Below are 72,089 nucleotides of genomic sequence, written 5' to 3' on the forward strand. Positions count from 1 at the left end.
AGACACACAACAGAAAGGTTGAGTCCATTTTTCACCATTTTAACTGGTTGCTGGTGTGATTTTTATATTGTCAGCATCTGTTAATTGATACAGGTGAGTTTAATTACAAATTACAGGATCATCGCAAACTTGGAATGCAATTGTTTCTTACAATTTTGAGAAGGTCCCAATAATTTTGTCCAGTCCATTCTTGGAGTTTTGCGTGGCATGTGTCAGATTTGGCTTTTTGTTTCTCCACTTTTTTTTTGTGTCATACCAATATAAACAAAATAAATAAACATGAGAATGCCTAAACATTTGTAATTGCAACTATTTTCTGTGCGAAGTGGTTCATTATCTGACAGAAATTCAGGAGTGCCAATATTTTTGTCATGACTGTAAATACAAGTATGTACAGTGCCTTGCAATAGTATTCGGCCCCCTTTAACTTTGCAACCTTTTGCCACATTTCAGGCTTCAAACATAAAAATATAAAACTGTAATTTTTTGTGAAGAATCAACAACAAGTGGGACACAATCATGAAGCGGAATGAAATTTATTGGATATTTCAAACTTTGTTAAGAAATAAAAAACTGAAAAATTGGGCGTGCAAAATTATTTAGCCCCTTTACTTTCAGTGCAGCAAACTCTCTGCAGAAGTTCAGTGAGGATCTCTGAATGATCCAATGTTGACCTAAAGGACTAATGATGATAAATAGAATCCACCTGTGTGTAATCAAGTCTCTGTATAAATGCACCTGCACTGTGATAGTCTCAGAGGTCCGTTTAAAGAGCAGAGAGCATCATGAAGAACAAGGAACACACCAGGCAGGTCTGAGATACTGTTGTGGAGAAGTTTAAAGCCGGATTTGGACACAAAAAGATTTCCCAAGCTTTAAACATCCCAAGGAGCACTGTGCAAGTGATAATATTGAAATGGAAGGAGTATCAGACCACTGCAAATCTACGAAGACCTGGCCGTCCCTCTAAACTTTCAGCTCATACAAGGAGAAGACTGATCAGAGATGCAGCCAAGAGGCCCATGATCACTCTGGATAAACTGCAGAGATCTACAGCTGAGGTGGGAGACTCTGTCCATAGGACAACAATCAGTCGCATACTGCACAAATCTGGCCTTTATGGAAGAGTGGCAAGAAGAAAGCCATTTCTTAAAGATATCCATAAAAAGTGTTGTTTAAAGTTTGCCACAAGCCAAAAGTAAAGGGGCTGAATAATTTTGCACGCCCAATTTTTCAGTTTTTTATTTATTAAAAATGTTTGAATTATCCAATAAATTTCGTTCCGCTTCATGATTGTGTCCCACTTGTTGTTGATTCTTTACAAAAAATTACAGTTTTATATCATTATGTTTGAAGCCTGAAATGTGGCAAAAGGTCTCAAAGTTCAAGGGGGCCGAATACTTTCGCAGGCACTGTAATGATGCTACAGATGGCTCTGCTAGTTGCAAAGCCTAGCCATAGAGTTAGTGTGTTGATCTATTATCTATAGACAGCAAGTTTAAATTGTGTGACCCTATGCTACTTTTAGCATGGTTGCTGTAGTGTAATTGCATAGGTTTACTCTGCTCTTTTTTATATCGAAAATACCCCACTAGGATAGCCATGGGTAACGGGTAGTTCCATTGGCTCAAGGGACACAATGAAGAGCTATGGGTCCCACAATATAAAGTAAACATCCTTATAACTGTTACTTGCCTGTGCAAAGGAAGTTGCCCATAAAGGCTCAGCAGAGTCTGTTACCACAGACAACAGGTGGTGCCACACAAAAATATTCCCCACACTTTTCCCTAAAGAGTAACTCTGTGTACATCACAAGGATTTTAACAAACGTTGTTGCAGATTCCTACCTTTTGTTATTCTGAAGAAATGTGTTTGTCTGTGTCCATGTAGAAAGTGTTTCTAATGGAGGTGGTTTCATAATTATCTACCAGCTGCTGCACTTGCAGGGCTCTAATGAGGAAAATTGCAGGGTCTGCATCTCTTTAGACAAGTTCCTATTGAAAGTATCTCACCAAAAATGATATTTTTGTTGCAGGAGATGCCAAAAATCTGACTTGTATCTTAGTTCAGACTTCTGGGAAAGTCAGTGAGCCAATCACACAAGCAGGAATTTATGTTTATGGGGAGCGTTCCAGGTAGCCATATTGAATTGCATTTTACAGAAAATGACAGAGCTGCAGAAAGAAAAAGAAAGCTAATTTTTTATAACATTCAATTACAATATGACTTGAGTCACAATTGTATATGCTGTAATATTTTTTTTTGTATTTGCTACTTTTTTCCCTATGAAAGTGGAGTTACCCTTTTAATGTTAGAAATGCCAAATATTAAATAAATACAATGGTGTGCTGTTGATTTTAAAAATAATAAATGACAAATAAAGTAAATATAAACAGCCTAAAAACATAAATTAAATAACATATAAAATATAAATTAAATAAATAAAAATAATATACACTCCAAATAAAGTTCATTCAATAACTATTGTGCTTCAAAGTAAAAAAGTCCATTGTGCTGACTGTGCTCCAGAAAAAAAACAATACACTCTTAAAAGGAATAAACGGTGAACATAGTGGATATCTGAACGTTTTCCCAATCACCAAACACCAGGTGCAATGCTCGTTCACCTCACAAAATAACCTATACGGTCAGACAACGCTTAAATGAATGCTGGTCCTGTTAGTCGACCAATGCAGTCCACAGTGACAATTCCATATCATGTTTGTCTAAGCTCGGCTCAAATATATGAAGTAAACTTCATTCATAGCGCAATATGTTTTAAAATCAGTTTATTAAAAGTATAGGGTAATGCACTCACATATAGAAGATCTTGGATACAGCATATATAATATATATAAGAATCTGCAGTGATTGCTTATCCGTGAAAAACTTCTGTGTCTCAGAGATGCCTAGAATTGCTATCACTGGCTCCTTCCGACGCGTTGCGTCACTGGTCATGTGACTTCCTTTCCTTCAGTCAATATAGCAGCGCATGAGTTTTTTTGATTAAAAAAGCTAAATAGCTGTGGCTAACCATTATGTTAAGAGAGGGGACCAGGTGAAAGCTGATTTCAAATGTAAATATTCAATATTATCAGTAGAAACTATTATGAACAGCTAAATACGCTGATATGGCAACACAGCTGTAACAGGAGCAAACAGCAGCTATGTTCTCCTTTTTGACATGATCATTTACTTGAGCACATCTCCTTACCAGTAATACCTGAGGTCTAGCAGCTAAACAGGTTTGCCCTGCTTGTTCATTGTAGTGATAATGTATTCCACAATGGGATGCCCCAGCCTAGACATCACTACCTGATCAGCATAGATGTGTTATAGATGGATGAACAGAAGACCTGTCCCTTGATAGGTAAGGTTTTGGCTACTCCAAAAATTGCTGCATCACACCATTTAGATTTATTTTTTTTCCCTGCATCATACTCATACTCTCATGCACATAGGTATACTGCAAACCACATTCCTGAGTCTCCTTCTTGTTGATGATCCATTGCCACATAGCAAACTTGGGTAACTCTTTAGGATTGATGTAGCCTGGGAGCTCATAATAGTCAGGGGACTTTTTAAAAAACAGATCCGCAGCTCGCTTTTGTACCTCTGCCCTCATGGAGGTCTGTGGATGTAAAGAAATACACTTCAAGGGTCAGCAGATTCTACCTCTGTACAGACTTCACCAGGGTGAATCAACTCAGGAATATCCATGAAGACACAGGGACCACGGTGGAAGGAACCTCTCCACTTCCCTAATCTTCATCTTCCATCTTTCTGTCTGCCCACACTATTGCCAGGGACATTCCCCAACAGCAGGCAAAAAAAAAAAAAAAACAGCAACAACGAGCTCAGAAAAAATTTGAGGAACACAAAACTATCAGTTAGAGCTCAGGCTGACTACAGCCTAGCAGTGCTAAATTCAGTGTAGGGACACTACTGCTTGGGCAGGTAATTTTTCAATGATTTTTTGCAGGTTTTCTAAAATAAAAAATCTGTTTTTTTTTTTCCTTTGTGTTTTCCCAGGTGTTCCTGCCATTCCCTCTGCTTTCCTATTAAAAACTGACCACACTATGCAGGAGAGCACAGCCTGGTTAGTTCTCTAGCTATGCTGGGAACTCAGTGTGCTCTCCTCCAATGATCAGACTTGTCCTGACATGCCCCCAGCTGCACAGCCTTTCACTGGGAAGATTAGTGTGCTGCTGCTTCTCCTCCTCCCCCAGCTCTTTTGCAGCTGAGAACAGAGGGCATGTGATCACTTATAACAAAGGGGAAAAAAGTTATTTATAATGATTTTTTTTATCTATACACAAATGTTTTGCTTTTCATATTTTAAAATGAATGGGTTGTTTTACAAGGTGATCATTTACAATCACTTTAATGCCTGGCCTTCCTTCTACATTTACAGTGCCTTAAAAAAGTATTCATATCCCTTGAAATTTTCCATAGTTTTTCATGTTACAGCCAAAAACTTAAATGTATTTATTGGGTATTTATGTGAAAGACCAACACAAAATGGCGCATAATTGTGAAGTGGAAGGAAAATGATAAAGGGTTTTTACAATTTTTTACAAATTAATATGTGAAAAGTGTGGCATGCATTTGTATTCAGCCCCCCTGAGTAAATACTTTGTAAAACCACCTTTCTCTGCAATTACAGGTGCAAGTCTTTTTGGGAGCCTCTACCAGCTTTGCACATAGAGAGAGTTCAATTTTTGCCCGTTTTTCTTTTCAAAAAAGCTCTAGCTCTGTCAGATTGGATGGGAAACATCTGTAAAAAGCAATTTTTAAGTCTTGCCACATATTCTCAATTGGATTTAGGTCTAGACTTTGACTGAGCCACTCTAACATATGAATATGCTTTGCTCTAAACCATTCCATTGTAGCTCTGGCTGTATGTATAGGGTCTTTGTCCTTCTAGAAGGTGAACCTCCGGCCCATTCTCAAGTCTTTTGCAGACTCTAAAAGGTTTTCTTCTACAATTGCCCTGTATTTGGCTTGATCCATCTTCCCATCAACTCTGACCAGAAAAAAGCATCCCCACAACATGATGCTGCCACTACCATGTTTCACGGTGGGGATGGTGTGTGATTAATGTGCAGTGTCAGTTTTCTGCCACACATAGCGTTTTGCTTTAAGGCCAAAAAGTTCAATTTTGGTCTCATCTGACCAGAGCACCTTCTTCCACGTTTGCTGTGTCCCCCACATGTTTCTCGCAAACTGTAAACCAGACTTTTACGGCTTTCTTTCAACAAGGGCTTTCTTCTTGCCACTCTTCCATAAAAACCAGATTTGTGGAGTGCATGACTAATAGTTGTCCTGTGGACAGATTCTTCTACCTGAGCTGTGGATCTCTGCAGCTCCTCCAGAGTTACCATGGGCCTCTTGGCTGCTTTTATTTATTTGTAAAAAAAATTGAAAGACATTGATCATTTTCCTTCCACTTCACAATTATGTGCCACTTTGTGTTGATCTATCACATAAAATCCCAATAAAATACATTTACATTTTTGGCTGTAGCATGACAAAATGTGGAAAATTTGAAGGGGTATGATTACTTTTTCAAGGCACTGTATTCACCTTTTTTTCACGCCCCTGCAACCCAGTCACCTTTTGGGAGTGACACAAAAACGTGGTACTTCCAAGTATAGGGATTATGTGACTCACTACCCTTCCTCGCACTGGTGTTTGGTGAGTGGTCCAGCACTGTCATGTTGGGCCGAGCAGAGCATTGGTAGCCCTGTGTAAGCTCTGACTTGGAGCTCATGGCAAACGGGAGTAAAGGGAAAGGGAGTTACTTTGCCCTGCATGACTTAAGCACAGGTTCATTTATTGTACATTGATCATTTGAATTAAGTTATGCCTGTGAGGGGAATCCATATGCCCGAAACATTCCTCAGTTTTGAGTGGCCTTCAGAGAATAAAATGGAACTACTGCTGAAGAGTGGCAAGGGTGCCAGAAGGTGACATAATTAGGCTATTGATGCAGACTCCTCATCCCTAAGGCATTACACCACTGTGTGGGTGATGATATCTTGACATAGGGTGCTCTGGAGTATTACAAGGATGCCTAGATGAAAAACAAAAGCCCAAGGCCAGTAGAATATGTCCTTGTATACAATGCAAGGCCCTATTTTCATTTCTGACTGAAGTGACACTATTAATTCCATGTAACATAGTAAAAAGTACAGTACATGCTCCCATTTTCTCCTCTACTCCTTAGTATAATTTCCCTACTGTCACTCTGCCAAGCTCCTCATCAACATCTGAAGGGTATGTGCCCATTTACAATTTTTATTGGCACGTAATTCCTACCGTCAAGCTCAAAATGACTTATCGCTGCTGACAAAGGAAAATTCTGTGGCGTTTTGAACAGTCACATTATAAATTTATTAGCACCTACTCATTTAATTGCGAAGGATAAGAATGAAAGGGATCTTTTTGCCATTAATAAATGAAGTAATATAAAATCAGGTGGCTTTTCTTTTTTTCTGATGGTGTCAGAGAGATGCATTTAACTAATGAGCTTTGAGGGCAGGCAGTGTTGGGATTTGACGTATCTCTTGTCCATTTGTAAGTCAGAACATTTTGCTAAGTGGAAAAGTACCTCCAGTATTAAGCAGGATCAGTGTAACTTTTTCTCAGTATGGTTCTGATGATGTGTGACATTAAAGATCAACTCTATGCTAAATAACAAAAAATCAAACCAATATAAAAAAAACTTCTGGCTGCAATACTCCGCTCCTCTCCAGCACTGTCCACCTTTTTGCCACAAAATGTTTTTAGTCTTCCAGATTAAATGATGCTCAACTTCAGAAAAAACGAAGGACACGGACTTGTCACCTAAGGTCAGTGTATTAACAGTGTCACAACTAAACATTTTGGACCACTGCACTTAATGTGATTGGCCTGAAAACATCTGGAAAAGGCATAAAAAAAATAAAAATGCAAAAAAATACGGGTGGGGGGAGGGGGGTGAAGGATTAATGGGCCATACACACTATAAGATTTTCTTAAGACTTTTTCCTTCAGATTTACCAAAACCATATAATATGAGGTCAAACCTAAACACTTTCAATTTGTATGCAATCTGGCAGGCCCTTGCACTAAATAGAAAAGGTAAATCTGAAGGAAAAAGTCTTCAGAAAATCTTATAGTGTGTATGGCCCATAAGTCAGAGTTAGGTTTTCCAGTCCATTCAAGGCTAATAATGAAAGATGAGGTTCAGGTTCATCAGTACAATTGCATGAGTTTGAGATGAATCCTATGTGTAACAAGGTTTTAAGGCCCGTACACATGATAAGAAAATCTGTAGGGAAAATTCGTCCGACGACCGATCTGCCGATTTTCGGATTGTTAGTATGGTGCTTTCGATAGCCGACTCCGACTTTCCGGCTGACAAAATCCTGATGTGCAGGCTATATAATTGTTTTCGTCCGTAATACAACGTCCGATTTTTGTCTCATTAGTACAGATTTAGACGGAAAAAAAATATTAAGAGCAAGACTAGGCATGCTCAGAGACAAAAGAACACATACAAAGCAATCCAACACATGACATCACTTCTGAAGTAGAATTCTGTCGTACGGGAAAATTCGTATGAAAATAACCTTCACTTTCCACATCAGACTAGCATGCCACAAAAAACAGACGACAGATCGTTCGATAATCTGATCGTGTGTACGGGGCTTAAGTCTCCCATTGCTTCCCTCTAGTGAGATTTTGGAATAGTTTACTTTCTACCACTAGATGTCCCTACCTGTCCTTAGTTTCCTAATTCGAATACTTTTAGGGGATGTTCTTCAATATTGTTCTATCTGGGGGGGGGGTTAGTCAAGCATCACAGTAATGTGTCCTCCGGTCACCGTCTTAGGAGAGAGCCTGCTATTGACACGTGCGTACTGCAGCGTGGGAAGTTTTAATTGGGGACAGAGACGCACCTGCAAGAAAAAGATAAGTCTAGCATTAAGGACAGGTTCCTGTCTAGTAGGGACAGTCTAAAGAAGCTCCTGGACATCTTTGGAGTCTGAAAAGAAGAAGAATGCCTGAAAACAGAAAATGAACGCAGCCACCTGCAGATGGATAACATTTTCAATAAACATTGGTTTGATTTTACTTCCAGATCCTCACCTAAAATCCACCATAACCAGTAAACCTAAAGTCACATACAAAAAAGGTTCCAATATTAAAAGCAAGGTAGCCCCAAGCAGGATGAGGTCTACAATACCAAATACGATTCTGACCTTTTTTTGCACTTAATGTCCAAAACCTAAATGTTTGACTTGCAAAGATATACAGCATGGACAAAAAAATTTTCAGTTAAGGGTTGACTTTCCTGGTTTTTAACCACTTCAATACAGGGCACTTTCACAACTTTGAATTTTTGCGATATAAGTGAAAAAAGAGCGAAAATTTCGAAAAAAAAAAAAAAAACCCTACTTTTTTTAGCTTCTATTGTAAAATTTAGCAAATAGGTAATTTTTGTTAATACATTTGATGCAAAATTTATACTGCTATATATTTTTAACCCAAATTAGTGTATATTATTTAGACTGTGTTAAAGTTATTGAGTCTACAAGTTGTGGTGTTGGCATAAACTGTCAGAAGTGACTTATGCAGCTAGCTGAGGAATGAGAGAGCAGATAGGAACCACACTATGTGCTATGGATTGAGACAAGTACACACTATAGAATAATATGCTTTGTTCATTTTTGATTTCAGAGGTTTACAACCACTTTAAAGAGGAAGTAAACTCTTAACTTTTTTTTTTTTTCCCCTGCAAAGTAAATGCATAATGTGCTAATATGCAACGAAGCCCGCGTTGTCCCTGCTGCCGGCCGCATCCATCTTCGCCCATCTTCCTTCCGGGTCTGCGGACTCTGCCTGTATTACTGCCTGGAGCTGCGTGGCGTCACTCCCGCACATGCACGTCACGGCACAGGGCTCTGAAGAAACAATACGGGCGGCTGTTTCTTCAGAGCACATGCGCCGATGACGTCATCGGCTGCATGCAATGTAAATATCTCCTAAACGGTGCAAGTTTAGGAGATATTTACAGCACCTATAGGAAAGCCTTCATTTAGGCTTCCCTATAGGTAAAAGTCATTAAAGTTGGTTTACAACCACTTTATGGGGGCTGATGGTATTCCCAAGGCTCAACCACATATTTTTACCACTCGGTTACCTATATGATTGAGCCCTTAGAAAGAAAGAAACCACAAACAAAATCATCATACTTTCCCTTTATAGGGTTCATATACAAAAGGACAATCTGCCTATGTTTTCTTTATTACACCCAGCTCAGATAAGAATGTCTATTATAGTGCTGATGACTAATTGAAAAACGGAAAAAGGACCCGGTGTTATTATTGGAAGAAAGGAGGAAACGCTTGTACAAAGTACGATGTGCTGACTGTGTAAGTCAATAAAAGAGCCTATAAAATATTCATAAAATAATTTGATAGAAAGCAACTAAAAGAGTTTAACATATTGTAGAGCAGCACTTTTCCTTGGATATTTTATTACGACTTCACACACTAGAAAATGTTTTCTCACACATACCAAACACAATGCTTCATTCATATTAATGTTGTGTAATACATCTTCTGTGGCAAGCTGCAGAGACAAAATAAATTAATAAAATGACCAGGAGACAGATGTTGGATGCAGACACACATACAAAATGGAATCAATTTGTTTTGGAAAGTCAGGGGGAGGGGAATTTTATGAAACAACTTGCTCCTAATGCATCTTTAATCCTCTAATGGAAAATTTACTGTACCGGGCTGTGTTATTATCACTCCTTTAGTGCAGATTTAACTCAAAAAGTGAATGCTATGTTAAAGCTGAACTTCATGAACTTTCTTTTTTTTTTCAATTAAACTTTGGTCCAGATTGATTACATTTAATTTTTTATATCTTCCGTCTGTTCAACTGGGGATGCAGAAATTCATGCTAGTAACCTGTGCTAAATACAGTCAGCACTGGTCTCTTTTCTTTGCCTTCTATATACTGACCACTAGGGGGCGCTCACTCAAATAATGGTTGTGTTCAATGAGTACAAGGCATTTGTCTGACTAGACAAGGTGGAGAGGTGGGGTAGACAACCTGGTAAAATGATTAAATACACTTACAGGCTACTTTATTAAGTACACCTTGTTAGCACCGGGTTGGACCCACTTTTGTCTTCAGAACGGCCTTAATTCTCTGAAGCATACATTCAACAAGGTGTTGGAAACATTCCTCAGAGATTTTGGTCCATATTGACATGATAGCATCAGGAGGTTGCTTCAGATTTGTCGGCTGCACATCCATGATGCGAATCTCCCATTATACCACATCCCAAAGGTGACATGGTGCATTATCCTGCTGGAAGTCGCCATCAGAAGATGGGTACACTGTGGTCATAAAGGGAAGGACATGGTCAGCAACAATACTCAGGTAGGTTGTGGCATTTAAACGATGCTCAATTGGTACTAAGGGACCCAAAGTGTGCCAAGAAAATATCTCTCATGCCATTATACCACCACCACCAGCCTGAACCATTGTTACCATTGAAGGCAGGATGGATCCATGCTTTCATGTTGTATACATCAAATTCTGACCATACCATCTGAATTTCGCAGCTGAAATCAAGACTCATCAGACCAGGCAGCGTTTTTCCAATCTTTTATTGTCCAATTTTGGTGAGCCTGTGTAAATTGTTGCCTCAGTTTCCTGTTCTTATCTGACATCAGTGGCACTGGGTGTGATCTTCTGCTGCTGAAGCCCATCTTCTTCAAGGTTCAATGTGTTTTGCATTCAAAGATGGTATTCTGCATACCTTGGTTGTAATGAGGGGTGTTTTGAGTTACTGTTGCCTTTCTATCATCTTAAACCAGTCTGCCTATTCTCCTCTGACAACAACAAGGCAATTTTGTCCACACAATGGCCGCTCACTGGATATTTTCTCCTTTTTGGTCCATTCCCTGTAAACCCTAGAGATGGCTGTGGATGAAAATACCAGTAGATCAGCTGTTTTTTAAATACTCAGTCTAGCCTGTCTTGCACCAACAACCATGCCACGTTCAAAGTTACTTAAATCCCCTTTCTCCCACATTCTGATGCTCGGTTTGAAATTTAGCACGTTGTCTCCACTTCATCTAGATGCCTAAATGCATTGAGTTGCTGCCATGTGATTGGCTGATTGGCAATTTGTGTTACCAAGCAATTGAACAGGTGTACCTAATAAAGTGGCTGGTCAGTCTAAATTGATAATACTGACTCAAATAAGACCTAACATACACGGGAGATGCCCATATAGCACAAATAGGCCATTTACTGCAGAGTCTGTAACTTTTAGATGCTGCGTGCAAACAGCCCACTGATAGGCATGCGGGTGTGAGTGATTGGCCCCAAGATCAGACAGTGTGCGTTCGGGGTCACTCAGCCGCATGCCTGTCACATTAGGATGAGCGGCTGTGTCTGTGCAGCCATGCATCCAAATCAGGGGCTGACTGGCAACTTTCAGCCCAGGGGGCAAATACAAACCAGATGCCCATGGGGCAGCGACTCAGCCCTCCTCCCACTTCCCAGCCTCCTCCTGACCCATTCCAGGTTGAAGCTCTGCTCCAGTTACTCTGTACTCACTGGCCGAATCTGGGTTTTTGGGGGTGCGGGGTGCTGGGACAGCTCGGTCAGAGCTCTCTGGCGAAGGAGAGCCTTCAGTGGGGCATGGAACCGGCCTCTGCTCAGACACAGTTTACACCTACCATGCTGGGGGGGGGGGGGGAGAGGCTTGCGCTCTATCCTTGTCTTCAACCCACACTCAGTCAGCAGTGGGGACTTTATACTTCTCTTCACCAAGAATCCTTTAGGCATGTCTGTGGCAGAAGCAGTGCAGCCTTTTTTCAGTTCATCAGAGTGGCCCAGGGGGCAACTGCCCCCCTGCCCCCTGGCTCAGTCCTTAATCCAAATTTCTTCTCTCCTGCCGAGCTACACCTGAAGTTGGAATCTCCTGCATCTGACACTTCTAGAACCCCGGAATTGACTCTGCAAACTACACTGTCGCCATACAGTGGCATATGTATGGGTATTGCACAGGCACAGCTTTTCTGTGTTGCCCACAAATGCTGTCAAACTCCAATGAAAGTGGGCAAGGCTGGGCAAGGTATGTGGAAAAGTTGGATGTGCATCTCTGCAGAAGTATACCGTATGATTATATTACGTTTCTGCATCATGCTGTAATTCCAGATGGCTTGGCAGACGCAGTGACAATGGGATATTTGGGGAGGATTTAAAATAAGTTAAAGAACAAGGATAGAATTTTTTAAGGTTGATTGTGCAACTATACAGTACATGTGATCAGAACAAAGACCTCTATATGCATTATCTTGTGCTGCTGGATAACACAGATTTTTTTGTAGCCTGTAATTCTATTAAACCCCAAAAAAAAAAAGTAATCTAAATGAGTTCACCAATCTAAAAATGTGGTGGCGGCATTCATTTCCTGTTTTTGTCACCTTATTTCCACCTGTACCAGTGACAAATTTCCCGTCTAAGGCCCTGTTCACACCTGAGCGTTTTTCAGCTCGTAAATCGCTCATCTCTAAAGTCTCAAAACGCCCAACAAGCAAAATCCCATTCATTTCAATGGCCCCTGTTCACATATGAGTGTTTTGTCACCTGAGGTAAAACTCCTAAAGTTCAAAAAAGTACATGAGCTTCTTTTTTTGCAGGTTACACGTTTTTGTTAGATGTCAATGCCTGCCTCCAAACACCTGCAAAAAACACCTAAATAAATGACTGAAAAACGCCTGAAGAAAGCCCAAAGAAACGCCTGAAAACGATACGCTGAGGTGTGAATGGAGGGTGTCTCTACAGCGGATGGAGGAGCAAAGGAGACACCTTCGGACAGCAGCATTGTGAATCTGCAGAGTGAGTAGTGTTGGATGCATTAGTACATTTAGATAGACTTGCCTAACAATTTGAAGCTGAATTCCAGCTAACATATTTTAAGCAGTTACATCTACCATTTTTATTTCCTTTTGGGCTAACCCCTTCACTGGCTTCCCCTACCCCATCATAATATATCAATAATAATGGTTTTACATAAATGAGTAAAAGCTGACCATTGTAATCTCCCCTGTCAGTGTTTGTCTCAATCCTCTAACTGACAATTTTGCTAGACAGCTTGGTCTGTTAACCACTTGCCGACCGCCGCACGACTATCTACGTCGGCGGTCAGCCCCTCACAGGCAAGCTTGTGAGGGTCTAGGGAGCGAGCGCGCGCCGCCGGAGGCACGCTCCCGCTCCCGCGTGGTCACGGACCCCCCCGCGCGTGTGACCGGCGGACCCGATGTCCGCCAGTCACTCTGCGATCGGCGGGGGAGAGGGAGAAAGTCAGGCGGCTTGTGTAAACAAGCTGCCTGTCATTCTCCCCTGTGTATGAAGGATGATCATACGGTTCTACTATGTAGAACCGTTGATCACTCTTCATACATCTGAAGCCACAGCCAATCACAGTAGAAAGCACGCCCCTAGGGACACACATAGCCCCTCCCTTTTTAAAAAAGTTAACCCCTTCACTGCCAGTGTATTTTTACAGTAACAGTGCATATGTATAGCACTGATTACTGTAGAAATGTCACTGGTAACCCCAAAAGTGGCAAAAATGTCAGTCAAGGGTCCGATCTGTCCGCCGCAATGTCGCAGTACCGCAAAAAAAATCGCAGATCGCCGCCATTACGCGTTAAAAAAAAACAACAAAAATGACAAAAATCTTTCCCTTTGTTAGTAAACGCGATAACTTTTGCGCAAACCAATCAAAATACGCTTTTTGCGATTTTTTTTACCAAACATAGGTAGCATAAAACAAATTGGCCGAAAATGTTAAAAAATTTAGATTTTTACATTTTTTTTTGGGGGGAATCTCATATAAAAAAATTTGAAAAATATTGCTATTTTTGCAAAATTTACGCTCTTTTTTTGTTTATAGCGCGTGATCAAAAAATCGCACAGGTGATCAAATACCACCAAAAGAAAGCTCTGTTTGTGGGAAAAAAAGGACGCCAAATTCGTTTAGATACAGCGTCGCACGACCGCGCAATTGTCCGTTAAAGTCACGCAGTGCCGAATCGCAAAATACCCCCTGATCAGGAAGGGGGTAAAATCTTCCGGGGCTTAAGTGGTTAAAGGAAGTTGAAAAATAACAGACGTACTAGCTGGTTTACCAGGTGAAAATTAAATGAGAAAAGAAAACAAATGCAGCCACCCAGGCCCGGCGCGCCCGCTAGGCAAACTGGGCAGTCACCTAGGGCACTCTTCCGCCTAGGGGGCACTTCTTCCTAGCCTATGGAGGGTGCAGGCTGGCCCGGATGGATCAATCATGATGTTCACGGCTCCGCCGGCATAGTGCTGACTGTCTGTTACACACTGTGCAAGTGCAGGCCTCACGTGGACACAATCATCTCTGCTGCCTGTGTGCGCAAATTGGATTGGCCACCGCCACATCCTGCCAATCTGGATCACGAATACGATGGCCTTGCTGCCAGCAGTGTGCCAGGACAGGTGCCATGCCAGGCGTTTTTAGTCAATGTGGTGCTGAGCGCGGTGTGCCTTAAAGTGACGTCATTCCCTCCTCCAGTCCCACCCACAACAGAGCAGAAGAGCCCGCAGTCCCTGGCTGTCCCACACGATGTGGTGCTGAGTAGAGAAGGTAAGACAGGGCCAGTCGGACAAGAGATGGGGACGGAGGGATCAGTGTGTGATTATATAAATATGATATAATATAAATGATATGATGTACAATTTTATTGACAGTAAATATAAGCAGCAGTTCTGTGTGATCCCTATTCCCCAATATTATATATCAGCAGGAAAATATAATATATACAAAAGCAGCAGTCTTGTGTGATCGCCAATATTATATATCACTGATATATAATATTGGGGATCACACAAGACTGCTGCTATTGTATATAGTATATTTACTGCTAATATAATATCAGAAGTAAATATAATATATACAATAGCAGCAGTCTTGTGTGATCCCCAATATTATCTCAGCATTAAATATAATATATACAAAAGCAGCAGTCTTTTATTATAATAACAAAAGCAGCAGGCTTTTAAAATTATAATATATATTTTATATCTATATATATAAATCTATATATCTATAAATATATCTATATATAAATATATATCTATATATATTATTATTGTTATTATTATTAGGCTAGTTTCACACACTTCGTCCGTTGGACGGAGTCTGTTTTTCTCAGCGGGGGATCGATCCGCCGATCCCCCGCTGAGCAGGAGGATGACAGCTGTGTCTCAGCGCTGTGTGTGGAGACACAGCTGTCAGTTCCCCATGCATCTCTATGGGGGAAATCGGATGGGAACGGACCGTCGGTCCGGTTTCATCCGATCCCATCCGATCCGATCCACTGGACGGATGGAAAATAAGGTTTCCATCCGTCCAGATTTAACGGATTGGATCGGATCAGATGTCATCTGACATGTCTCCGCTGACATCCGGTGCCCCATAGGAATGCATGGGGGGACCGTTCAGATCCGCCAAAAAAACTGACAGGCGGATCTGAACGGTCCACCTGTGTGAAAGGGGCCTTATATTAAAAGACTGTGCTTTTGTAAAGATCTGCAAGTAGCTGGTCTTGCCTAGGGCATACAATAGTCTAGCACCAGCCCCGCAGCCACCATATTTTAAGGATTGAGTGAGAGGACTGGGAAACAAGGATTTCGGGCACAAATGTTTTTTTAAAAACAAATTATTTTATTCAAAACATATTTAAAACCAAAGAAAAATACAGGCATATAATTGTGTGTTAAGGACCAGACTAGACCCATAGATGGTCTATACTGTGGTGTATCTTAATACATACAGTTTAGAACAATGGTTTACATACATCTTAAAGTACAGAACAATTAGTAGTCATATTATTCTCAGGACTATTCACTCACGATCAGACAAAAACCACCGGCGGACACCAAAATAGACAAGGTGTCGGTCCGTGGGATCAACTGAGAGTGTGAATTAACTTCCACCATATAATATTTGACCTTTGCTCGACATGTTTCGCTTTCTTAGGAAAAAAGCTTCATCTGGAGCATATCATTTCGTTTGTCTGTGTAAAGAACGATATTGTTTAGACATGTTGCATGAAGATAACATTATTTATGATGTTTCATAATACCGTGTCCCTTATTCCACTTAGTTAAAAATATACACATATATTGCATTTAAATAGGTCCTTGTATTTTTTGTATACATGTATCAACACAATATATCATTGAGTCTTAAGTTGCGTCTAGCATCCAAGGAGGTATTCGGTTGGGGGAGATCAAGCGCCGGGGATTACCAAAAGCGAGGCATATGTGGGGACCCACCCCGTAATTACATTGTCACCAAGATATAAAAAGTGGTACATATGGTAAACAGAGGGGGGGACATACATACCTGTACAGTAATAGTCAGGCATAAATCTCAATTCCGTAGGGGAGTTTTTTAACGAAGAGGACTGTTGTGCGTTTGTGGAAAGCGCCGTATTTTGGCACCTATATGAGCATGTAGTAGTGAGGGTAATCACTCCATATTTACTAGATAGATAAGAAAAAGGAATAGATGTTTTTTAAAAGGGACCAGTTAGTATATTAGTTCTATAATTATTATTAAAAGATCGAAAAAAAGAGTATGTGCTAGCCAAGAAGGCTGGAACATTCCAGGGTGACAAAGACAAAAGGAAAAAGAAAGAAAAAATAATAATATATATATATGTATACTGCATGCATGTGAGTAGATTGCATAGACATCCACAGAGACCCAGTAGTTGTCCCAGAAAAGGGTGATTAAAGAATTCATATTGGCTTAGTAAACAGGGATAGATAATTAGACATATAATTGGAACAAGGTAACGAATCCATATATGGGAACTCTCCGTGCAGTAATGGGCCACCCATGGAGTATCCAACATCTTAATTTGTACTTTTGATATATATAAATATCCATGTGTATATAAATCCTTATACATAGGATGGAGTTAAATCTTAGGCATGGTATCAAGTTTGTACCCGAATAAACGTTTCTATAATCCAGTGAGTGTAACCCACATTGCATATGCACGGATGATTCCATCATGGAGTCAGAATGCATGCTGTATTAAACTAATAATAGCAAAAAGGAATGATGATAGGATATCATAGGATACAATAGAACAGCTCACCAGACCTGGAGAGGACGGGAGCCTAATGCATGTAGCGTGTCCCTTATAGTTGTCTAAACGCTGTATAACAGAATAAGATTAAAGTAAGTATGTGGGTCCCAACAAAAGTAAAATAAACGTTAGTGCCACATGCTAAGGGTGAAGCTGTATCACTTACTCCGTGCCGCGCTATTCCAAACTTGCACACAGTCCTCGCCGGATGGGGTAATGCCGCCATACAGGGGTGTGTGGCCATCGCCCTTAAATGGCGTGGATCCCGGGCGGTTCGTCAGCAGACGTCACCGCCCCGGCCACTCCCCCCGGAACATCGCCAGAGAGCAGGCACGGGGACACCCCGCCAACGCTCTCCACCATGTCCGAGGTGTAACTGGACCACATGAAGGCAGGAACTGCCTCCGTAGTCCATACAGGTGCCACAGGAAGTTCCGCCCGAATGGGCGGAGCCGCACTGTGGCCCGTCTGGCCGCACATATCTCGCTAGTTTTGGAGAGTCCTCAGCGCTTACCCACAACGCCCCCTCAGGATCTGTCAGCAATTACATGGAAAAGAACTAAATGCCTGTAAAGAGAACACAAATAGATAATACATATTAAAAGCATCCATATACAAATGCATATATTTAACCACATATTGTTACAGTACATGATATGTTCCTGAAAAAACAGGATAGATACATCAATCATTTTTCAAAGGTATTTCATCAATATTAGTTTGTTGTATAATATAGAAGAACAATAGGGGCATTCTACAGTGGTTGCCCTAGTGAAAGGATAGGGACAGAAAAGCCCCCTACTTAAGACACTCTCATATTTTTTCTCTCAACAACAAATGTGTATATATGCTACCACAAGTGCAAACATATATTTCCTTAAGGATATAATTTTCTTACGTCATTTAGATTTTTTTAAAAAACTGGTCATGGACATCATGATGGAATGGGAAGGATACCAGAAGATCAATGGTTGAGCATATCGAGGAGTCGTATGACAAGAGCTGACATAGGCAAAATAATAGCTCATATTAAGATTGAGATCAGTGAGGTATCGGGAGGAGGAAGAAGGTCACGCCATAGAAACCAGGCAGACATCACGACCAAAAACACCCCATATATATGTCCATTCCACATCTAGAGCGTGCATCTCCGGACACTGGGCCCACCCCCAATGGGCGAGTAAACAGTCTTCATAAAAAAGGTTTGTACGATTGGGTCTCATTCAAACCAGGTCTAGATGTGGCACTGAGACGCTCTATCCAGAGAGTTTCTCTCTGGAGAATTTTCTTGTCCCAGTTGCCACCTCGAGGATCCTGAGGGATAACCTCGAGTACATAGAATCTTGCCTTTTTTGGATTGAACCTATGGTATAGGTCGAGATGCCTGCTCACGGGCGTAACCATTCTTCCCCCTGCCGACACGTACACATGATCCTTCATCCTCTGGCGGAGTTCTCTTATAGTTTTACCTATGTAGAACATACCACAGGTACAGTGCATTATGTACACAACTCCTCGAGTGCTACAATCAGCCCGGAATTTGGGACTAAAAGTTTCACCGTTAGGCAAGACATACTGAGTTTTCTCCTCTATCCAGGGACAAAGAGCGCATTGGTGGCATTTATAAGTACCCCTACGTGTTGTTGTATTATTCCTAATAGGTTGGTAGTGGCTGGTTGTTAACTGGTCCCGCAGGGACCTTGTTCTCCTAAATACGATTTGGGGATATTCCGCCACATATTTGTTGATAACTGGATCATCACGAAGGAGATGCCAATTACGCTCAAGAATCCCTCTCAAAACATTTTCATGGGCAGAGTATTTAGTTATGAATTTAACTGTCGGCTGTGTATTCGGAGGTTTGGCTCTAAAGATGAGACTATTCCTATTTTGAGCAAAAGCTTTGTTGAAAGCTGCTCTCAATGTTCGTTTACTGTATCCCCGGGCTGTTAAGCGTTCTCTCAACAAGTTGGCCTGGATTTTGAAGTCCCTATCAGATGTGCAATTGCACCGTAGGCGTATATATTGGGCGTATGGAATACTACGTATGAGTGCTCCTGGATGTGCACTGGACGCATGTAGTATTACATTTCCTGACGTCTCTTTTCTGTACAGATTGGTCGTGAGGTGTCCATCTGTATGTTTCGACACCGTCAAGTCAAGGAAATTTACACTCGAGTTATCAATTATAGAAGTTAGCTTTAAATTAAAGCTGTTAATATTCAGTTGAGTAATGAATTTCTCTAGTGATGATCTTGAACCTGTCCAGACCACAAAAATGTCGTCTATATAACGAAACCATATAGCTACATGTGAAAAGAAATGAGATAAACTTTCATCAGATGTTATTTGTCGCTCCCACCCCCCCAGGTACAGGTTAGCGTAGGCCGGGGCACAACAAGTGCCCATGGCCACGCCCTGCACCTGGAGGTAGTGGGACCCATTGAATGTAAACCAATTATGTTTCAAAATAAAAAATAAAAGTTCAAGTATGAAATCACAGAATGGCCAGGTGTGATGATCTTGTTCATATAAGAAGGTGCATATCGTCCCGACGCCCTGCTCGTGAGGGATACTGGAGTATAGCGCCTCCACATCCAGAGTCACGAGCAGGGCGTCGGGAGGAACCACCATATCTTCGATCATCCTTAAGAACTCGAGTGTATCCTTGACATATGACGGTAGCCGCACTACATGTGGTAGTAAATAATAATCAACCAAACGACTAGCATTTTCGGTCAGGTTTCCAATGCCCGATACAATAGGCCTACCTGGGGGAGATGTTAAATTTTTGTGCGTTTTTGGAAGTGAGTAGAACGTCGCCTGTCTGGGAAATTTGTTATTAAGATAATTGTAACAGTCCTCATCTATAAGAGCCCTTTGATAGGCCTTTCCAATTATGTCCAAATACCTTGATTTGAATTCTGTTGTGACTGATAGGGAGATCTTTTTGTACCATGTGCGATTTGAGAGGATGTCGAGACACATTCTCTCATATCCTTCCCGAGTCATAAGTACTAGGTTACCACCCTTATCTGAGGGTTTTATAACCAAGTCTGTATGATTTCTTAATCTGTTCAGCGTTTGAAGTTGTTGTTTCGAAAGATTATTCCGTGTTGGATTTAGTTCACAATTTTTTATCTCGCCTACCACTGTGGTTAGAAACGCTAATAAATTAGAGTTTGTAGTCAAGTCAGGGAAGCTATTAGATTTTGGTTTGAAGGAAGTCTTTTTTGAGGTATTTGTTTGAGTACCTTGACTAGGGGATTGAGAAACCGTAGTGTCATTCTCCTCCAATAATAAAATTAAATCTCGCAAAACGCGGAACTCTTGCATAGTATAATGTTTTATTTTTTCCGAAATCTCTTTGTCTTGTACATTACGTTGTCTTTCCGGGTCGTATATATATTTATATGTCAGGTTTCTTATGAACATATAGATGTCCTTTATGGTCTCATACCTGTCCATGGGAGCTGATGGACAGAATGTGAGGCCCAATTCGAGGACTTCTTGTTCCTGAGGAGAGAGGTGATAGGGAGTTAAATTTATAATCGATAATTTCAAGTGGGAGGGTTACTTCTATAATTAATAACTCGAGTGTAAATTTCCTTGACTTGACGGTGTCGAAACATACAGATGGACACCTCACGACCAATCTGTACAGAAAAGAGACGTCAGGAAATGTAATACTACATGCGTCCAGTGCACATCCAGGAGCACTCATACGTAGTATTCCATACGCCCAATATATACGCCTACGGTGCAATTGCACATCTGATAGGGACTTCAAAATCCAGGCCAACTTGTTGAGAGAACGCTTAACAGCCCGGGGATACAGTAAACGAACATTGAGAGCAGCTTTCAACAAAGCTTTTGCTCAAAATAGGAATAGTCTCATCTTTAGAGCCAAACCTCCGAATACACAGCCGACAGTTAAATTCATAACTAAATACTCTGCCCATGAAAATGTTTTGAGAGGGATTCTTGAGCGTAATTGGCATCTCCTTCGTGATGATCCAGTTATCAACAAATATGTGGCGGAATATCCCCAAATCGTATTTAGGAGAACAAGGTCCCTGCGGGACCAGTTAACAACCAGCCACTACCAACCTATTAGGAATAATACAACAACACGTAGGGGTACTTATAAATGCCACCAATGCGCTCTTTGTCCCTGGATAGAGGAGAAAACTCAGTATGTCTTGCCTAACGGTGAAACTTTTAGTCCCAAATTCCGGGCTGATTGTAGCACTCGAGGAGTTGTGTACATAATGCACTGTACCTGTGGTATGTTCTACATAGGTAAAACTATAAGAGAACTCCGCCAGAGGATGAAGGATCATGTGTACGTGTCGGCAGGGGGAAGAATGGTTACGCCCGTGAGCAGGCATCTCGACCTATACCATAGGTTCAATCCAAAAAAGGCAAGATTCTATGTACTCGAGGTTATCCCTCAGGATCCTCGAGGTGGCAACTGGGACAAGAAAATTCTCCAGAGAGAAACTCTCTGGATAGAGCGTCTCAGTGCCACATCTAGACCTGGTTTGAATGAGACCCAATCGTACAAACCTTTTTTATGAAGACTGTTTACTCGCCCATTGGGGGTGGGCCCAGTGTCCGGAGATGCACGCTCTAGATGTGGAATGGACATATATATGGGGTGTTTTTGGTCGTGATGTCTGCCTGGTTTCTATGGCGTGACCTTCTTCCTCCTCCCGATACCTCACTGATCTCAATCTTAATATGAGCTATTATTTTGCCTATGTCAGCTCTTGTCATACGACTCCTCGATATGCTCAACCATTGATCTTCTGGTATCCTTCCCATTCCATCATGATGTCCATGACCAGTTTTTTAAAAAAATCTAAATGACGTAAGAAAATTATATCCTTAAGGAAATATATGTTTGCACTTGTGGTAGCATATATACACATTTGTTGTTGAGAGAAAAAATATGAGAGTGTCTTAAGTAGGGGGCTTTTCTGTCCCTATCCTTTCACTAGGGCAACCACTGTAGAATGCCCCTATTGTTCCTCTATATTATACAACAAACTAATATTGATGAAATACCTTTGAAAAATGATTGATGTATCTATCCTGTTTTTTCAGGAACATATCATGTACTGTAACAATATGTGGTTAAATATATGCATTTGTATATGGATGCTTTTAATATGTATTATCTATTTGTGTTCTCTTTACAGGCATTTAGTTCTTTTCCATGTAATTGCTGACAGATCCTGAGGGGGCGTTGTGGGTAAGCGCTGAGGACTCTCCAAAACTAGCGAGATATGTGCGGCCAGACGGGCCACAGTGCGGCTCCGCCCATTCGGGCGGAACTTCCTGTGGCACCTGTATGGACTACGGAGGCAGTTCCTGCCTTCATGTGGTCCAGTTACACCTCGGACATGGTGGAGAGCGTTGGCGGGGTGTCCCCGTGCCTGCTCTCTGGCGATGTTCCGGGGGGAGTGGCCGGGGCGGTGACGTCTGCTGACGAACCGCCCGGGATCCACGCCATTTAAGGGCGATGGCCACACACCCCTGTATGGCGGCATTACCCCATCCGGCGAGGACTGTGTGCAAGTTTGGAATAGCGCGGCACGGAGTAAGTGATACAGCTTCACCCTTAGCATGTGGCACTAACGTTTATTTTACTTTTGTTGGGACCCACATACTTACTTTAATCTTATTCTGTTATACAGCGTTTAGACAACTATAAGGGACACGCTACATGCATTAGGCTCCCGTCCTCTCCAGGTCTGGTGAGCTGTTCTATTGTATCCTATGATATCCTATCATCATTCCTTTTTGCTATTATTAGTTTAATACAGCATGCATTCTGACTCCATGATGGAATCATCCGTGCATATGCAATGTGGGTTACACTCACTGGATTATAGAAACGTTTATTCGGGTACAAACTTGATACCATGCCTAAGATTTAACTCCATCCTATGTATAAGGATTTATATACACATGGATATTTATATATATCAAAAGTACAAATTAAGATGTTGGATACTCCATGGGTGGCCCATTACTGCACGGAGAGTTCCCATATATGGATTCGTTACCTTGTTCCAATTATATGTCTAATTATCTATCCCTGTTTACTAAGCCAATATGAATTCTTTAATCACCCTTTTCTGGGACAACTACTGGGTCTCTGTGGATGTCTATGCAATCTACTCACATGCATGCAGTATACATATATATATATATTATTATTTTTTCTTTCTTTTTCCTTTTGTCTTTGTCACCCTGGAATGTTCCAGCCTTCTTGGCTAGCACATACTCTTTTTTTCGATCTTTTAATAATAATTATAGAACTAATATACTAACTGGTCCCTTTTAAAAAACATCTATTCCTTTTTCTTATCTATCTAGTAAATATGGAGTGATTACCCTCACTACTACATGCTCATATAGGTGCCAAAATACGGCGCTTTCCACAAACGCACAACAGTCCTCTTCGTTAAAAAACTCCCCTACGGAATTGAGATTTATGCCTGACTATTACTGTACAGGTATGTATGTCCCCCCCTCTGTTTACCATATGTACCACTTTTTATATCTTGGTGACAATGTAATTACGGGGTGGGTCCCCACATATGCCTCGCTTTTGGTAATCCCCGGCGCTTGATCTCCCCCAACCGAATACCTCCTTGGATGCTAGACGCAACTTAAGACTCAATGATATATTGTGTTGATACATGTATACAAAAAATACAAGGACCTATTTAAATGCAATATATGTGTATATTTTTAACTAAGTGGAATAAGGGACACGGTATTATGAAACATCATAAATAATGTTATCTTCATGCAACATGTCTAAACAATATCGTTCTTTACACAGACAAACGAAATGATATGCTCCAGATGAAGCTTTTTTCCTAAGAAAGCGAAACATGTCGAGCAAAGGTCAAATATTATATGGTGGAAGTTAATTCACACTCTCAGTTGATCCCACGGACCGACACCTTGTCTATTTTGGTGTCCGCCGGTGGTTTTTGTCTGATCGTGAGTGAATAGTCCTGAGAATAATATGACTACTAATTGTTCTGTACTTTAAGATGTATGTAAACCATTGTTCTAAACTGTATGTATTAAGATACACCAGAGTATAGACCATCTATGGGTCTAGTCTGGTCCTTAACACACAATTATATGCCTGTATTTTTCTTTGGTTTTAAATATGTTTTGAATAAAATAATTTGCTTTTAAAAAAACATTTGTGCCCGAAATCCTTGTTTCCCAGTCCTCTCACTCAATTAGCAATTAAGGATAGGGACACACCCTAAATTGGATACTTCATGTCCCAGATAGCTGCTGTCTGTGGATACATGGCCTAGAATAAAAATTCATATTTAAGGATTGGTAAACTGCAACACATTATATTTTTGTATTTGAGTTAATAGGGGGCTTAGGGGTTGGGATATATGTTGCTGTTTTAATGCAAGCCAAAGATGGACCAGTGATCCACCCCAGGTCTTCCTAAGGTTTAAATCCAGCTAATGCATCAGAACTATTAGTGAGCAGGAATTTTTGGACTGGGCTGGTCCAGGTCAGAATTTCTTGTTGGTTTGTTACGGCCATTTTTGTGTTTGATTGACCCAGATAGGATAGCTAGCTCCAAATAGCCCAGCTTCACCGCAATATGATAAGCTGCCAATGCCTTGTCCTACTGCTGGGCATCTATATGCTATACTTAGTTGTTGGAGCTTTTATCTTTTCTGTCCTGGAGCAACCATATGAGGACCAGCTGAGGGAGAAGGTGCTGAGAATGTGGGATGATTTCCTAGAAACCCACCCATGTCTGTCTGAGGAGAAACTGGAGGATTTCCTGCGTACAGCTCTGCTGGTCAAAAGCTTTGGTGTGTCAGTCCTGAGAAATATATCAGGCTTTGAGGTCAAATGGGACTTTGTATCTTCTCTCTTCTTTACTGGGACCACCCTAACCACTATTGGTGAGTGAACGTTCTCTGAGATGCAATCCTTTCCAAGCAAAGCATTCTGCTGGCAATGGCAATTTTCAGACAATTTTGACTGCAAAAATGATCAATGCTACCTACCAGTAAGAGTTTAAACTTTATATTGATTTAAAGTGTGGATTCTAGGTTTCTTCAAGGTGTTTAATTGTTAAAAAAATTGAAAGATGGTGGCTAAAACTGTTGTGCATATAGCTGTATTTGGGCTCATTCACGAAGTTGTCTAAAAAAAATGTTGCATTTAGATGCACACAGGGGGGTTGATTTAATAAAGGCAAATATACTGTGCACCGCAAGTGCTCTAGAGCGTAGTAAATGAGATAAAGCTTCACTTTGCAAAGAATACTCAATTACATGCAAAGAAAATAAAAAAAAAAATAAATTAAAAAAAAAAAAAAAAAAAAAAAAAGCATTTTTGCTTTCACATGATTGGATGATAGGAATCAGTAGAGCTTCCCCTCAGATCTAGAGCAACTGCACCTGCAGCCCACAGTATTTTTGCCTTAAGTAAATCAACCCCAATGTATAGGTTTTGTATGCATCTAAATGCAGCACTATAGGGATCAGTGAGGCCATGTGAAAAAAAAAAAATGTGCGCTGCATTTTAGTGGTGTACAAAAAAAAAAGTAGGACACAGTTGCATCTAGGATCTAGGACTACATATTTGCAGATTTACATATGCAGGTAAATGTGTATTCACTTACACAATACAAAGTCATTAGAAGAATTGTACGTGTCTAAATGTGAGGACCTTTTAGGTGCGTAATTTATGCAGGATCCTCTGCTAGCTCTGCCAGCAAGAACCTGCATTCCATGCAAAAAATTTGCACATACTTGAGTGAATAAAGCCTTAAAATTACATCTACACTTCCATGTGACACTAAATACGGCAAAAATCAATACCTAGACTACAGCAACCCAGAATTCTCATGAAATTTGTTCTGGTTACTGCACTCATTATATACTCATAATATATAATATATATTATATACTTCTTTCTGACTGCACTATTTTCCCATGCATAGTAGCTCCTATGGCAGGCCATTATATAAGAGTTCAGGGGTCTACAAATGTTTCACCAGATAACAGGTAAAATGCTGTAAGTGAGACATAGAGGTGTTGCCAACAAGAACCAGCACACCCCCTCCACCCCTCCAAAAAAAAAAACCCCCAGCTACAAGAACCTATGGCTCATTCACACCAACCCATTCCATTGTGATGGGTTAACAGGCATTGCAAGATTAGGGCAACCCATCTATTCGAATGGACTGGCAATGTTTCACAATGATACAGAAAATGGAAATAGTTTGTGGTGTGCTGAAAAGGGATGTGCATTCACTTAGTGCACTGGAGTGCCACTGGTGAATGGGACTGCAGTGGACTAACTTTGTATGGTACGATATCGTAGCTCAATAACTTAACTTTAGGCTGGCTGTTTTTGTGCATTGCATTATTGCACATAATGTCATGTGAGTGTTGCAATAAAGCAGAACAATGACTTTGATTGGGCTGGCAATGTGCAAGAATAGACCAATAACTTCACATGCAGACTAGTTCCTGAAGCAGTGGACCACAATGCTCAGTAGTGCATTAACATGAGTTGTGGTACAATGCAACGCATTTGTGTCAGAGCTGCGATGCCTTATGCCTTGTACACACGTTCAGATAATCGTACGAAAATAATCGCTTTCAACTTGATCGCACGATAATCTGATCATTGGTATACAGCTTTCGACAGCCGATCACGACAGTTCGTCCAACAAAATCCGAAGGGACGAACACGAAAACTTCTGTCGTACAATAGCCTTGCGAACGACAATCGTTTAATCAGTACAGTATGCGTCTGCTAAAAATCGATCGCCAAAGACCGCACATGATCAGAAACCCTAAAATAGCACGGAAAAATCCTGGCTGCCATTGTTTTTGTTTTGCACCATCTGATACGTAGCTAATCAACCAGGAAGCTTTTCCGGAATCGTACGAAAAAAATCCTACGTTTATATGCATTGTTGAATTCGATATTAGTATCATGCAAAAAAATGCGAACAATAAGTCGTCCGATTATCTGAACGTGTGTACGAGGCATTAAGCTGGCCATACATTGGTTGAATTTCACTTAGTTCATCAGGTTAGTGGGTGTCCCTGTTTGGCCCCCTCCCACCTGCCGTCCTTTTATTGAGTGTGTTAGCTCATTGGGTTGCTATTCGTTTTGAATGGCACCCCCAACGCATTAGAAATTCCCAGCTCTGACCTGTGCATTGCTGTGCACTCTCATGAATGGTAATGTACTGCTGTGTGCAGTGGTGCACTGCATCAGTAAAAATGCCACATGTCCGTTTTTCTAGTTTGTCCTTGTGCGTTGCCAGCCCAAATAAAATCAGCTGCCTTAACACAACACAAGTGAATGAGTGGCAACTGTAAATCTAGCCTCAATATTTATTTAAAAGGTATTACGTGTCCCCTGTTAACAGAAAACTTCACAGCTGAAACCTGAGGTTGTGCTCATACTTTTTTTTGTGGGCTATGTAGGAAGGTACAATTTTGGTGGAGAACATGAGGATCTCTTCCACTGAGGCCTCCATTGGTGTCATCAGGAGAGCAGCTGTCTGATTGGATGCTGCTACCCTGGATGACCTTGTAGAATGCACAGAGGGGAAGGCACCAGCTAAATGTAGTATTATTAAGTCATCATTTATTGCACAAGGTTAAAACAACTTACAGGAAGTAAGAGAAGCTCATGCCCATCGTTGTGGCCTCAGTAGAAGGAGCTGTGAGCTTCGAGCGCATAGCCTCTACTCTACGATTGACATCCCTGGTCCCAACTTCCGCCCTGTTCCGCTGACGTCACTTCCGCATTCTCGTTCAAACGCTGGTTAGCATTGAGCCCTCTGCTATCCCTGGACAGAGAGGCACCGTATATGACTCACATCTTCCTCTGCCTTTAGGACCATTTATTGAGCCTGCAGGATGGCGGGGATCGCCAGGAATAATCAGTACAACGATGGGTATTAACTTGCTTCCTGTAAGTTGTTTTAACTTTGTGCAATAAATGACTTAATGATACTACACTTAGTTGGCCTACAGCTGTTACATACATTCTTGTCTTATATTTGTTCATTTTTTTTATTTATTTATTTTTAAAAAGTGATTGTCTTCTGAGACTGATGTGATTCACAAAGCGTGTGATTTCAGCAGTCTCTTAGTGATGATCTCCTCTGTGTGCAGTCCACTAGAGAGTACAGTGCATGTTGGAGATGCTATACTTTTTCAAAACATGCCTCTCTAGTTTTAGACGCAATGCTATTTGTGTATCATAATTTGATAGTTGTAAGGCCTCGTTTATCCTTGCCCATGTGAGGGCCAAGTTTACCTGCATAGGGGTTAAAGTAATTTGTGATGCAGGGGCCCAGGGTGCGTTCAGCGCTGTGCACCCACACAGATGTTACATTTGGAGCAGCAGCTGTGTCCCAATCAACATGAATGGCTCTTCCCACACAGGGATGCACAGAAGACCTGTGCATCCACATGCAGGTAAACACGGATTCATGTGCCCCGTGTAATTGAGGCCTTAGCACAGTGTTTCTCAACCTTTTTAAAATTATGTACAATCTTGAGGCACCAACTGACTTGTATGCAATTTTTAGGCATTTTGCCAAGGGCACCCCTGAAGCCACCCTGGTTGAAAAAGGATGCCTTAGACCAAGGTTTTCATTGCACTACATAAGAGAGATGTTTTGAAACCACTTTCTTTAAACCTTGTGGGTCCCTTTTTTTAAGACAATGGTGCAATAATGATTTTTTTTTTTTTTTTTATTATTACTTTATTGTTTATTGCTTTATTTCATGAGTATTTATTTCAGATATATGTACAATGGTATGCATAAACTATGTAGTATCTGACAATGATAATTCTTAAATAAACTTATCCTACTGTGTCATTTACCATCTGATTTTTCTCTGTTTTATTCGTATGTGTACGCATGTATCTGTGTGTATGTTACCCATGAACTTTTATGTTGTTAGACTTACGAATAAACCAATTTTTCATCTAGATTTTGTATATTTTGTTGTGACTTTGATGAAGGGGGAGAGTTTTTGGCCCATGAAACGTGTTGTCTTTTATCAGAATAAAAAAGGGCAGGTTTAATTTAAATTGATATACCGAGGAAGGTATTACTTTCACTAGATCTTTAAAAGCAAATTATATAATAAAATAATTAATAAAACCTTTGTTTCCTACAGGTTATGGACATCCCTTTCCCATCTCGCTGAGTGGAAAGGTATTTTGTGTATTTTACTCCATCATTGGAATCCCATTTACCTTATCTTTCTTATCTATTGTTGCTCAGAAACTGAGAGTTTTACTGCGAGACAAACCACTTCGCTACTTTCACCGCCACTGGAACACCACAAATAACAAGCTAGAGTGGATCCACGCCATGGTCCTAATTTCCATCCTGTGTCTCTTTTGCTTTTTCATTCCTGCAGTTTTCTTCAATTTTCTAGAAGAGAATTGGGGTTATGTGGATGCCCTGTACTTCTGCTTTATCTCTTTGACTACAGTTGGCCTTGGAGATTATGTACCTGGTGAACAGAGTGGCCAACGGTTGCCAGCACTCTACAAGCTTCTGGTTATTGGTAAGTAATTGTCTCTGGCATTGCAATTACACATCAATGTTTTCCAGAGTAGATTCCTCTGTGGGGGTTTCAAGGGTGATTTAAATTGTTTACACTCATTCTTCTTGTGATCTGTAGCTCCTGTCATTCTTTGATGGGTGTACAGAAGGGAGATGAAAGCTCTCCTTGAGATTATTGATATTGATGATGAAGAAATAGATGAATAACAGGAACTAAAGCTGTGATAAAGGTAGCAATGGGGGCAGAACAAGGATGGACAAAATAAAGCATACAGACTTAAGTACACAGCAGGTGGACCTAAAGTGAACCTGTCCCCAGTGTAGTATGACACTTGGAAAAATGGTATGAAGGGTGCGCTGATATATTTTAAAGCTGCAACCAAAGATCCTAGTTACCTAGTGTGGAATATAAATGAGAATAAATAGTCTGGTGCACTATAAAATTAAATGAATTCTCATCTGTGAAATCACAAACAAACTTATGTGTGTATGTAAAGAAATACCAAAATAATGAATAAATAATTAATATTAAATATTCAATAATAAATATTAAACGTGACTGGTGTCCATAAAGTCCATAATAATCAAAAGTGCAAAATAATGGATCCAAATGGGAACCAAGTGATGCTCAATACAGATCCAAAAGAAGTGTCTGTGAATCCCACCACCTGTAGGGTTTCCTCCTTACCAGATGGATGAAAGTAGGTGCAATAAAATTCCCCAAAATAGATCTCTGTATAGTGAGTCATCCAGTGCTATAATTCACTGCATGCTAAAAACAAATGTCCAAGCCTCTTACCGGGAAAATATAACAATGCGCATGGATGTATCCCCTTAAGGGCTTCCCTTCCTCCAAAACCAGCAGATCAATCTGGATATTCTCGTACACGTACACCTGTGGCTCCTGCACTCCTCCGTGTTATTCCAATAATGTTCACCATAGATGTAATAAAGAATGCAGCCAATAGTGCATTACCCCCAAAGACTTTATTATAACAAAAGCATATGCACTTACATGTAGGTACTGAGATAAAAGTGATTGCTGGATACCCTTTGACTATCCGTGGCCGGCTGCAGCACGGACCGTGAATGATGTGTGTGACGGCACGCCTTCTCTGTGTGACTGACACGTCACTGTATATATTTCTCCGTGTTGGTTCTTTGTTCGTTTTTATTAATTCTACCCCATAGATCCAACAAATGTCCTTATGTACATGTTTTAGATTTGTTTTTTTTTTTTTGTTAACTATCAATTCCCCAGAGGTCAGTAGGAAGTAGAACAGTGTACTGAGGTCAGTAGGGCAGATAACAAGGGTGAGCAGGACAGGGAATAGCAGGGCAAAGGACAGGGGGCCAGGAAGGCCTTATATAGGAGGGTCAGAAGAGCTCAGTATGGTGCATCAAAAGGGCATGGCACTGGGGAGGTCAGGAGGGCACATTTCTGGAGCGTCAGATAAGCACCCTACAGGGAGGGGGTCTGGAAGGTACCCTACAGAGGGGGGGGGGGGAGTCAGAAGGGCACTCTACAGGGGGGGGTCAGGAGGTACTGGAGGCACAGAAAGGCACAGCTGGGGGGGGGGGGGTCGGGAGGGCACATTACAGAGATGACAGGAGGACATAGTATTGTCAGATACAGAGGGACAAGAGCCTAAACTTGCCCAAGTGCTGTTAAAGCCAACAATGAATCCTAGGCAGCAGAGGCATTCTGTAGGAGACATTCAGCTGGACCCAAACAGGCGTTGGCACGCATGCCCAGGCACATTAGTGTGTGCACAGGAAGAAATGTGCACGCATTGGCACCAAACAGCCTATTTAAACAGAGCAGTAACAGGAGCACATTGCTGAGTGGTCTTTCAGCTTGTTCCTGTTCACCTGTGCCCTGACCTGCTTCTGGTTTACCTATGCTGACTCGGCTTGTCCTTGACTCTCCTTTGGATTCTTGCCTGCCTACCTCTGACCCCGGCCTGCGATTGACCTTGCTCCTGTCTTATACCTTTGTACCTCACTGGCAGATTGTGTACCGACTTCGGCTTGTATCCTGACACTGCTTCCATCTCGGATTCCTGTACCCATGCTGCCCTCTTGGCGACTCCTTGGCTTGTGTTCCGGCTATACTCCTGCCTTCCCATTCAGCATCACAGAGTTCCAGTTCTAGGTGCTCATCCGGTGATCCACGGCCATCGGTCTCCTGCCAAGGCACAACTAGTGCCACCTGCTATACCGGCCCTCGTGCCACTCTGTGCCCCACACCACCTGTCATCTCTACCAGGGGTGTTGGACAAGAGGTGAAAGAGAAGCCCCCTCTACAGCTTGATCTCCACCAGGTACATGACACCCTGCCAATCAGTCGGCCATGTAAATGGTGTGTTGTGACGTGGGGAATGCCTCTGCCACCAACGATCCGCATTGACTGTTTCCCTGCTTGAAAGCTCAGGCAATAGGACGATCCAAAGCCTAAGCATAAAAACCACATCATCAAATCCCCTTAGATACCTAGTAAAATGGTTTCCACAACTATTACATTCAATCGCTGACAAAGGAACAGTTTCAACATCCAATCATAAGTGAGAGGAAATTTATTGGAGACCTAAATTTTGTCTCTGCTCACATTCCACACAACACAGGCCCTAATGGGGAACTTACTCAGCTAGCCCCTATTCAAACTTTAGCTATGTCACGATTTTTTTGTGTCCCTTCATCCCTTCTATTGAAATGTAGTTGCCAAACTGTAGTGGTAATCCAAAGGTCACTAGTTTGAGTCTATGGCCTTAAGCAGGAACTCTGACATTACACTGACTTTGCTTGCTTTATGTTACCTTGGCCAATCAGTTTGGAGACAGCCAGTGAACTAACGTTTTTAGGAGGTCAGAAATGGGTGCATGTGGACCGAATGAAAGGGTAGCGTGTTTAACACAAGAGCAGACCTATGCCATGATGAGCTAATGCACTGCTTGTTAAGACCTACAAGGTATTCTGCTCTTTAGGGATATGACTTGGGTACTTAAATCTGAAACTGAATTACAGGAGCCTTGTAAGAAATTACTTTTTTTTTTTAGGATGGCCATAGATAGTAAAAAGTGCAGACACGGAATGCCTCCACTCAGATTTCTGTTTATTGGTAATCTGTCCCATAAACATGAATTCTTGCCCAAGCATTTTTGTTAATGGAACAGGAAGGAGTAAGAAGCGTGGGTAGCTAGCTTCCAGCAAACATTCATTTCGTATTGATTGGATAAGGTTTTCAAGCACGTTTGATAGCTCTTTGCTTCTGAGGACTGTTGACCAGAGGGTGTCTGCTGCTGCTGCCAAAGAGATAAGATTGTCACGAAAAAAAAAAAAAAAAATTCTATGTTATAAACCAGTTGTTTTTTTTATTACTGAAAGCAAAAGATAGAGGGCACACTGGTCTACCGCATTATCCTCAATGAAATGGCTTTATTAAAAGAATTATAAATTCATACTCCCAAACGTAAGATTTGACAAAGGCACATTAGTATTTATGTTGTACATCACGATTGTCGCATCACAGATGTATAGTCCTACGGTGACTGGCTAATGCGTTTTGAGGCTTTCGCCTCTGCCTCAGCCTCAAAACGCGTTAGCAAGTCGCTGTAGGACTATACATCTGTGATATGACAATTTTGATGTACAAAATAAATATTGATATATTTGGCAAAACTTAGGTTTGTAATTCTTTTAATAAAGCCATTTTATTGAGGATAATGCGCTAGGCCAGTGCGCCCTCCTTTTTTTTTTTTTTTTTTTTTATCTTTTGCTTTCAGTATTTCTTGACATCCCCAGTCTGACTCTTGGGAGGGAAGAAAGACTAGTGATTTCCCGGGCGAACAAACATTTTGAGTCTTGATATACATCTATCGTGAGGCCTAACTTCAAGCGCAGGAGAGTGGAGTGTTTTCTGGAGGTTTTTTTTTATTAAAGTCTCCAATCTTGCAGGTGGAATGTAATGCTCAGTTTTTGTACTTTCAATTCATTTTTACAATTTTCTGATGGCTAGTGTGTTGTGTTTGGTATAGTAATTCAGTTTTAATTTTTAAGATGTATAATGGCCATTTTATGGTTTTTAATTAAAATTTCCTGTTATTCAATTAACGTTCGTATACAAGGATTGCTTTGGGCTGTAGAGTTGCAGCAGGAGTATTAATGGCCATAATTATATACCTCTTAAGGGAAAATTATACTAACCATGACTTGTTTATTTTAAAAAACATACAAACAGGAATTTAAAGTTGACTTTGTATCTATTAACCATCTCTTAGCATGTATGTATTACTTCAACTGTGCAATACGAATCCATTCTTATTTTAAGAGGAAGCCTTTTGTATATTCTGTTTTTTCATTGACCAAGTTTTGTTACCCCCAGACTCTATCCATGCTTTCATTTCTGCTCTTTCCTTATGTTTAGTAGGGCAGATGTACTAGCAATCTCTAAAGGCTTAATTCTGACAAATTGGCTGATTTCAGTGTGTTGACCTGGGCACCTGTCAGGAGACTTAACATTAGCACTGGTAATGTAGGTAGGTGAAGAAGCTTGACCAGCACAAGACTAATTAGACACTCCCAAAAGAGGAACGTTCTATGACGTGCTTGGACGGAAGGGGCTGTGCTTATGCCTCGTACACATGCATCGATTATTGGCCGGGAATTTTCGGCCAACGTCCGATCAGCCGTTTTTTTTTTTTTTTTGGCTTGTTAGTATGATGCTTTCGACAACCGACTCTGACTTTTCGGCCGAATAAAATCTGGTGTGCAGGCTATAAAATTTTTGTTGGCCGTCAACGCAACAGCCGTTTTTCCGTCAGTCAGTACAGATTTCGACAGACAAAAATCTGATGAGCAAGACTGGGCATGCTCAGAGAAGAAAAAACACACGGAAAGTAAACCAGCACATGACATCACTTCTGAAGTTGATTTTTGTTGGCCGAGAAAATTCGTGTGCAGTCTAGGCAACTAGACTGCATTTCCAACCAACAAAACACAACTCTGGACCAAAGTCGGCCGATCGGTAGGCCGATAATCGTTGCGTGTGTACAAGGCATTAGGAATTGACTCTTCTCGAAAAATGTTCTAGCAAGGTCAAAGGTGCACTGCAAATTAATTTAAAATCCTAAAATAATAATTCTTTAGTCCTTCTTTTTTTTTTTTTATCTGCATTTTTTTTTTTTATGTTAACATTCTTTTTAATGTTAATTATTAGATGGTTAAGCATTAGGAATTTGTTTTAGGAGAGTAACTTAATATTTAAAGCAATCCTATGCATTGTTCATGCAAGACAAATGCATTCACTTAATGCCAGTCTACCCACTGAACATATGCACCTTCCATTCATAACGATGCCTCTGTATTCAGCTGCTAGGAGAGACGAGAGGAAGCCAAGTGAAAGCTTCAGTTGTAACATGGAGCTTACACAGGGTTGAGGACTCTCTCCTTACCCATCTGTGACAGCACATTTTTATGGTAGGCTGCGGGATAAGTCCTGTTGGTGGGAAGGTCAGACACTTGCTCATGCACAAAGTTTTGCAGATATTGCAGCCTGTAGTCAGATGCTTAGGATTATACCTGCTTGCACAGCTGTGTGTGTGTATGAGCTTGCACTGACTTTGGCTCCAATCACCCTATTTATTTTCCAATATTTTTATTAAAGTTTTGCAAAAAGTAAACAAAGTGTACAACAGTGCAATTTACACCCATAAGGCTTAATCATATATCTTAAAGATAGCATAACATCCCATAATATAAATCAAGGCACAACTGATACAGATATAGCCGGTGTAAAAAAAAAAAAAATGCAACAGAAACCGAATAATACTAGGAATGGCAGCCCGAATCGGCCGCCAGGTTGGCCAGAGGCCCGAGCCCCCCCCTCCGGTGCCCCTCAAGGGAACACGCTGCGCTCTAGGAGGGAAGTGGTCCGAGACCCCGGCCCTGGCCCCCCTCCCTAAAGTGAGGGGGGGCACCGTCTCTCCGGCTGTGCACTGTAATGAGTAAGAACGATAAAGCAGGGAGAGAGAAGAAAAAAAAAAAAAGGGGGAACAAAGCAAAAATAGAAAAGGTAGAAGTGAGCAAAGAGAAGGGAAGCAAAGGGTGAAAGAAGGGGAAGAGAGAAGGGGGTTAAGTGGTCCACTAGCGCCCAAGCAATAGCAATGAAAGAGATAGAAGGAGAATTAGTAGCAGTGGGTCAAAAAGGTAGGGGGGTGTCCGCACCCAGGCCCGTCCACCCTCAGTAGGTTACCTCGCTTTTCCCAGCTCCTGTGTGGGTCAATAGCACTCCCCCTTAATGGGGGCCTCAATCACCCTATTTAAAGCTCTACACAACCTTGGCAAGTTGCTGAAAGATCTTAAGCTCTGGGGTCCATTGACCTGACCTGGGCCTCTGCTATCCTGTGTTTTATCCAACTTGCCTCCAGACTCCATTGTGCTTGTATCTCTCACGGCTGAGCCTAAATCCTCTACCAACTTCACCTGCTGCCTTGAAACCTCTGCCAGCCATTTTCCTGGACTATTTTCTTTTGCTAGCCAATTTGATACTTCTGCTGCCTGGTTGTTGCTGACCCCTGCTATCCCTGACTTTGGCAGACTGCAAACCAGCATTCTGCGCAGATCTAGTGTATATCTCTCCAGCACCCTGACAGTATGCAGAAGGTCTTAAAATCCTCTTCTGCCTCCCCTTGTCCTTATATGCCCTGTCAACAACCTCTGAGGGTATTAAACATTGTTTAGTTTTTACTTGCCATACATTTCTGTTTTCTAACATGTCTGTCAATCCACCAAGATCCTAAATCATAGCATTATTTAACAGGCAATGCAGCGTATTAAAGGGAAGGGCTTTAGAAAAACAAATAGATACATGATCCAATGATCAAACTGAATGAATAAGCACAAAATCCAGGTTTGTGGCATCATTAGCAAAGTGCCCGGAGGTAACCATATTCATTTTGTGTTTTGTGGACTGTCTAGTTTGCTGGTGGTCATAACAATTTTTCACAGCATTACTCATTTCATTACCTGGCATATCTTTTTATAAATGATTTGATTTGGATATTTTGTCTTTTTTTGTTCTTAGGTTATTTATTATTCGGCCTGGTCTTTGTGTTTCTTATGGTTGAGATATTAAAGAACCTTCTTAGCCATAACCAGGTCCTCCGTCTGTTCCTACTGGGGTATGAAGATTGCAGGCAAGACGAGGAAATAGATCGCGTTCCACCAAATGACTCTGAGGTTCCTTTTGTTCCGAGACATGATGACACCACAAGGAGGAGGGTTACACATTCTGTCTCTCCCAATGAGAAGTCCTATGGCTCCATAAACCCATCTTCTAGCTGATCTTAATAAATTTACAGAAACAAAAGCTCCTGACATTATCACTCAAAGGCTAATTCACCCAAAATTGATTATTTCTATTTGGGTAGAAAGCAGGTGAATCATCTATTATGGTTTTTGAATCTCTTCAGGTCTCTGCAAAATTGATCTCCATTGAAAAAGAAAATCTGCATTTGGAGAATATGAAGGATGTCCTTGCTGACCTGTCCTAAAAATGTTAATCCAGTCACTTAAGTACTTTAACCTGCAGCAAGGATGCAGATCAGGAGTTCTGACTTTCTTATCTGAATGCATAATTCAGATAGGCAACAAAGAAAGTACTGAAGTCAGTCAAGCAAGTAATATTCTCAGGAGGTCAGCAATGGTAGCCTCTGTAATTCTCTAAAATACAAGATTTCCTAGAAGAACCAGTCACCAATAAGCATTTTTTTTTAGATAACCCTAGCTTCACGCTTGAATTATTTCTATAGTTTTCCTTCTTTCAGAAGATGGATGATGTTCAATGATTTGCTTGTATTCTTTCCCTGGTCGAGCAGAAAGGTCAGATTAGGTGTCAGGATGTAAGGCTGCCTAAAATCACTGCTGATAAAGATTTACAAAATCTGTCTCGTATAACAGAAGTTCTCCTGGCATTACATGAAAGTTTAAAGGACATTATTGCTTTTAACCCTTCACCAGCACTCCAAAAAGTAATTTATTAGCCCTGAACTCGGGCAAGAGTAAAATCACCCCCTGTGGGAGCCTTATAGCCATTCCATGAGCTGATATTTTGGTCATACAGGGAAAGAATTCAAGTAACTAGCAGCACACATGTCTATCCCTGGGAGGTAAGGTTTCACTATTGCAACATGTATAGAGTAGAGATTTAGATTGCACAAATGCCTGTTCTTCACTAATTCTTCAAAAGCAGGCCTTTCGCTATTAAACATTGGTATAATTCTTTTTTTTTTTTTTCCTTTTTAACTACAAACATGTATAGACTTACTAGACTACTTGACACAATGCTGCCCCCTTTCTGTAAATGCTGATGTAAATAATAATAAAGGGGGAGAGAAATCTATGCCCATGTTGAAAACTCCTCTGGAGAGATCTTTCCAATTTAGATCTAAGAAGGCGGTGGAGCTTCAGCCCGCAAGCAACCACTCATTGTTAAGATGCCAGGATAGAGTAAAGTGCCCCTTTTAAATATTTGTTGATCGCTATACAAACATGTCTGCATGGTTATTGACGCTGCATCAAAAAGTGACCACACAATCCAGGCCTCACGCATATCCCTGTCCCCCCCCCCCCCCACACTTCCTACACATACACCCCATCCAACATCCCCCGCCCCTTTTTTCCTTGCTGTTAATTTTTCTTTATTTTCTACATTTAGCTCACATGGTTGAGCTTTTTCTTGATTGTTCTATGGAATACAAGGGAGGGTCTCTCATCAGGCACGTATTTGATTTCTTTGGGGTCCCTTTGGCTTTGGTACCCTATAGTATACATGCCATGGAACACTATTCTAAAGGTTGTTCTGAGCAAGTTTCTTCTCTAGTAGATGGTCACTGAGATATAGAGCATCAGTTTGCTTGTTTATGTTATATACTGCATACATACACCTGATGTGCTTCTTCTTTTCTGTGTACTGTTTGTATTCTTAAAATTGAAAATAAAGATTAAAAAATAAAATGGGCACACATTGCACAGAAGTCCTATAAATTATCATCGATGTGTCTACTGTGGCTTTAACTCTCTTTATCCATTACCATATAGAACAATGCGTACAGAATTAGAAATGTTATTAGTATGTAGCTAAGATCATCATAAAGGTCACTGATATCTAATCAAGAGCAGGCTTGACTGGGGTGCAGCTAAAGAAGCCCTTCCAGGGTGCTAGATGATGGACTAATATTTAAAGTAGGTTACTGGACAAGGCTTTTTTTTTTTTGTATCTTGGAACAGTGGGAATAGAAAGTACTTCACTTAAGGAATCTTCCAAACAAGAACCTAACTTCTTGCCATGACACTTGAAGAGCAAGAACTAGGAAGGTTCTAGGAAACATTGGCCCAAAGAGCGACAGTCATTAATAAAACCAAGGTTCTAACCCTTTCCCACTCTTTTTAATCCTCAAATGTGTTGGCTGGCATTCTACTTAAGGCTACGTTCTAGGTGTTCACATCTAGGTGTTGCTATTTTTACAGGAGTTTATTTGGTGTTATTTTCAGCATTTTCCAGACATTTTTGCAGCATTTTTAGGTTGACAAGTGATCAATGAAAAAATAAAAAAAATGCCTGTAATGTGCCAAAAAAAGCTTTTTTGAGCGATGGGCGTTTTGCCTAAGGCGACGCAATGCTCAGATGTGAAAAGGGGCCATTGAAATGAATGGGATTTGTCTTGTTGGGTATTTTTTAGAGCTGAGGCTTAGAGCAGAAAATTGCCCAAAAATGCCTAGATATGAACGAAGCCTTAATACTTTATATTTGTACTAACGATTGGTTATACACAGTAAGAAGCAATGTACTTTCTCATTTTCAAAGATATTGCAACATTATTTATCTTATAAGGGAACTTGCTACACAACCACTCATTTTCACACACTATTGCGAGATTTGTTTTCTAGGCTCTACCCGTCATATAAACAATACGTTTTATGTCATTAAATTATGTGTTGCTGCTGATGCCCTGGCTTAAAATGAAACTTACAGCTAAATACACGACTCAGATATGCTGTATGGTACAGTATGGATTTGTCGTTTCCTTTAACCTTACATCTCTTGCACACTGCATAGCCAGGAAGATCAAAATCACTATGCTGTGTGCCGGTTAATGTTTACAGCTTCTTGGATTTCCTTTCTTTTCATTGGAAAATGCGAACACTGCTATTTTATTGTCTAATCAGCACTCTGCAAGAGAAGAAGTGACACTGGAAGCCACAAAACTAAACTGGGAAAAGGGATGAATTACCCACCTGGCTATACAGTGTGGTGGGGTGCATGGATTCAAGCAGTGGCTAAACAAAAGTACCAATTATTTGATGGGTAAAAACAGTTCAGGAATATGTAAGCCAACTGAATATTGTGTTGCTGGCGTGGAAATTCATCTTAAACAATTTGTATGTATAATGTTTAACTAAAAGCACCTTTTTATTATGCAAAACTAGATTTATATTTGCCTGTAATAAAAGCCTTATGTTCATATAATTTGCATCATAAAGTAGTTTTATTGCTAAATATGTAAATGGGAGCTTGCCTTACTAAATATACGTTCAATTACTTTTTATACTGCAGGTTAAACTGACTAACATCAAAACCTTAAGCAGTGCCACACCACTGATAAAAGCTCCAAATGTGATTTTATTCCGAAGAGGCTAGGGGGAGAATTCATAGAGTAGTAAAAACTAGTTGCTGACAAGGCATGTGCTTGTAATCACACTGAAAGAAATAATAGAAAGGTCCAGCTCATGTATAGTCTATTCACAAAAAATATAGTATAGTTTCCCTAAAGCTTTCAATCATGCCCTAATCATGGCATGGGGGTGTTTTTGGAGAAACGCTTAGGCAATTTTTCAGATTTACCCCTGGCTTTTATTGGAATAAATTTGAATCGGAACCTCTTAGTAGTGGTGTGAGACTTCAATTTGCATTTTTTTTCACTAGCGTCCAAAAGTTGGTTATATCAAGTTGGTTTGGCGGCAGAACAGGACTCCTTTTGTGCTCCTGAGCGATCAGAAGTAGTGAATCACAGAGATCACTTATGGTTGGGGAAAAAATGTCATCAATCGTCCCTGTATGATTGTGTTTTTTTTCTACCACAACTGATTGACTTTTGTCAATTGGATTGGAAAAGTCAATATCTGTTGCTCATTGCTCAGCCATGCCGTCTTTGTCTTGCTTAATCCAGTAGTCCTCAACCCTGGCCTACAGGGCCCACTAACAGGCCAGGTTTGCAAGATAACTGAAATACATCCCAGGTGATATAATTTGCTGCTCAGTGATTGCAGTATTCTAGTCTGCATCTCCCCAAGGTAATACCTAAAACCTGGCCTGTTAGTGGGCCCTGTAGGCCAGGGTTGAGGACCACTGGCTTAATCAATGTCCAGTTTGATCATTTTGTCGAATCAGATATTGATTGTTCAGTTTTATTGCACTGTGTATGGCTGCCACTCTCTGAACATAGTTACTGACTTGATATCAAAGTACACTTTATTTACAGTGGGTTTTATAGCAGGGACAAGCACTTTGCTGACATTTGGACCTGTGTGAGAGTTGGAGCAATGTCGTTTAGTCTTCTACTTCTGCCCTTCGATGATCTTTTCTTCTAAGGTTCATACCCTATATGGAAGAGTTACCTGATGGACACAGTCCCATTTTGGTGTGCACATAAAAACACCTATCTCTATACAAACATCCTTTAAAGGCTGCAAATAACATTCCTCTACAACTAATTGGAAGTAATATTTAGTTGCTGCTTTCCTGTGGTGTCACTTATTAATGATAACTTAATGGCATTGCCTAGCTGTTCCTTGGATTTTATTCAATGCCTATGCAATCGATCATGCTGGCAGTTTAATAAAATTGTGCTGTTGGCAGATGGCGCTGGGATGTCCTTTCCTGAGCTAAAAAAAATGCATTACCTTTTTTCTTTGTCACCTTGCCCAAATCAACATGGGCATCACATAAGCTGTGCTCGGGAAGGATCACAACAATACGACAACACTGCAGAAGTTAGTTCTTTAGTTGCTCAATACACGCAAATTACTATATATATATATATATATATATATATATATATATATATATATATATATATTCACTTACCTTTAAAAAAAACACATATTCTGCAGCAAAAAGCTATCTTTTAGGACAGATTTTCATTTTTTTTTCAGATGCTTGCTCCATGGCTGTCATCTGTATTCTTCCTTAAAGGGAATGTCTATAATATTATTGTATTAAAAATGTACACTATGTATTGGCAGAAGACTTGCTCAGATGGTAACTCTGTGGCAGAGTCTCAGCATGCAAAGAAGCCTCTATTAAAGGATTATTGATAACTGAACTCCAGGCCCAATAAACCATTTTTACAATTGGCCTTTTAAAAGGAAGACTGACCTGTTTTCTTTACCAGACTTGCCTAGAGCCCATGAACACCCCAACCTGCATTCTGGGCAACAAATACACTATATTGCCAAAAGTACTGGGATGCCTGCCTTTACACGCACATTAACTTTAATGGCATTCCTGTCTAATGCCTCGTACACACGCAACGATTATCGGCCGACCGATCGTCCGACTTTTGTCCAGAGTGGTGTTTTGTTGGTTGGAATGTGCCTAGACTGCACACAAATTTTCCCGGCCAACAAAAATCTACTTCAGAAGTGATGTCATGTGCTGGTTTACTTTCCGTGTTTTTTTTCTTCTCTGAGCATGCCCAGTCTTGCTCATCAGATTTTTGTCTGCCGAAATCTGTACTGACTGACGGAAAATCGACCGTTGCGTTGACGGCCAACAAAAATTTTATAGTCTGCACACCAGATTTTTTTCGGCCGAAAAGTCGGAGTCGGTTGTCGAAAGCATCATACTAACAAGCCGAAAATCGGCCGATCGGACGTTGGCTGAAAATTCCCGGCCAAAAATCGATGCGTGTGTACGAGGCATTAGTCTGTAGGGTTTAATATTGAGTTGGCCCACCCTTTGCAGCCATAACCGCTTCAACTCTCCTGGGAAGGCTGTCCACAAGGTTTAGGAGTGTGTCTATGGGAATGTTTGACCATTCTTCCGCAAGCGCATTTGTGAGGTCAGGCACTGATGTTGGAGAGAAGGTCTGGCTTCTGCAGTCTGCACTCCAATTCATCCCTAAGGTGTTCTTTCGGGTTGAGGTCAGGACTCTGTGCAGGTCCGTCAAGTTTCTCCACTCCAAACTCGCTCATCCATGTCTTTATGACTTACCTTGTCTACCTTGCTTTGTGCACTGGTGCACAGTCATGTTGGAACAGGAAGGGGCCATCCCCAAACTAAAAAAGGAAGGGGAGAAACTGCGCTAAATATCAGAAAAACAGGTAGCGGCAACTTAATATGTGACAAACATCAAAAAATAGTGGATAAGGAAAGCTGCGCTTAGTGACACGAATAAATAAATTGAGTCCAAATAAGTCCCAAAATTCAGTGTTAATATACAAAACGATCAAATAAGGGTCCAATGTTTCAAGCGAAGATCCACAGATGTAGATTACGTATGAAATTACTGCTTACCAGATGCAGCAGCAAATTGGGCCTTGCGTGTATTTATCCAAGCCTGATGGAAGTTTATGAAGAAATCCTCCTCAGAAATTTCCGTCCCAGGATCACAAATTGATGGATATATCAAATGAAAAATAGAAATACATAGCGTGATACTGTATATTGAAAGTATATCACCCGTGTGTATCAGACAAAGAAAGTGCTCATAGGAACCACCACCATCACAGGCTGCTTACCAGATGGATTATCAGAGAAAGCAAAAAACAACTAAAGCAATCCTGACTAAGCCAACAAACCAGCCACCACCTTAATCACAGTGTAATTACCAGATGGTGCAGGTATAAGGAGCATGTGAGATCACTCTGATAGTAAAGGAACCCCTCAGGGCCGTTGACAGAAGTCACCGCTTACCAGATTGTGTTTATATAGATGCTTATATCACAAATCAAGATGTCCCTGGATGCGGTCACTTATCCCCTGCAGGCAGGTCCAGTCCCAGTGGTGTCCGTCCCAGGATCACCGTTGGAGAAGTGATGGAATAAAAAACACAAACAAGCACATAGCGTAATACTGTATAATATTGATAAAGATAAACTCCCGTGTGTATCAGGAAAGAAAAGTGTCAATGAAAACCACCACCATCACAGGCTGCTTACCAGATGGGAAAGCAAAATAAAATAGAACTATCCAAAAGCTGTCTCAGGTGACAAGGACAAGCGAAGAGATGAGCTGAGCCACCACCTGGATCACAGTTCAATTACCAGATGGTGCAGCAAAACAGGCATATATGAACATTCAGATGACCTGTGACCCCTTTAGGACCGTCACTAGTAATCCCTGCTTACCAGATATAAGCAGATGTATGCAGAAACCACAAAACCGATATCCACAGGTAAGGTTATCTATCCTCTATGTATACGTTCCGTCCCTGGTGGTATAGATGGCTTGACCCACAAACAAGGCTCCCGGATTCACATATAAACAATAGAGATGCCCATAGTGTAAAACCGTTTTTATTTGGACCAAAAAGTAAAAGTAATGCACTTACAAGTAAAGCATATAGGTATGCGATGAATCCAAAGCTGCCGGCCGGACAGCTAGGAACACCCGCCTGAGCATCTCAACGAGGTGACGTCAGCACGCCACGACCGCCGTACGTTTCGTCAAAGGATGACGTTCTCAAGGTACGGGCGGCGCGCTGACGCCACCTCTTATATAGTAACAAAGCGAAAAGAGGAACCTCCCCGCGGGACCAGGAAGTAGAGACCCATATCGCCATCTTGACTCAGGTAAAGCCTTAATAATGGACCACACTAGCCTGGCAAACAATTGAGATATAGAGATAAAGCTCTATAATTGGGGTAACTATTGTCCATTTGGCAATCAAATACAGATAATCTGGAATGGAGTTGTTTAAAATTATGAATTTTAAAATTAAATTTATAAGTATGGTTAGACTCTAAGTAATGTAAATACCAATTGGGATGTTATTAGCGTAGCAAACTTAGTAGAGGCTCGCAACACTCCCAGGTCTCACAGGGATCCCCCCCTTACAAGAATTAAACACAATCCCAATAATGAGTCAAATTAAAACTGCAAAACATATATAACAATAAAATGATGTGGTTAGCATCACAATCTAAATCTCGCAGAGAACAATACACAATTGAACATTGTCCCTAATATCCAGGTAAGCATCGCACATATTCTCTCCAACATAGCGGACTGATATGAGCAAGGAGGGCTAACAAATCTCCCTAAAAATGCCACTTGTCAGAGGGTTAATATTAGAGCTCAAAACGCACCTCAAATATAGAACAGGTGTGATTCACAGCATCAATCAGTCATGTTGGAACAGGAAGGAGCCATCCCCAAACTGTTCCCACAAATTTGGGAGCATGAAATTGTCCAAAATGTCTTAGTATGCTGACGCCTTAAGAGTTTCCTTCATTGGAACTAAGGGGCCAAGCCCAACCCTTGAAAAACAACCCCACACCATAACCCCCCCCTCCACCAAATGATTTGGAGGTTGCCCAATTCTTTTGGCAATATAGTGTGGATGATACAAACATAGAATAAATATCAAACAAAGTGTCCATTATAAATAATGTTGCAAAAAATCCAGTGCAAAAACGTGAATAAACACGATAATAAAGTTCTGGTGAAATATGGGCAATCATATAGGCCAGTGCTCAATCCAAGAAAAGAGATAGACTCCACCACCCTGTGCAATGGCTGCTCACCTTCAATCAAAAGGTAACGCATCAACTGCAGACTCAATCTCCGTATAGTATATGCTACTCAGTAGTTGGTAGCAGTCAATCGGCTCACACATGTAATAAGAATAATAATCCTCATGGTATAGTATCATCAGAAAATGTATTAAAAATCAAAAGTAGACTTACAGATAAAATAACTGCTATACATATAGCAGCTGGGACCGTATGGTCACACACAGGTTGAACGCTATAGAATCTGAACTTCCGGTCTCGGCAGTGCCTGGAAAGTAAAACACCCGGCTCCTTCCGATGCGTTGCATCACTAAACACACGACTTTCTCAAGGGTTTGCCATGAGAATTATTATTCTTATTACATTACATGTGTGATCCTTACTCTCCCCAAAATTCAGTAAATCCTCACAGCAGTGCCTAATCACTTATTGGACAGCTTGGTCTGAGGTTTCAGTCAGATAAATGCAGCCTCAAAGCCATCAGACTATGCTGAATCGTCTTTTTTATCTAATGCCCCATACACACGTGCAGATTATCTGCAGACTTTTGTCTGCAGACTTACCAAAACCATATAATATGAGGTCAAACCTAAACACTTTCAATTTGTATGCAATCCGGCAGGCCCTTGCACTACATAGAAAAGGTAAGTCTGCAGACAAAAGTCTGCAGATAATCTGCACGTGTGTATGGGGCATAACCCAACATGTTGTAGGGAACATAAAAAGTGAAAACATCGAAAAGGTTTAACGTTTATAAACTAAAAATTATTGATAAAAACACTCTATTATATAGCATCAAAACTCTTTTGTATGAATTATCAGTCACTTCCAAAAATGTCTTTGTGAGAAGTCTGTGATGGAAGCTGTTGTTCTCTGATTTCTGGGCTGGATGTAAATTCCAAAGCAGTAAAACTGAATCTTTTCATCTTTACTGTAATGTCAATTCCCAGAAATACTCTTCAGCCCAAGAGACAAAGAATTGATAGATTTCACTTGAAGCTTTTCACACAAACGATTTGCCATCTAACAGGGCCACTTTAACCACTTTACCACCAGAGGATGTTGCTGTCTTACGTCTGGGCCACTTTTTGCGATTCGGCACTGTGCGACTTTAATTGACAATTGCGCGGTCATGCAACGCCGTACCCAAACAAAATTTGCGTCCTTTTTTCCCACAAATAAAGCTTTCTTTTGGTGGTATTTGATCACCTGTGTGATTCTTACTTTTTGCGCTATAAACAAAAAAAGAGCAAAAATTTGGAAAAAATAACAATATTTTTCAAATTTTTTTATATGAAATTCCCCCCCCAAAAAAAGTAAAAATCTAAATTTTTTATCATTTTTGGCCAATTTGTTTTTTGCTACATATTTTTGGTAAAAAATTTGCAATAAGTGTATTTTGATTGGTTTGCGCAAAAGTTATTGCGTTTACTAAGGGAAAGATTTCTGTCATTTTTGGTGTTTTTTTTTCTAACGAGTAATGCGGCGATCTGTGATTTTTTTTTTTTTGCAGGACTTCGACATTGCGGCGGACAGATCGGACCCTTGACTGACATTTTTGACACTTTTGGGGGTACCAGCGACATTACTACAGTAATCAGTGCTATAAATATGCACTGTTACTGCAAAAATGACACTGGCAGGGAAGGGGTTAATTTTATTGGAGAGGGAGGGGTAAATGTATGTCTGGTGCTTACTGACATGTGTGGGGGGAGGTGACTGAGTGACACAGGGACAGATCGCAAGTTCAGCTATGCTGAACCCTGCAATCTGTCACTGCCTGTCACTTAGGAGATCCGCCCACTTTGTTTACACAAGCGGGCGGATCTCCAGACTCGATTCACCGACGATTGGGGAAGAGCAGTGGCGATCGCCGCTGCTCCTCCCCTGGCCCGACTCCCGCTGTGACTGAATACAGCGGGAGCGAGCCTCCGACGGCGCGCACGTGCCACCGAGAGAGGGGAATGTCTGGCGACGTAGGTATACGTCGCCAGACGTTATCGAACCATTTTGCCGCAGTAGAGTTCTAGTGAGCAGCGGTAAAGTGGTTAAAGGATAATTATCACACAAACTTCTTCTCTGACTCATCTGTAGGTTTTCTGTATGTCATTCAAACACCAAGCAAGAAGTCTGCTTCTGATCTCTGGTCAGCCCCCTGCAGAAGTCACTGAGATAGCACACCACACTTTCTGTTGGATTGTACATTTGTTGTGGAAAAGTGTGCCTATAATATGTGCCTTTTATATACTTTGACATACCATTATAGGCATTTAAAGTATTACTAGAGATTTTACACTGAACAAAATTATAAACGCAACACTTTTGTTTTTGCCCCCATTTTTCATGAGCTGAACTCAAAGATCTAAGACTTTTTCTACGTACACAAAAGGCCTATTTCTCTCTAATATTGTTCACAAATCAGTCTAAAGGCCCGTACACACGCGCAGATTGTCGGCCGAAAAGATTCGGCCGACGACCGATCGGCCGATTTTCGGCTTGTTAGTATGATGCTTCCGACAGCCGACAGCGCACTTTCGGCCGAACAGAATCTGTCGTGCAAGCATTAAAATTTTTGTATGCCGACAGCAGAACGGCCGATTGTTCGCCAGTCAGTACAGAATTCAGCCGACAGACAGCAGATTTGCAAGACTGGGCATGCTCAGAGAAGAAAAAACACAGGGAAAGTTAACCATCATCCGTTAACATCCGTTTTCATCCACTTCCGTCAATGTCTGTTTTTTGGAATGGATGAATGCCCTATTTTTCATCCGTCAAAAAAACGGATGTAAACGGACAAACGGCCTATTTTTCATCCGTTTTTGCATTGGTAGTGGATGTAAAAAGAAACAGATGAAAAATGGATGAAAAATTAATGAAAATGGACGAAAAACAGATGAAAAACTGATACATTTTGACATGACTGAACTGATGAACTGAAAGGGGCCTTGTGTTACTGCCGAGATAATCCATCCACCTCACAGGTGTGGCATATCAAGATGCTGATTAGACAGCTTGATTTTTGCACAGGTGTGCCTTAGGCTAATAAATGCCACTTTAAAATGTGCAGTTTTATCACACAGCCCAATTGACATACTGACTGCAGGAATGTCCACCAGAGCTGTTGCCCTAACTAGGGCCAGGTAGCTCTACCTGTACTTTCAATGAAAATCCACAACATATTCATTTTTCATTATTAATCATATTACAATTTAATTAGAGCATGGAACAGAGAAAGGGGGGTCACTAACATCCAAACAGAAGACGCTGGGTAAAGTTGTCCACTAGCTCACAATGTTAGCTGGAGTATCAAATTTGCGTGGAACATCTTTCATAACCCTCCGATTCAGCAGTTGATTTTCTTTCATTTTCAACATAGCAACCCCATGTTGTCTTTACCTACTGCTGATTTAAAGGAAACTTCCTTCAGAGAAATATGGTGGTTACCATTACTGATCCTGATATTGCTACCTGCTTAGCTGTCATACTAATCCCTTTTCTTTCTATACTTTGAGCTACTGATGCATAGCAAGTATGTACTTTAGATACAAAGGTTAAACTTTTCTCTGAGTTTATATACTCTGATGTATATACTTGTTCCAGGGCAGTGGCTGAGAAAGACTCGATTCACACCTATGCATGTTGCGTTTGAGCGTTTCTGTAGTGCTTTTTGCTGTGCTTTTCACATTAATTTTGGTGCAATTTTATTGTGATTTTTGCCATGATTTGCATTTAGTATGTTTTTTTGGGGGGGGGAATTTAGTTGTTGGGCAGATTTAAAAACATAAAATGAAAATCACGGCAAAATCATGGTAAAAAGCTGCTGCTTTTCTGCAGCTTCTCCATTGAAGTCTATTGAATCAAAAAAGCAAAAAGAGCACCATTTTGCTTTTAAAAAGGTCCCTGACCCTTTCCAAAAATGTAGAGGCACAAAAATGAATTGATTTGACTGTGTTCCACAAGAATCCATGTTAAAAAAATGTTCTGTATTTCTGCAAAAAGCATGAAATACGCATTGGTGTGAATGGAGCCTAACAGGTTGTCTCATGGGGACCAGAAAACAAAAGAAGTGCAATGTACAACAGTTTAAAAACTTTAAGCAACCAATTGCCAATTATCTTCATTTGTTTTGACTTTTCTAGCCAATGAACAGTTATAGTCTTGTATTACATTGCCTTGTAAAAGCCTTATACTTAGCTATCTTAATGCAGTAAGGCCCCTTTCACACGGGCGCACCGCCCGACGGAGTCTGTTCTGCTCAGCGGGGGATCAAGAAAGCAGAATCATAGAGTATTTCACATTGTGAGCAGCTGACAAATTTATTACACTTTGATACTGTGGTGGCCAGAGCTCTCCAACAGACTCAGCAAACTGATTTGCAAGGCCAGTGAAGTTGTTAGATTGGAGTTGGAGTCGTTAACCGCTTCTGGACCAAGCTCATTTCTGACACATGTTGTTTACAAGTTCAAATCTGTATTTTTAGCTAGAAAATTACTTAGAACCCCCAAACATTATATACATTTTTTTTAGCAAAGAATAAATGGCAGTCGTTGCAATATTTTTTGTCATGCGGTATTTGCGCAGCGGTCTTCCAAACACCATTTTTTGGGAAAAAATTAATTTCACTGCATTAAAAAAAAATAAACAGTAAAGTTAGCCCATTTTTTTTGTATATTGTGAAAGATGATGTTACGCGAGTAAATAGAAACCTAACATCTCCATAGGCGAGGCTTGAACATTTTTAACGGTTACCAGTTTAGAGTTACAGAGTAGCTCTTTTTTAGAATTATTGCTCTCGCTCTGGTGATCGTGGTGATACCTCACATGTGTGGTTTGAACAGTGCTTTCATTTGCGGGCGTGACTTCCGTATGCGTCTTCTTTCTTTCATGCATGAGCTCACGGCGAAGGTGGTGCTTTAAAAAATGTTTCCTATTTATTTTATTTAACTTTTTTCATTTTAGCACAGTTTTTAAAAAATCTGATCACTTTTATTGCTGTCACAAGCAATGTAAACATCCCTTGTGACAATAAAAGGCAGTGACTGGTACTCTTTATGGAGGAATCGGGGGCATTTTTGAATACTGACACATTTTTAAATTCGGTGCCTTTAGCCGCCGAGTAATCCGGATGTGACCTCATCACGCCGCTTCCTGGTTATTACATCGGAGACCCGATCAAAGCCGAATCCGGAGGACATCCTAGCTGGCTGCTCTGGTCTCCCGGTGGGACGGGAGACCCGGGCAGAGCCGTGGAAGGTGGCAGTGGGGGGGGGGGCATACGGTAGTGCATGTTCAGTCGGTATACATGCATTACCTGTCAAGAGTGAGCTCGCATAAGGCAACAGTAAAAAAGGTGAAATGCAGACAGGTGGCAACATTAAAAATGTAATGAAGGTATCAAGGTTTGGAGACCCTAATAAGTGGACCATGTAGGCGCCAGCCAAGAGTTAGGGGAGGGTCCCTTAGACGTAAATATTGGTACTCGTACATGAGGAGAAGCTTAATACAGGAAATAATTTTTACCTGTGGCCATCGAGTTATTTAATTCTTCTCTCTTAGGGCTGGAGGTGAAGATTTAAATCTGGTTCATGATCAGGATTTTTATGTACTATAGTTTTTATAGTATGTTGGTATTATGTTCATTATTATTTGGGGTAATGCTAGAGAAATTGGTGTATTATTTGCATTTTGGTAGTTGGATTTAATGTTATTTTTAATCTGTGTTATTTATTCTATGTTGTATTTTAATTGTATGGATGGTTTATTATAGTATAGTTTTATTGGCGATAATTGCTGTTATTGGTAATTTTGTTGTGTCATTGTGTCTTGTTCTGTTCATTGTTTTGATTTTGTGTTGTCTGAGTCGCAATAATTTCCCTTCAGGATTTATAAAGTATTCTGATTCTGTTACCATCAATGTTTCTGGCAGCCTGTGTGTTTACGATCATATTGTATACTGTATTGCAGTACACAGCTGACTCAATAAACACTTAGAAAATTTACATTTTACAATACATTTAGTGAGGCAGAGAGACATAATTCAGGACTCCTTAAAGTGACATTAAACCCTCAGTTTTTAAGTACTTCCAGCAGCCCTCTTACTGAGAATGTAGCTTCTTTATAATTGAACCCTTGCCTATGTTCCAGTTTATGTTTGTGCCATGACTGCCCTGGATTTCCTCTTTCAGGGTCAGGGTGGCTCCTTTCTCTTGCAGTGTCCTATGGAGCTACTCTTGCATGCAGGAACTAGAGTCGTGTCCCCCTACACTGTGTCCATTAACCACTTCCAGAACGCCTGCCGCAGTTTTACGTCAGTACTTTGACGTTAAATACCGGGATTAGGGCAGCTGATATCTGCCATAACCCTGGTATTTTCTTACAAGGCGGGCGGTCCTCTTTCACATAAAAGTGGTCCCAGCAGCAGATTTGCTGCAGGATCACTTTTATGGGAAGTGGTGGGAGAGGCACCCCCCCTCCTTCTGCCACTTCCCGGTCGTTTTCCCCACTTACCGGAGCTGTCAGTAGCAGAGAAAACAATCCAATCTGTCCATGTCCCAGACAGGAAGATGAGTGAGCCCCCACTCGACTCTATGGCCTTGGAGGACCGGAGCAACGTCATGCGTCGCTTCCTTCCAACGGCCTTAAAGGGTCCATTTTTTTTTCTTGCTGAAAAAAAATGAATTTTTTTTTTTCTTTCAAGGGCAGATGTGAGATCTGAGGTCCTTTTGACCCCAGATCTCACATTAAAGAGGACCTGTCTTGCTTATTTCTATTACAAGGGATGTTTACATTCCTTGTACTTGGAATAAAAGTGATCAAAAAAAATTTATTTTAAAGGGACAGTCAAAAAATAAAAGGTAAAATAAATACTAAAAAAACATGTATATGCAAGTGACGCCCACATATGTAAACGGTGTTCAAACCACACATGTGAGGTATCGCCGCAATCATTCGAGCAAAAGAAGTAATTCTAGCACTAGACCTCCTCTATAACTCTAAACTGATAACCGGTATAAATTTTAAGGCATCGCCTATGGAGATTTTTAACCACATTAAGACCGGAAGGATTTGCCCCCTTAATGACCAGGCCCTATTTTGTGATTCGGCACTGTATTATTTTAACGGACAATTGCTATGCTGTACCCAAATAAAATTGATGTTCTTTTTTTCCCCACAAATAGAGCTTTCTTTTGGTGGTATTTGATCACCTGTGCGATTTTTTATTTTTTGCGCTATAAACAAAAAAAGAGCGACAATTTTGAAAAAAAAAAAAAAAAAAACAATATATTTCACATTCTGCTATAGGACAGTCTCAAAAAAAAAAAAATGTAAAAAACAATTTTTTTTAACATTTTAGGCCAATTTGTTTTCTGCTACATATTTTTGGTAAAAAAAAGCGCAATAAGGGTATTTTGATTGGTTTGCGCAAATGTTATCGCGTCTACTAACTACGGGAAAGATTTATGTCATTTTTATTGTTTTTTTTATTACTAGTAATGGTGGCGATCTGCGATTTTTTTTTTTTTTTTTTGCGGGACTGCAACTTTGCGGCAGACAGATCGGATCCCTAACTGACATTTTTGACACTTTTGGGGGTACTAGTGACATTACTACAGCAATCAGTGCTAAAAATATGCACTGTTACTGTAATAATGACACTGGCAGGGAAGGGGTTAACAGTATAGGTGATCAAGGGGTTAAATGTGAACCTTGGGGAGGGATTCTAACTGTGGGGAGCGTGGTTTCTGAGATTACCATAGAGACGTGATCCTATATAGAAGGATCACATGAGCTCTGTGATCATTTCAGGGAGGACGGTCGGCTGTGTTTACAACAGCCGACCGTCCTTCTCTCTCAGAGGGGAGCGATTGCAGGTGTCAGGCGGTAATCGGAGCTACCTGACACACGCATTGGCTTCCCCACTGCCGAGTGGGGGCAGGAGCACGCCGCCGGCCCCCTAGCTTCCCGTGCGTGACCAACATAGATCTACGTAGGTTTGCGCAGGAGAGCCACCCTGCCGCAGTAAATAGGCGGCGGGTGGTCGGGAAGTGGTTAAGTGGTTAAAAGAAACACACATCCCCATAGCTCAGGATGTCAATGCACTTCCATTCTCCTCTCTTCTTCATGCTGACAGACTGACTGGGGACTGCAATGTCCACAGCTATAATATTATGACCACTGACAGGTAAAGGGAATATCTCATTACAATAGCAGCTAAAAATTAGTGGGATATATTAGGCAGCAAGTGAACATATTGTCCATGAAGTCCATGTGGTGAAAGCAGAAAAAAATGGGCATCGCAGTTTGTTTGTTTATGGGGCTGTGAAGCCCATAGTGACCCGTGTCCACAGCCAAAAGCTTCTCCAACAGCCACATGAACATCAGAACTGGACTACAGAGCAATGGAAGAAGGTGGCCTGGTCTGATGAATCACCTTTTCTTTCACATCATGTGGATGCCCGGGTGCGTGTGTGTCACTTACCTGGGGAAGAGATGGCACCAGGATGCGGTATAAGAAGGCAAGTCGGCAGAGGCAGTGTGATTCTTTGAGCAATGTTCTGCTGGGAAATCTTGGTTACCGCCATTCATGTGGATGGTACTTTGGTGTCCATGCCTCAATGGGTCAGGGCTGTTTTAGCAAAAGGGGGCCAAACTCAATATTAGGTAGGTGGTCACATTGTTATGGCTGAGTGGTGTATAAATTCCACTACAGATTTTATTCTTAATGATACAAAAGTTATATTGCACCAGGGATAAAATTATATATTCTACATTAAATGGCAGCTCACACTAATATGAACCCAAAGACATTTAAAAAACTGACACTGCATGTTTGTAAATTATAGAGTAGGTAAATATATTATTCTGTGTGTGATGAAGTATGGAAGCTTGCATTGATGACCTCTCCTTTTGAAAATGCCTGTTCTCTATCTGTCATGCTGAATTGATAGCTTCAGAGCATTCTTTGGCATTGCCCATATCAAGTATGAAGATGTGGATTTCTGACTTGACGTTGACTTTCCTGATCTACGTGCTTGTTCCAGATCAATGACTAAAAGCATTGAAGCCAATGGATCAATTTGACAGCCAGGCAACTAGTTGTCTACCAAGAGGTAGTGGTGACAGTTTTTATTTCTTATGTTAGTACATGTTTCCTTTAAAGAAGATCTAAAGTAGATGTAAAACCAGCTGTAAAATCTCCTAAAAGCTTTAACATTCACTCAGCTATATCCTATGCTGTCATACGCTGTAGCTGAAAAGCTGATCCATACATTTGTGTTCTCTCGACTTGCCTACTGCAATGCTCTACTCGCTGGTGTACCTAAATCCACTATTAATCGACTTCAATATGTACAAAATTCTGACACCAGAATTCTCACTAGGTCTGGTACAAGTGACCATTTTACTCCTAACCTGGAGTCCTTGCACTGGCTACCCATCAGGATTCACATAGACTTTAAGATCTTCTTGCTCACCTATAAAGCTCTTCATGGCTTGGCACCCCATTATCTGTCTGAACTTTTATCAACCTTCTTTGCTCCTCAAATCTTTCGGTGTGTCCCCTACTCACCTACACTCAATGGGAGACAGAGCCTTCTCTTGCCATGCCTCAAACGTCTAAAGAACATCAGAGAGTCATCTTCTCTAAAGACATTCAAATCAAAACTAAAAACCATTTTCTTAAGACACGCTTTCACATAATTGTTCTTGTTTTTTTCTTTTGTTTTATCATGTGTATTTCTTGTGTTTTTGTTTCTCTTGTCTTTGTAAAGTGCTTTGAGATGCTACATCTAAAGGCGCTACATAAAATTAAGTTTATTACTATTAATAATAATAAAATGTAAGCATTATTCCTAAAGTTATTAGTCTTTAAATCCTAAATCTTTCATTGACACTGAATTGAGTGCTTATCATATGGGTCTTTGGATAGGCACTTTTTTCCCCATGAAATTGGGGAAAGCTTAAGTTCGAGAAAACTAAAAATCCTCCATTACAGTGGGGAGGACTACTGCTAGCCATGTCCCTGGAGCCTCTTTTGCCCCATGCTCCAGTGGGCTAGATTGCTTTGATGTCATCAAGACTGATGCAAAGCCCATAGCACAGCATTGTACAGTGAGGATGCCAAAGGGCAGTCCACCATCCACTGTCCACTGAGTAAAGGGGATTACTCAATCCATTGGTTTCCCTATCCCTAGACAGAAACTCTACTGCAAGGGATCATTTTTATTTTTCCCAGCTTTGTACTTTAATATAATTTCGCTGACTTTTTACATATTAAAAAAACAAAAACAAAACTGCAGTCAACAGAGAGCCAGAGTATCAAGGAATCTGGATTCTAGTACATCACAGATCATATCACATTCTAATACAAATAACAATTTGGTGATCAAACAGATAACAGACCAGGATGTGCCGCTCCAACCAGCCACTTTCCTCCTCTACCACACAGACATGTCCCCCTCTAAAAAATAAAGATTTCTTACAATTCACCTGCTGAATGCAGCCAAAACATTTATCCCCAAATACTAGAGATCCTCCAAGACTCCGGGACTTTCCAAATGGTTCCATCGTGTTGATCAGGTGGGAGAGATGGAAGAGCTGGTGCACATGAGCAATGAAACAATGTCCTCACACCTCTCTGCGCGGATGAGATGGTTCCTGTTTTATAATTCTGACCTTTACAAACTCCCCCCCCCCCCTGGAAGACTCATCCTGGGCTATGGCCTCTCATTGGTCTAGGAGGTTTTCATCCTGTTTCAAAAAACCATCTGTTGAGCCGGCCAGCATTCCACTGGAGTCCCCACCCCCTACGTTCTTTTTTGGCACCCTCCCTCCTCCCTGTCTTTCCCCTCCCCAGGACCCTGCTTTGACCATTAGCAATCATTTTCACGGACCTTTATATATAATCCCATCTCTCCCACCCAAGTGTGATCTTAATGCCTTTGCCATGAAATGCCTGGGTTTCCTACAGTTGGGCAACAGCCATGGGCGTCCGTAGAACTTTTTTCAGGGGGGGGGGCATAATTTTAAGGTCACCCATGCTCCGCCCTTTTTCAACAATGTCATGAAGGGGAGGGGCTTAGTCATTATACTTATTTTGAGTATATTCCCTTAAAGCATGTTATACAGCACAGTGCTTTGCTGTGTAATTTGGCCCCTTTTATCACCTAAAATACCTGGCTGATCCTGCCTGGCTATGTCCTCCCCTCTGTAAACTGACCACGATATACCATGGCTGCAAAGCCCTGACACCGTGGTCAGTTTACGTGCCTCCATCATCCGCAGCCCTCCTGTCCTCCTCTGTCCTCTCTCCCCCCCCCTTCCTCCCTGCCTGTCTGCTCCTGTGTCAGTGCCCACCCCCCTCCTCTCCTGCTGCTGTAGTTTCATTTAAAGTTTCATATTCTGTCTACAGTCTGTTTAATAATCCTGTGTGCCCCTGTGTCTGTTTTTTATAAAAATAAGCCATTCTTTACAAGTATAGAGTGCCACTCACCGCTCACGTGACCCGCCACCTCTCTCCTCCTCTCCTCTTCCCCTCCTCCTCCCCTCCCAACTGACATCAGTGAGGAATCCTTGGCCCCGCCCCCTGCAGGCAGCTGTTAGCCAGAGAGAGGAGAGAGCCGACAGATCACGTGAGCGGTGCTCGGCCCTCTGAAAACTGGTAAAGAACAGCTTATTTTTTTAAAACACAGACACACACATGATTATTAAACAGAACAGACAGGATGGTATAAAGTGGCTTAACAACCACTTAAAATGGGAAGTTGAGATTCCAAGGGGGGGCATTTTCCCCCCCCCTTGCCCCTACCTGCGGATGCCCATGGCGACAGCCCACCTTGGAACTTTATTGCTAATTTTTCTTACATGTGTTTACCATAACCAAAAGATGATTCTGAATTATTATTATTGCCTTTCTCATACTGCCTACTCTGCAGTGTAATTGTATACTGTTTGTAATTGTCCCAGTCAGACGATTTCTGTGTTGCTGTTTTGGCTTTACTTAATAACACCTTAATGAAAGAAAAAAAAAAAAACACAATAGGGGGGGGGGGGGGGGGAGACCGCAACAAAAAGGTAAATGTAAAATGGAACACTTTTCAATTTTAAATAAGAGAAATACAGAGTCTTCAGTATAGATTAGAATACTTTTAGAATTATTGTCCCCTATCAAATGTTTCCTGAGCACCCTATGGGCATTAAAAAAGGGTACTGCCAGGATTGTGCCCAGGCTTAATAATAACTGTATTTTATTAAAAAATACCAATTGTTAAATATACCAGTGAAAGGGCTTTATTATATCTAAACAAATGCACGTAACACATCTAGGAACTGATAAGCTATGATACTATCCATTTGAAAGTGCTGTAGATTGAAAAGGAAAGGACATTTTTATTAGCAATCAATAACAATGTGGCCTGTGTAACAATTATATTTGCTATCTATATATTTTTTTTTCATTTGCTATTTAATTCCCCACACAAAAGTGGAGTTATCTTTTCAGCAAACTAAATGTCATCCTATTAGATTCCCTTCAATGTACTGCTAACATTATAGCTGAGTTTGCTAAGCGCATTGACAGTTTGAGTCCACCTATAGACTGGATATTTAATGTGGAAGTAAACTTCCACTGCTTGTTTTGTACCTATAGGTAAGCCTATAATAGGGCCTAACTGTAGGTACTGCAAATATCTCCTAAATGTGCACCGTTTAGGAGATATTTACTGCATACTGCATATGCTGCCGATGACATCATCGGTGCATGCGCTCTGAAGGAATGGCCACCCCGTGCGGTTTGTCCATAGCCCCGTGCCGTGACCGGCGGGTCCCGTGCGCATGCGAGGGATTGAAGTCACACAGCCAGGGGGGGGGGGGCAGACCCAGAAGGAAGACCGGTAAAGGTGGATGCGGCCTCCAGTGGTGACATTTGCAGGTAAGTTTCACATAATGTGCTAGTATGCGACACACACTTGCACATTATGCCTTTACTTTGCAGGTCAGGGAAAAAAAAAAGAAGCCAGCACTTTACTTCCTCTTTAATATTCCATAAAACAGTAACATGATTCAAAAGTTTACCCTGTCTTTTGATGCAATAATGCTGAACTAGTAAAATCCCCCAGATATGCGTTAAGGATGGCTTACAGCATGCCATCCCTATTGTGACTCAGGGACTTTACAAGAGCGCCCCCTAGCAGCCCTCTTCACCTACTACAAGGAGAAGTTGTGTGCTCCTGAGTGACACAGAGGCCGGCTCGCATGTGGCTGATGCGGTGATGTGAAGCCTTCCTACACCTTCACTGGAGGAGCTGCAGCAAGGACAGCGCTGAGACCCTGAAGGAATGTGCTCAGTGCTCTACACACATTGACAGGAGATCTGCATGAAGAGCGCAACTTGGACAGACAGATGTGCGGGGACCTAGTGCGGTACAACCAGCGCTGCCAGAGGCCGGGACACCGGCTGGGATAGAGAGAGAGACAGCGACACCAGGGTTCAGCACCAGGGACAGAGACATCAGGGTTCAGCACCAGGGATAGCGGCAATATGATTCAGCACCAGGGACAGCGGCACTAGGTTTCAGCACCAGGGACAGCGACAATAGAATTCAGCACCAGGGACAGCAAGACTGGGGTTCAGCACCGCGGACAGCGGTAGGCGCTTGTCCCTAATGCTGAGCGGGACTTTCAGCAAGATCCTATTGCCGATATATCTCTCCCTGATAGGAAGCAGCAGCCTGTGACACTAGAGAGCCTCAGTCCATTGACCTAAACCCCATACTGCATGCTGGCTTCTTCCCTGAGGGTTCCTAGTCAGCACCTGGGACAGGAACAATCAGATTCAGCACCTGGGACAGTAGCATTTGGAGTTAGGAATTGGAACAGCAACAATAGAATTCAGTTTCGGGTACAGGGACAATCAGATTCAGCACCCGGGACAGCAATAATCAGATTAAGCATCTGCAATAGGAACGATCAAAATTCAGCACCTGGGACAGCAACAATTAAATTCAGCATCTGGGACAGGAAAAATAAGATTCAGAACCTGGGACAACAGCAATCCGATTCAGTACTTAGTACAAGAACAATCATATTCAGTACTTAGTACAAGAACAATCAGATTCAGCACCTGGGACAGCCACTCTATCATTCAGCACCTGGGACAGCAGCATATTCAGCACCTGGGACAGCAACAATTAAATTCAGCATCTGGGACAGGAAAAATAAGATTCAGAACCTGGGACAACAGCAATCAGCTTCAGAACCTGGGACAATAGCAATCAGATTCAGTTCTTAGTACAAGAACAATCAGATTCAGAACCTGGGACAACAGCAATCAGATTCAGTACTTAGTACAAGAACAATCAGATTCAGAACCTGGGACAACAGCAATCAGATTCAGTACTTAGTACAAGAACAATCAGATTCAGCACCTGGGACAGTAGCAATCAAAGTTGGCAATCGGGACAGCAGCTATAGAATTCAGCTTCCGGTACAGCAGCAATCACATTCAGCACCTGGACAGGAGCAATAGGAACTGACACCTGGGGCAGTGGCCATCAGATTCCCCACCTGGGACAGTAGCAATCAGTTTTAGGAATTGGGACAGCAACAAAAGAATTCAACACCTAAGACAGGAACAATTCAGCAGCTGGGACAGTAGCAATCAGATTCAGTACCTGGGACAGAGCCAAATATCTATAGTATCCAAGACTAAAGCAGAGCAGACTCAAGAACAACTCCTTCTTTCTAGTACTGCCATCCCAAGAAGCATTCTTCATGGATGTCAAAGCAGCTCCCAACGGTGTGGCCACCATAGAGGACAGGATCCTTAGAATCACTGGCTACTATGGGTATTACCCCGGTTACTCCAGTCAGAAACGTAAGATTTACTGCAACATTTGCAGGATAATTATATTATTTGGTTATCTGAAACTATATTTAAGCATGATATACACGAAGAAGGCAGTGCAGGTATAAATGAATATATTGTGTGCAGAGAATGAAGCATGCTTCTTCCATTCAGGAGGTGTAAAATTCTTCAGGCATGACTACTATTATCTGTCTTTTGGTCTTGCAAACAATCACATTCCTAGACTAGGTTAATTGCATGCTCTTGCTACTCGGTCAATTTAAATGCATTTCTAGAAGCACAGTAGCAACAGAACTAGAAATGAGCTGAATAGTAACAGGAATGCTATAGATAATGGAGAGCTGCGTTCCTTTTTGGGGGAGGTCACACTCTCCTATCATGCTCTTTATTTAACAGATTGAACTGCTGTTGTATTATGGCACACAAGAATCCACATTCTAAAGACAATGGAAACAAATACAAATTAGTGTGTAGGAGATGATTGTGCCCGCAGCTTGATAACATCAGGAGAGCCTACCTTAGAAAAAAAAAAAAAAAAAACATAGTGATTGTATGCCATTTTAATGAGTTGTGGCATGGCTTATGTCAGCATTTTTTTTTAATCTCTGCCTAATAATCATAATTAATTTATAGCTTTTACCTGGAAAATAAAACTGCACTCTATTCACAAATTTTATTTGATAATAATAATTATGATATTTGTAATGATTAGATTTTTATGATTTTTTTTTATAGCTTAGGTGTTTAGGATTTGTGTAATTTTGTATCAGTCATACAATATCTCCCATCTCACCTAAACTTTTCTTTTTTTTTTTAATACATATGGCTCATTGGCTTTAGCCAAATTAAAAGTATTTTTTTTTTTTTTTGTCCGCTGTTCAGCTAACTACATCAGAACTTTAGAATGTAAATGAAAACTGTACTGGGTAGCTGTCTTATTTCTACAGATTTTTCTGTATGTTTTATTTATTTACTTTTTTTTTTAAGCCTAAGAGCTTCATGCACAACACCCTTCTTGCTAAAGTGTGCCAATTTGTATGTGGGAAAAATAATTTGCTACTCAGTAAGTACTATTTAAGAGCAGTCAGTGATAATGTGTTAACATTGTACTGGTATAATTTACTGTGTAGGTGTAATATTTTTGGGCTTTTTTTTGAGCTTTTGTGTGTGGGGGGTGTGTTATATAAAGTTATCTCAACTCCTAAAATTTCCATATGTTTTGCAAACAGTAAATTGTAAGCTTGCTGGATTAGACACATTTTGCTTAGTGAGATCAGCTTTTTGCAGATCCAGTGATGCTATGTATGGTAATAGTAATTCATACCTTTGGTTCCAGAGAATTGGCAAACACATTTCAGAATTCTAGAATAGAGGTACAATGATTGCATTCTTAGGGATTGAACACTACTCTGCAAGAAAGTAATTGCAATAGTAGCTCTTCAATTCCTTCATGCGGAACATTTTAAGGAAACCTGTCATGAAAGAAGTATGTAGGTAATCATTAATAAGATTCTTCTGAAACTGCTAGTTACATAGTTTATAAAATTGAAAAAAAAAAGACATAGATCCATTCAGTTCAAATCATATGTGTGTATGTGTGATTGTTATTCTCTAACCATTCCCATAGCCCTGTATAGTTACAATGTTTAAGTTGCCTGGCTGTCACGCTGATCATCACTTTCTTAGTCACTGACTTGAAATATGTATACAATGAGTGAAGTGAAAAGTGTTATTATATTCTTCTTTCCTCTCGGTAGCTCATAAAGTGCTAAAGTCAAACAATGAGCATGACAGCCAAACAGATAGCATTTTTACAGGTAGATAAGAAATGCCACTTATGTATTTTGCTGTTCCATTCCAATCATAAAATAGTGCCCTTTACATCAGCATAAGGCAATAGATAGTATACATTCTTGGAAATTTACACAGCATATATAGTATCCCTAGTCCAAGAAGTGACAGATCACAAAGATTTGTAGCAAACTCTTCTATGGAACACTCACTGTTTTACTAACTTAAATGAAACCCCTATGCCCAACTGTGCAAGGTGTTGAAGTTTATTTAATTAATGTTTTCTGGTTAAATGCCAATTCCCATAATTATATTTGTGGCTCAGATGATAATTGTGTTTTAAAATGATTGCTATTATTGTGCAATGCATAAAGAATTTTCAGAGCACAGTTCAAAAGAAAAGAATGCAGATTCACACTTTGATTACTTAATGAGTATCAAGGATAGAATGAACAGTTTTAATTAATTTTCTGTTTAATCATAGCTTTGCATAAGTGTTGGAAAATAGTTCAGGCTGGCACATTTAGCAGTAATGAAAATCTGCCATGAAATACTGGGTATCACTCCACTTTTGTGGCTCATGAGCCCTCATGTAAAACAGGAGACACGCTTATTGAGCCCAGGCATCTGTCATCCATTTTTATGGCAGACTGCCATTTGCAAAGTCAGTGGTGGCACTGAGTTATGGCTTCCTTCCAGTAAATGTAACCCTTCATAGAAATATTCCGCTATTCATTAAACTGAGTTTTGAGAACAGTGATTGACACAATCTAGTGCTCCAGCTGTGCTGTCAGAGCTCCTGTAGAATTATCAGACAGCTAAAGCAGGCACAGGCAACTTTCTGTATGCCAGTTGTTGAGAAACTATACATTTCAGCAGATGTCAGGGCATGCTAGGACTATTAGTACTGCAACAACAGGAACAAAGGAGTTTGATGAAGCCTAAAACAGAATCCAAAAGTTTAGCAACATCTGGTGACAATTAAGATTAAGTCATTTATTTTATGAATGGCCAGTTTTAAAACGATATCCAATACGTATGACAAATCAATTTTTTGTCTGCCTTTTCATCAACCCTTTGATAAACTATTCCTGCTTTCAATCCATAGATTTTTGGGCATTTTGGCATTAAATGATTTCTGTTATTTTCGTTAAAAGGAACTAATTATACGGCGCAACAAAAACGATTCTAATTTCTCGTTAAAAATGCTTTTAATATTGAAAATGTAAAAATAGGATCAATCTATTTAAAAGTGTTTTTTATTTTTAAATTCTACTTTAATGAGTTTTTTGAAAATAACCTAGAAAAGTTTCAATACAAAGCTACAAACAAAGTCCATTTACAAAAGACTAAGGAAAAAAGTGTTCTCCACCCCGTACCCTCGTCAGAATCATTGATAAGGCAAAACATGATACATTTCTCCTCAAGATCTCACACAAAATAAAGCTACGTATATAAACTAGACAACATGTTGTAATAATGCAAACATCAAGCCCTCCCAACAGCAGAGGACAAGTCCCATAGGAAGCCTCTGGAGGGAGACCCCTGTAATTTGTAACAGGGGACACTTGGAGAAGGACTCTAATATGTAAAGTTATGTCCAACATCTAAAGCAGGATGCAATAGGAAGTCAAGTCATGGGGACCACACTTTATTAAATTTGGAGAGGGTATACTCTGCGTTGTATGTGGCTCTATACAATAGAAAGGCATTATTTACTATTGATTTCCATTTACTTAGAGTCGGTGATGTAGGGGATTTCCAGTGAAGAACAGTTGCTTTCCTGGCATAAAAAAGTAACATACCAAGCAAGGTTATGGTCACTTTGCCAGGAGCCAATGAGTCAACAAGGCCTAACAAACAGTAACAGTTGTTCTCCTGGGGCACCCTGACTGCCAGAAACAGACGTGGAGTCATAATTATAAATAGCTGGACAACTCCAGAAGATTTAGAGGAAGTCTACACTGAGAGCAGAACACCTCCCAAACTCTGTAGACTGGGTAGCCAAGAGCTTCTCCACCTTGGTTGGAGTAAGCTAATAATGATGCACTATTTAAGTCAAAAATATAATGATGGAACAGATCATCCCAGATATCATCGCAACTATCTTTATCCAAAATGGGGAGGTGCAGGGTCCAGTGTTCCCCATATGTAACCAGGCCCTGCGATGTAGGCTTCTATATAGCGCTGCACACAGTTGAATTAACCTTATAAGGACTCACTTTTCAGGAGAGGTTCCATGTTCATTGTACGTAAGTGAAAAAAGGCATAATGAAACTGGGGAAAGCGTGCCTGTCATAATTGGTTATAGTGGAATAAGTATCTATTGTGAGGGGAATATCCCATTTTCAAGGTTTTCCAAGAAGAAAATGTACCATCTAGAAACAAATCCCCTAGGATCCTCATCCCCTTTGATTTCCTTGGATGCCTAAATGATCAACTCCAGAAGCTGAAGGAGATGCTGAACATTCAGGTTGTTCCAGAGAGGAGCATGAGGGGGCCATTAGTGAGTGTTACCAAAGGGGAAGCACCCTACGTCTGGACCATGCTCTAATAGTGGATTTCATGCTTCAGGTAAGAGGATAGGGGGCTTAACTGCCTCAAGTATGTGCATGGGTAAGTTGCCCAGCCAAAAAAAACTTACAAAAATGGGGGAGTCATGGGGTTTTCTTAAGATGGCTACACTAAGATGAGTGTCCCTTTTCAAAGTGATATTTTAACAATAGGTGGAACAGAGCATAGAATCTGGTTGCCTCTCTGAAGGACCTCAGTAGGTGAAACATATATTTTTGTTTTGCTGTGATCATTGATCAGTTTTCACTAGCTGAGTGACGTTGTGCAGAGTAAAAGGTCAGTCCCCCAAATTTGGCATTTTAGTTACAGATGATGTTGGTCACCTTCTGGTTTCTTATATGCCTTGGATACTTCAACAGTGAACATTATTCCACGCTCTGTTTCTTTTCACCTAGTAGTTTTAGTGCTTCTATACAGCTTTGTTCTGTCACCTACTACTTAATATTATTATTATTAGTATTATTATGATGATACAGTTTTCACAGTACATTACAATATAAAGGGAGACAGTGCAATTACAATACAGTTCAATACAGAAGGAATAGGAGGGCCCTGCAAAAAGTAATAGCTTTGGCTGATGATCTGATGGAGGTGGCTGAAGTACAGTTTTAGGTAGAGGTGGGATAGGATTCCCTGAATAAATATAATTTCAACGATTGCCTAAAGGTGAACAGAGTAGGTGCTAACCAGGCATACTGGGGTAGGGCATTCCAGATAAGGGTAAAGGTTCTTAAAGGTTCTGGAGAAGTCCTGCAGGTAAGCATGTGAGGAGGTAACAAGGAAACTAGAGAGCAAGATGTCTTGGGAGGGGCAGAGTGGATGATTTGGGTGATATCTTAAAATGAGGTTGGTGATGTAACTGGGGGCAGAGTTGTGGATAGCTTTGTGTGTTTAAGTTTTTTTTTCATTTTTTTTAAAGTATTTTTTAAGTTGGGCTAGCGGAAACCAGTGAAGGGATTGGCAAAGAGAGGCAGCAGCCATGAATTAGTTAGTAATGTGTATGAGTCTAGCAACTAAGAAATCTTAACCATTAAAGTGATTGCAAAGGTTTAATTTTTTTTTCTAAAGCAAACATGTCATACTTACCTGCTCTGTGCAATAGTTTTGCAAACAGCAGCCCCAATCCTCCTCTTCTGGGGCCCTCTACCAGCACTCCTTGCTCCTCCTCTTCTCTGAGTACCCCCATAGCAAGCGGCTTGCTATGGGGGCACATGTGCAGGCTCGATCATTAGCTGCACTGTGTGTGTTTATTGACACACAATGCATTTTAACCCTACCCCCCTGTTCTCTTGTCAAAGGATCCTGCTGCTGTCGAGCCTCCTATGAGAAGAGGGGAGAGAAGAGTAGAGCTGCTGTAGATAGGCACAGTGCTGGATTTATATCTGGCTCAGGTAAGTATTTCTGGAAGGGGGGGGGGTGCTAACATGGAAAAGGTTTTTACCTTAACGCAGAGAATGTATTAAGGTAAACAAATATCTTTATAACCACTTTAAACCCCCAAAATATGAAATATACTATCTAAATAGTTAGATAGAACTATTTAGGTCAGCTGTGGTGGGTAAGTTGGTTATGAGCAGGGGTGGTGCAGGCACAGGGGTGACAGGGAAGATGGAGGGGCTGGCCCAGTGGAGATGAGGGGGTGGTTGTAGGTGAAATGGTGCACTTTTAACTCCAGATGCAGTCTTACCTACCAGCAGCAGAGAGTAGGTGGGTTGAGGGGGTGGTGGTGCGAGCTACCAAGCTGGAGTTTCATGTCATAGGGTTGAGCTGATATAGACAGAAACTAGAAGGCCATGTCCCTTTGCTACACAGTCTCTGCTGCATTGACTACTCAGGATCCTGCTGGGTATGGCTGTTTTGGATGACGCAGGTCTACATTTACATGTCGGTGCTACTAGACATGAGTAGTACTAACACAGTGTTATTACCTTCCTGCCGCTACTGTGCATGGGCCAGGTTCTGGTGCCAATTTGGGTTTTACATGAAAGTTCTTGTTCTGACATTCCCATAGGTAATAATACTCTCCCCTTTTCTGCGAATTGTGGTCCTGCATTCTCACCATGTGCGTGAATTTTCAGTGGCGTTTTTTAAGTGGCCATTTCAACACAATTATGCAAGTACGGTCCACTGTTGTCAGCATTACAAAATTTACCCTGAGGAATACTATGCAGCCATCACTGAAGTTCATGTAGACCGAGAGTGCCTGCAGAAGTTGCTAGTTTTAGCTATGAAATTCAGTTAGAGATTTCATCTATTATAATTAATGGGGTGCAAAAATCTTCTTCGTCCCACACCAACATCTGCATTCAGAAAGTTCAGAAGGTGATATTGGAAGCAAATGACCCGGACTAAATCAGCAACAATGGGGTTGATTTGCTAAAACTGCAAAATCTAGTGCAGCTCTGCATAGAAACCAATCAACTTCCAGGTTTTATGTCAAAGCTGAGGTTAGAAGCTGATTGGCTACCATGCACCGCTGCACCAGATTTTGCACTCTCCAGTTTTAGTAGGTCAACCCCAATGTGTCTGTAAAAGTTATTTTTAAACGACTGCCACTACAACATTATAAAACAATGTAGCCACAAATTTTACAGTTTTGCTGGTTTAGTTAAAATGTAGCAGTTTCTTTTTTTACCTTCTTGATCCTAATTGGATAAGGCATTTTGCTATGCAGCATACAAGCATTAGCATCATCAGAAGTGAACTGTTAGAGACTCATACAATAAAGCAATACAAAGGACCTTGATAACATAGAAAAAGACAGCAACCCATAGCTGCTCTAACCTCAGTTAGTGACAGTGCTGAGTTCAAATGGCCCTTACTCATCACCCTCCCCAGCTACAATGAACTTGCCAAATTAGAGTGTTTAATACAGCAGTTTATCACTAAAGCCCTGTACACACTATCAGAATATCCAACAAAAAATACAGCTTTCGAAGTGATCCTACGATAATCTGATCGTTAGTACACAGCTTTCGTCTGAAAATTTCCAAAGGGACAAACACAACACAATTTGTCAATCAAATCCAGTGACACAGGAGCCAGTGGCCGAGCCGAGTCCCACTGTCTGTGTTAATGGATGCAGTAGCAGGTATCGGGAGCAAACAAGCGCGGTTGCCCTCATGGAAAGCGGCTCCCCGTGGTGGCACCCAATGAAGGGGAGGAGCCAGGAGCGCTGATGGAACACCCCAGAAGAGGCGGTTCGGGGCTGCACTGTGCAAAACCCTTGCACAGAGCAGGTAAGTATAACATATTTGTTATTTTCATTTTAAAAAACCTGAACCTTTACAACCCCTTTTAATCAGTACAGTTTTCACCAGAGAATACAACACAAAAACATTACATTACTTCTGAATTTTTATTCTGTTTTACAAGAATTTTCATACTTTAGTAACCTTTTCATTTTTGATATGGAGACCAGCATGCAAAAAAAATGGGAAGATCATTCGTCCAATAATTTCATTGTGTGTACTACGCTTAATTCTTGTCACTTTTCACTCAGTGCTGTAAAACGTCACCGTGCTCTTACTGATTGACAGTATTCACAAAGTCTCTCAATAAAGTTTCTCAATAAGTTACCAAATTCAATGCACATTTTTATTTCTCTGCTGTTGTTGATGGGCAAATTCCAAACTAATAACACAAAAGAAAAGTATTCTTTTCCAAATCAAATATTAAGGGTGTACATTGACAAAACACATTATTTGTGAAGTGTTGATCTTGTAGGAATGCATGTAGCAAGTTTGCCCAGTCAACTCAATAAAACACTGAATTGCCCATGCATGCTGTGCAAAATATTTATACAGTGTAGAAATATATATATATATATATATATATATATATATATATATATATATATATATATTGTGACAGGAAGTCAGGTAAATCTGGGAATGTAGTCACTGAGAGGAGACACATTCCCACCTGCTTTGAAAAGTTCACTGATACTATAGGGTGTTGGCTGCAAAAAGAGCCAGCAGGAAGTTGAAAACCATTCAGCTGTTCAGAATGAGGAGATCAAGGCCTCTATAATTTGTCCAGAGAAAATCTATTGAGTGCTGCCTCCTGTCGCCGTGTAGGCTGGGAGAGGAGGACAGACATACGTGTACCTCCCGACGCCGTGTGGGCATGGGAGAAGGACTGCTGCCGCCTGTCGCCGTGTGGGCTGGGAGAGGGGGACAGTCGGATGTGTGCCTCCCGACAAGCTGGTGAGCATGGGAGAAGACCCCCTACAGCGATGTGAAGCTAAGGAGGGTAACCACGAGTGAAGACGTCTCAAAGGTGAGAAGACAAAGTGTTCCATGTGAAGAGTGTGAAGAGTAAAGGGACCTGTTAAATGAACTGTGTTCAAATGTGAAGAATCTGAAGAGTAAAGGATCCTGTTATAAATGAACATGTGTTGATGTGAAAGAAACAAAGGGACATGTTCAATGGACAATGTTTGTGCTGTGTGAAAAGCAAACAAATGGACATTTGAGTGTCTGCTGTAGGATCAGCAGTGTCGGCCCAACAGTAGGTTGGAAAGACTTCTTAGGTAGGTTCCAGCGTGAGAAGGTAGCCGCCCACAGAGGCAAGGATTTATTTTGTCTTTTATTTTATTTTGGCTGTTTTGACGCTTGCAATTGTGTGAAGTAAATTGCATGAATAAATCAGTCTTGTTTTCAACCTCTGCTCGGCTATCTCTCTGTGAAAACGCACCCCCAAAGGGGTCATCCACACCCGCCACCGAGCTAATCCCTTACATATGGTGGAGGTATGCAGTGGGCATAAGCAGAGATCCCTGCAAGGAAGTGCAAATGTTTGATGAACTTTATCTGGTGCATGAGATTGCATGAGATTGCACAATCTATGTGTGCAGAGAGAAGATCCTGACAAAAAAAAAAAAAAAAAAGTGTTTTAAAGAGACAGCGGTCTCAAAATTATTTGATGAACTTTGTTGTGTCTGGTGCAAGTGACTGCACAAACTGTGTGTGCAGGAAAAGAGATCTTGCAAGAGAGAGAAAAACTACATGTGTTAAAGAGACAGTGGTCTGAAAATTTTTTGCTGGACTGTGAAAAATTTGTGGAGTTATTGAAGATGGGGCGATCCAAACGCCTGAAAAATGCAAAGATAGATGAAATGAGAGACCGGATTCTATGGATGGAGGGGATGTTACCGTCTGAACCAGCCCCATCCATGCCTAAAGAGAGTCTACTAAAGAGGAAGGTTGTTGTCCTTAGCAACACTGATGAAACTGCTATGGAGACGCAGTGTGCTCAGATGAAAAGTAAACCCAAAATGGGGGAGATGCTGAAACAACGGAGCTTTGCAGCTCAACAAAAGGCTCACCAAGAGAGCATGGCAGGCTGGAAACAGAGACGCCAGCAGCCAATGGAGGCCATCGGTTTGGAGGAAACCGAGTATTTGTGCAGGGCTGAGTTGGATGCCTTGCAACGGAAAATGGAAGAAAAGGAACAAGCCTTGGAATTGCTTAAAATGGAGCATAGAAACTTGCAGGAAATGAATGAACTACTCAAGTCTCATGTGTTACAGTGGGAAGAATCCACTGCTCTTCTTTTGGTCGAGTTGCAAAAATGTCAAGACACTATAAAGGAGAAAGATACCATCCTCATGGAAAAGGAAATTGAAATTCAGACTTTGCAGAAGCAAAGTATGTGTGAAATGTTGGAGTTGCGTAATCAGCTGGAAAAAAGTCTTCAGTGTTTGGAAGTTACAAAAATAGACCTGCAGGAGTCGCAGGAACAGAATGTCGCTCTGAAAGCGACATTGTCTCTCAGCGACAACGAGAAAAGTGAAAGAGAGGCTAAATTACTGAGTACTGTGTATGAGCTCACCACTTTGAGCAATGTGGTAGATGAATTACGTGCAGACTGTGAAAGTTGGAAAGGTGAAGCCCAACGTTTCCAGCAGCAGTTAAAGGAGAAAGAAGCCTGTGTGGCAGAATTACAGTCTCATTCCCAGAAACTAGCCAATGAGGTGAAGGCTCTTATGCAGGGAAAAGGAGATTGTGAACATAAGAGGGAAAAAGTAGAGGCACAGCTTCTGGAATCGCAAGTCAAGGTGTCAGAAGGTGACCGATTGTGTGCTAAGCTGTCAGAGAAGGCAAACCGACTGCAGGTTGAGTTGGACAATGTTACAAATCAGCTTTCTCAAGCAGACAGAAAATCTAGAGAAATTGCGGAAGATTTTTCTATCTTGGAATCGCAGCTGCAAGACACGCAGGAACTCTTACAGGAAGAGAGGTGTCAAAGGCTGAGTTTTAGCACAAAGCTCAAACAAATGGAAGATGAGAAAAATGGCTTCCTGGAACAATTAAAAGAGGAGGCGGAAGCAAAGAAAAACCTATCAGAGCAAGTCGCAACATTGCAAGCTCAGATAGCGGATATGAAAAAACGCATGGAAGAAAGCGTTGGTTCATTACAGTGTGTTAAAGATGTGAAAAAGAAGTTTGATCAGATGCTTGGTGAAGAGAAGACTGTGTCTGCAAAATATGCAGAAGAACGCGCACGTGCAGAAACGGAGGTGCGTGATAACGAGAGCAAAGCCCTGTTCTTGGCTCGCTCTTTGGAGGAAGCTCTAGAGTGTAAGGCTGAACTAGAAAGTGTTAACAAACAGCTGCGTACAGAAATGGAAGAATTGGTCAGCTCCAAGGATGATGTTGTGAAAAGCGTTCAGGAGCTAGAAAAGTCTAAGCGAGCCTTAGAACAGCAAGTAGAAGAGATGAATATTCCGTTGCAGGAACTGGAAGAGGAATTCCAGGCAACAGAGGATCTGTCCCAAAGAGGGGATAGTGTGCCTGATGCAGTTTTTAAAAGGATCAGTGTTTTGGGGTCTGTCCTGAGTGAGCCTCAGAAATGTGATGACACGTGGCTTGAATCACCCCTTTGGAATAAACCGTTCCTTCAAAAACTTCAAGCATTGGAAAATGTATCATTAGAGCTTCAGCAAACAAAAGAGTTGTGTAAGAAATGTGATGATTTCTCAGTTCAGGCTGAAAACCTAGTGGAGAAAACTAAAGCGGAGAAAACTAAAGCAAGTGATATAAATCTGGGAGAAAAAAGCAAACGCCACCTAGTGGAGAAAACTAAGGCTGTTGGTGAAAACGTGAAGCAAATGAATAAGTGCCTTTCAGGGAGTGTTTCCAAAATGGAACTGGTGAAAGACGGGTGGCAGAAGTTTGATCGTGATCTTGAGATACATTCCATGTGGAATTCAGATAGA

General features: G+C 41.0%; 2 protein-coding genes across 3 annotated transcripts in view; both read left to right on the plus strand.

Annotated features, from left to right (window-relative positions):
- Window positions 1-24,879: 24,879 nt before the first annotated feature.
- LOC309569854 (potassium channel subfamily K member 1-like) lies at window positions 24,880-37,188 on the plus strand (the record flags this gene model as incomplete). Its single annotated transcript, XM_082275846.1, has 3 exons — window positions 24,880-25,189; window positions 29,453-29,848; window positions 36,929-37,188. The coding sequence occupies 3 exons, from the start codon at window positions 24,880-24,882 to the stop codon at window positions 37,186-37,188; spliced, it is 966 nt and encodes a 321-aa protein (XP_082131972.1).
- Window positions 37,189-59,444: 22,256 nt separating this feature from the next.
- Window positions 59,445-72,089, plus strand: part of SLC35F4 (solute carrier family 35 member F4) — a 393,851-nt gene continuing 381,206 nt past the window's right edge. Inside the window, exons 1-2 of one of the 2 annotated variants that reach the window (XM_082275045.1) lie at window positions 59,445-59,497; window positions 60,039-60,511. In XM_082275045.1, the coding sequence (XP_082131171.1) occupies window positions 60,409-60,511 (103 nt within the window). In that variant the 5' untranslated portion in view covers window positions 59,445-59,497; window positions 60,039-60,408. Of the gene's footprint in view, window positions 59,498-59,916; window positions 60,512-72,089 lie in introns of those variants that run through there. The other variant, XM_082275047.1, reaches the window with a different exon arrangement.

Source organism: Pelophylax lessonae, assembly GCF_965119305.1.
Source record: "Pelophylax lessonae genome assembly, chromosome: 13".
Taxonomy (NCBI): domain Eukaryota; kingdom Metazoa; phylum Chordata; class Amphibia; order Anura; family Ranidae; genus Pelophylax; species Pelophylax lessonae.